This window comes from Rhipicephalus sanguineus, chromosome 4 (assembly GCF_013339695.2).
Source record: "Rhipicephalus sanguineus isolate Rsan-2018 chromosome 4, BIME_Rsan_1.4, whole genome shotgun sequence".
In the NCBI taxonomy this organism is placed as follows: Eukaryota; Metazoa; Arthropoda; class Arachnida; order Ixodida; family Ixodidae; genus Rhipicephalus; species Rhipicephalus sanguineus.
The window spans coordinates 135198895-135270983 of record NC_051179.1 but is presented as its reverse complement, the minus strand read 5'-3'; positions in this window follow the sequence as shown (position 1 = coordinate 135270983).

Here is a 72089-nt window from a genome sequence, read left to right as displayed (position 1 = left end):
TGACGTCACTCACACTAGCGCCACCTGCTGAGTGAGTCATACAACTAGGTGGTTACGAACCGGCCAGAGAGGAAGGACAGACCCACGACGTAGTAAAGAAGAAAGAACACCACACAGGCGAACACGCACGAGAGTGTCACTCGTTAACGTCGTCTTCTTCTTCTACTGCATACCAGAACGCGCGCAGTAAAGAATAAAGAATGCCACACAGGCGAACACGCACGAGTCACTCGTCAACGTCGTCTTCTTCTGCTACTGCATACCAGAACTGCATACTAGCTCGTGAGAAGCGCGTGTTCTGGTATGCAGCAGAAGAAGATGACGCTGACGGGTGGTTACAAACCGGTCACAGAGGAAGGACAGACCCACGACTTAAGGAGCTTCGCCCCTAAAAACAGAGACAAGAAAATAGACAGCAACAGACAAAATGCTGGCCTGCATTCTTTCTGTTACTGTCTGTGTTTTCTTCTCTCGTTTTTCTTTCTGTTTTCTTTTAGTGCTGCTGGCCTTCCCTTTACCTAGAACTATGTACCAACTTGCCCAACAAGCCGCCTTAGTAACTTAACAACATGTGATAATGAGAGCTGACGTTAACCAACACTAGTCGACATTAGGCATCATTTCGTCATTGACAAGGCTTGAAAAGTGGCAATAGTAAGTATTTTGCCTAAGAAGCTTCCCGTTCCATCGTTGTCGTAAACTTTTGTGGTGCTGTACTGATCCGAAGTAAATACAAATTTCATTGCTTTCCTCCTAACATTGAAAAAAACTAAGCGCATTATTTCTGGTGCATATCCACGCAACACTCCTCAACCTCCTACAATCTTAATGACACTAGTAGATGAAGTTTAAAGCTTACCCAAGACAGAGGCAAACTGCAGCATAAAAGGTTGCATAAACAGCATAAATGGTTGTACTAACTCGCAGCTGCTAAATAACTGCGAACTAGCGTTACGACGCCGAGCGTTAGTCATCACGTCTGCGCCTTAGTCGAGACCTTCCTTTCCGGAGGAATCCGGTTCAGAAGTCCTATTGAGGGTGCGCGTGATGAATACGCTGAGCTGCATTTACGCTTAGACAGGGACAAGGCCACAGTTGCTCTGGTTTGTCGCAGACTAGCTCTTTCTTTATGGACGATCCCTGCAGCCGGAACAGACAGTAAAATACTCCAATTCTGCGTGCAGAGGCTACGTTCTGAAGTGCAATTTGTTTCCCACACCTGCAACTCCTTCGTACCACGCCACATACTGCGATGTAATGGGAGGTCGGGAGATTGGTTTCACTGCGCGGACATGGTCGAGCTTCGCGAACTGAATTCCAAGCAGTTCGCAGAGATGGGGAGAGAGAGCTTACGGAAATTCGTGTCCTGCATTTCAGCGCCGAATCCGCGCGGGCCCCGAAATTGGAGTGCATCTCCCGAGAACACGCGAAATGCACGTATGCCTCGGCGTAGGCGCTTCCTCGGCGAGCACACGTGTTCCGCGCCGAAGACGGAGAAACGGACGGCGTCGAAAGCGCAGAAAGGGCGTAATTGAATTTCAAGTAGGCCTTCGTATGATCAAAACGCGGCCGATGCGCGAAGCACACCATTACATCTGTTGCTTGCCTTACACCCCTCTATATATAAGCGCCGCAGTACATACTATACTGCGGGGCAGTAATGTACTACGCAGTTCGGAGGAATAAGAGGGCTCCGCGTGACCGTAGAATGGGTGCTCGTATTCAATAGGCTTCCCGCCTTGCATAGCCAAGCTTGCATGGGATGAACCCGAGAAGTGTCGATACGTGATCTCTGCGATAGGGAGCGGGCGCGTCACGGTGCTCATGTTTCTCAAAGCATTAAGTTTAAACATTGTGCTTTAGAAAGTCGAGGTTTCCTTAAATCAAGTTATTGCGATCATTCCACATTATTATAGAAGCTGCTTCTCAGCTGTAAAACGCTCGTGATGACCCCTTTATTTGCACCCTCCTTTGGAGGCGAAAAAATCTTTGCGAGAGCATCTTCGGATCAACGTGCTGGCAAAGGAAACAGTTGGGCGATATCTGTACATCGTCTTTGTGAGAAGAGAGGGAAGGGGGAACGGCAGCGGTGTTTAATGAGCACACACCGCGTGCCTGTGTTCGAAATCTTTAATGCATCTACATACAATCCTAATCACTCCGCCTGATCCGAGGTTGATGAGTTCTGAGACCCATGTCGTTGTCAGACCGATGATCCAGATGTGAGCAAGAAGAAAAGGCGCGCGGTCATTCCATACCTGCAAAGAATAGCGCATGGGTTTAAAACTGTTGGATCCCAATATGGTGTCAACGTGATGTTTTCAGCCCATAAAAATATCGAAATTCTGAACCATGATAGACAGAGCGTTGTCTCAAATCCCAGGGAAACGGAGCAGGTGTGTCTTCATTCATGTGCACAAATATATACCTTCTGCAACTGGCGTCGTACATGTCATTTCGCTATATATATGCCAAACGGGGCGCTGCCGATACACGCGTCTGCGAGAGCGTGAGGTGTCTCTATCTGGTGCCCTTTGAGTGCGTTTGGCCGCCCGTTGTAGATAGTGCGGACGTGTGACCAATCTGAAAAAAACGACCACAAATTATGCGCATGCCCATGAGCGTACGCGGAAAATGGCTAAAGCCTTTTATGCAATATTAAGCAAGAAATCTTTTAATCATCCGCATATCACACTATTAGATGAAGAGTACGATTATTCGGCAGTCCAGGCATGGTTATAGTTCTATCATCACGCATCTGCCGATATTTGTTGACTCATTATCACGAATACATTCTTCTTTCTGTATCAAAAAAGCTTTAGTTGCGAGCTCAGTTTGTGTCCTTCTCTCCTGCACTACGCTTTCTGTGTTGTGCTCATAGGCGTGCGCAGGGTTCCCCATCAGGGGGGGGGGGGGGGCAAAGATTCATCGCAGCGCCCCCACCCTACTAAGTCAATGTATAAGGCAGATTTTGCGCCCTCCCCCCTCTTAGGTGACTAGAACGGTCAATGTACGGGGCAGATTTTGCGCCCCCCCCCCCTCTCAGGTGACTAGAACGGTCAATGTACCCGGCAGATTTTGCACCCCCCCCCTCTTAGGTGATTAGGGGGGGCGGCGGCCCCCCTGCCCCCCTGTGCGCTTGCCTATGGTTGTGCTGTAAGTTATTTTACGGTGTAGACAAAATTGAAATAGTGCTAGCCTATATGGCCACTATCAGGCTCCAATTACAGGAAAAGATAAAGTTTCAACTGTTTAGTTCTTTCTAATTAAAAAAAACATTCAAGTAAATACATTTTTAGCAGCCGATCTCTTCGAGTATTTCGTAATTATCGTCGTCGAGAGGAACGAGATATAATCCGCTAGTCTCTGTGTCCAATTAGTCCGTCTTCTGATTAATCTCTCGGAAAGAAAAGTGACGTCGCGCCAGTATTGAAAGCCGAAGTTGTGCAGTTCGTTCTTCTTGGGCAGATTACCACCCTCGCTGGCAGGAGTCTAGAGGATAATCCGTGACAGGGCAAGATATAATGACGTAGCACATCTATGCCTCAATACCATCCAACTAGAGCACTAATTAGGTGGCATCGGCGAGGATGAAAAGTACGATTAAGTGGCTGTCAGCAGAGACAAAAATAAATGCTGCGTTATTTATTCGTGGGCATGTCTGAGTAATGAAACAACTAAGAAAACGACAAATAAAGACAAAGATCACAGAGATCCCTTGGTACGCCGTTGCAGCGCAGGCTACATTGCATTGAAAGGTGAAGCAATGTGCACGTTACTTTGAACGAGCTTTCCTAGTCGATAATGCGCTGACCAAACAATTTCGGATCAATGGCTCACATTACACGTGTGCTAGTGTGCAGTGTGCGTTTTCGCCACACCACTCGAAACAAAGTAAACTTTGCAGTGGTCTTGACGACATGGCGATAAACTAGTTGTGGCGGGAAAGTACTGAACAGATGTAGGGGATTTAAGCTCTTCAGCAGTTGTAGTAATACAGATTGCTCTTTTTTTATTATTAAGAGCGACGAGGAGGGAATCAAAGAGATGGAAAGGCCACAGTGTTAGCAACTGTAAGTGCCGGCTGTCTACCCGCCGGTGTTTCCCACAGCAATATCACTGCTAATGCGCAATGAGAGACAGAAGAAAGATTAGACACAGAGACCCGCAGTCCGCTTTTAGTTAACGTGCACGCTGCGAATCCTTACTGTTCAACTACGAACAAGAGCAATCTTCCAGGAGCACTGCATATGCAGGTCAAGATGCAGTGCCTATATATACGGGGTGGCCGGTGAACTGTTGTTCAGCACGAGCAGTCGGTTTTTTAAATGCGAAGCATTTCTTCGCGAACCTCAGGCACTTTGGGCGTTTCTCTCTACGTATCTATCTATCTATCTATCTATCTATCTATCTATCTATCTATCTATCTATCTATCTATCTATCTATCTATCTATCTATCTATCTATCTATCTAGCCGCCTACGTCTGGCCGCTCTCCTGGTCGTCTCCATAACTTGTAATATACCAAAATTGGCATAGCAGGGGATCTGTGGGTGACGAACACGATCCACTGGTCGTGATATAAATAATGCAAAATAGCTGTCGCGTACGTCATGAAACCCTTTCTCTCAGTCACGTGTGGCGCATACCCGCATACCAGAGTTCATGTTTTGCGGGTATGTGCCACAGGGAATAGAGTTCAACCGACACAGTAACCGCGAACAAACACACATTGACACGCAAGAAAAGTGATAACAATAATTGTTGGGGTTTCATGTCCCAAAACCACGACATGATTACGAGAGACGCCGTAGCGAAGGGCTCCGGAAATTTTGACCATCTGGTATTCTTTAACGTGTACCGAGATCGCACAGTACACGGGCATCTGGCATTTGGCCTCCATCGAAATTCGACCACCGCGGCCGGCATCGAACCCGAGACCTTTGGGTCAGCAGTCGAGCATCGTAATCGCTACACCACCGCGGCGAACTCAAGGAAAGGGAGGAAGCTGTAGACACAACAGTCCTGGAAGACATTCAACGCATCCTTGCGGGCCACTCGTCCACGTGGTCGGCAACGTGTACCACGTGGATTGCGCATGAACCGGGGTCAATGCTTCCTACAATAAATCTGCTGAGAGAACCAGGCCTCTCATCCTTACCGGGGACTTGAACACTTGGTCCTTATACTGCGTAAAAGACGGCTTGGATGTGAACAGGGCATCAAACTACCTCGCTGCCAAGTCCAGGACAGGAGGCATCATAGATCATTTCATCGTGAGAGGCATCCAGGATTTGAACCAGCTGTGCTATACCTCGCAGTTCACTGCACTTCGACCCATCGTAGCCGCGATCATGAACGCATCCGAATACCAAGTCCGGTCCATATGCTGGGGCTCACTGATCACGGTGATGATGACCTTGTTCAAGAACTGTCAAGAACCCCTTCCACGCATGCACACGGGTTCGTGCGTGCGTGCGTGCGTGTGTGTGTTCGTTCTCCGTGCGTGCGCACGTTCTCCGTCATAACGGACAAGTATAGGCCTAAAAACTGTAACAACTGCAACTGTGACTATAACGTGCGTGCAGTGCGCCTGCGCGTGCCACTCGGCTGTGTATATATGTAGAGAAACTTGCATGAATGAAGCTTATTTGCGAGTAACGCCTGTCCTGCGCGTCTGTGTTCCTTCTTTGTCTTGTTCGGATTGGCGCTATCTAGTGTTGAATAATATAAGCACTACATATCAGCTTACCGCGTCTGGTGTTGATAACACCCATGTTGCTGTTGGCATCGTTACGCAACTGTAAACAACTCGTTATCTAATACATAGGCAACTCTTCAACACATGAGTGTGCGTATACCACCTCCACATATCTCTAGCATCATTCCGTAACGTTTCTCTCAATGTGAAAATTTACGCCACAGTCACCATCCCCTGCATGCTTCGCGTAACATCGATTCCCACGGTACGTGGGATCTGCCGAATTTTTCAATTAAGAAACTCTCTAGCAGACGCTGCCTGCATCGGTGTTGCCTCTCGCGGCCAGGGTGCGTTCTTGTTCCTTGCGAGCTGGTAGTTCAGCGTTCGTCGCAGAGAGAGCATTTCCATAGTCAACGCGCGCCACACGGCGAGCGCTCAGGCGGTGGCGCCCTCTCATGCGCTCAAGTAAATGGACCGTTCCGACAGCAGACGACGATGCCGATACGCCGAGACTCTAAGGTGCTTCATCCCTAAAAGATGGGAAGAGGGGAGGAGATGAAGAGGAGAGTGGCGTCCATGCCGAGGACGGGACGGGTGGCTTTACAGCCCGTTCTCCAGTCCAGTGTCCCAAAAAAAGTGAAGAACCACCGTGAAAACCTGGGTGTGGTGGTGGGCAGGGATTAGGAGGTCCCTTTGTGCAGCTGCGGGCAGGAGAACGCGTGGGCGGAGGCTGAGCCCTTGTCAGCTGGCCATGATGGCTGGAAGTGCTTTGCAGACCACCTGCCTGAACACAGATGGATTTCAGTGGACTGTCCGATGGGAGCAGCTCGCCGATGGCTCGCAGTTTAAGCTGCAGCCATGCGGTGATGGCATCGATGAGGACGCGGTGTACTGCAGGCAGCCTGGGCGTACGTTTGGCTGCCTGTGCTGGCGGCGGGAGGGCCCGAAAAGTGGGTGTGACTCTCCTCCTGTACCATGGCGCGCACAGCCAATGCCACCTAGAAAAAAAAATGCAGGCCTGTTCACTGCCGCCGTGACGTCACGCGCCTTGACCGAGCGAGCGAACGCGCAGGAGACAGTGAAGCCATTGCCACTATCGTCTCCTATGAAATGATAAAGCGTTCGCGGCTAGTTTTACATGCGTAATAGCTAGCTTTATTTTGCCTTTTGCGTCGGGATTGGCGCTGGCTTAAGGAATGTGTTACGCTTTAGAGTCTTTGGTGATTGGTCTGTAAGCTACTTATTATTCCACCTAAAAATAAGAAAACATTGTGCGCTATCGAAAATGTGACCGATTTATAAATGCGAAGGTTGATGGCCCCGAAAAGTGACGAAATAAATAAGGTAACTTTGATTCATACTTCATTCTTTATTTACACACACACACACGCACACGTCACACTGTCCATAAGATGCGCAGAAACTGTTCCTATTCATTTGGTAAACTGAGAAATATTGTCGGCACTGCGTCCAGAGCTCCAGAGTCAGCCGAGTAGCCCCCATGGGAACTACTTCTGTCCTGCCGGTTCTTGGATCGGTGTACTTGCTAGTCGTCCTTAAGTGTTCTGGCTTGAAATGGAGCTCACACACCTGAAAACCATTTAGGAAAGCGGTTTATCACAGGCTTTCCGCTCCACATGCTCCTTATTTGCTCAGTTACAAAACAACAAAATCTATGAGCTGTCTACAGGCATCCCAATTCTGCTGACTTGCAGCAGTACACATTTCAAGGAAACAAATTAGGCGAAGGTGTTGGCGTGACTGGCGCATAATTATAATACCGCAAGAAGTAGTCGGATCACCGGTAAGAAATACTATGTACAAAACAGATTCACGACGCCACGCATCGACACTCCTTAGCTTTTCTCAGTCAAAAGAAGCACGCGGTGCTACGCGCAAATAGCGAAATGTTTACCGACCCTGAAGGAAAAAAACGCCTGTTCTGAGAATATACTGCCACGCGCGTTTATTGCTTCATTTTTATGAGTTCGGGGTGCGAGCAGCGGAACGCAAAACGCATCTCTCGCACCGCTTGTGAAGTCGCTTGATTGGAGCATGAAGGTGCGTCTAATTCGTTTCGCCGTCGTTTTGCAGACAAGCTCACCGCGTCTCGGCAAGACGCGCTCGTCAAAAACGGGAAATCTATGCACTGTCTAGAGACGCTACATCCTCGCGGGGGTGAGCGTCTGCCACGCTCAGCTAAATGTGCCTTATGTCAAGGCTTACGCTAACAAGTCAGAAGTGCACACGACATTATTTTATCGAAATAACTGAACGTGTTAGAGGTGGTACCTATAAAACATATGAAAAGCAAGTAGCATAGACTACACATACCTTTGAATCACGGAGAGAATGCATATCGATGTCATCCCGATGAACGGCACGCTCTCATTTCTCTTTTTGGTCGCCTTGGGAGAATGAAACCACTGGAACCTTCGGTACATCGCCAATATCGGCGACACTTGGGCCCACAGCACTGCTCCATTGGGAGAGCTTGCATGTGTACAACATTCCGTGAACGAAGCACATCACATCACCACGCAGCACTTCACAAACGCAGACCACGGTCTTCAAGCACACGCCCAAAGAAACACCAGTATACCACGGCAGGCTTCGTCAGGCTTAGCAATCCTGCTCTCTCGAACGGCGTGAGCATGCATGCGCACGTCTACTCGGCAGGAGACGAGGGTCCAAAATGACTGACGTCAGAGGTCATGCCCGGAGTAGGGAGTAGGCCTGAAAATATTCTAGAGGGCGCTGGCACAGCTCGGCTTGATCGTGAGACCATAGAGGAGGCCATGATAGTGGCCACCCTGAGTTTCTTTTGCCACTTACGACAGGCAGGTGTATTCGCAGGGCGGATACGGGGATGCTGCGGAGCTCCGTGACTCTAAGAAGCACCCCCAAGCACTCCCAGGAGGACACGTCAACTGCTACGGTATTTCGGCGGCTGTTCACGCGCACCTTGATGACGTCGGGCCACGCCAAGAGCCCAGACGCCAGCGCCAAAGGCGATCTCTGCAGGAAGGCGCCGTTCGATGCTGACGGTTTGAACATTAAGGGTCCTGCTACGGCCGGGTCATCGGGAATCACACAATGTGAGGCGAGAGCCCTAGCACGTCGGCGGGCGCATGTTGAGCACACCAGCATGAAATCCTCGATGGCTGGATCGGTGGCCTCCGGTTAAGAATGTGCCGTGCAGTTGGCGCTGCGAAAGACCTCCTTTGTGCACTGAGGTGGCGAGCCGGTGTCAGAGCCTGCGGTTGTCACCTGAGGCTGGTTTGGAAGTTGAGGAGCAGCAGGTAGCTAGCGGCATTTAGATTTGCCCCTCTTTTTTTTTCACGAAGTTCATGGTCTTCGCTTGCGGATTTTTCTTTAGAAAAGCCGCAGCAGGGTGTTGAGGTAGTTGTGGCGTCGACGCAGTCGTGATCGGTTTCGACATTCCGTCACCAGTTGCCAAAATCTCCAGGACGCGGCAGTGCGTCGCAGCCGCTGGGCGTATCCGGCAGTGAGAAGTTTGGCGCTGGTTACATATCGTTGCGCGGGCGTCGAAGTCACTCCTCTCCGTCGCGGCCTTGTTTCCGGGAGCTCGTAGTGTCCATCAGCTCGTCCGGTGTGACCACGGCCAGTGGACAAACGCTGGATCAGAAAATCACAGCATTTCCACGGGGTGAATGATGAGTGGGGCGAAGCTCCGGAGGAAATCATCGGTAAACCGTGAAACTCTTCCGTGAAATTCGCCCAGGAGATCATACAAAGAGTGTGAAACACCGTGTATATATTAAACATCAAACTTTTATTGTACTGTTGGTTTACGTGGTCCCCTCATTATCACCGCTTTGTGATCGGTCAAATGCAGGGAAAGTGTCCGCTCCCGAGCGAAAGAGAAGGCGCGCCAAGAGCGAGCACGACTCCGAGAGAAAGAGAAAGCGCGCCAAGAGCGACCGCGTTCCCCGCTCACCCTGTGAGAATTAACGGCAAGGCTAGAGCAAACACACGACGCGCGTAGCGTTCCTCTTCGCGTTCCACGACGCGAGGTCGGTAGCATGCCAAACGAAAGCCAACGGAACGATCACCGATCACGGAGGCAGTGCGAAACCGCGTGATGTGTAGAAAGCTTGCAATGCCTCAGATCCTGGAGGCAGTGCAAAACCATCTTAGGTCTAGACAGCATTCGGAGGGGGGCGGGGTAGGCAGAATACATCAACTGAAGAAAAAGAAAAATACGGCTTTCGCCTTCGAATCGTCTTAGGCCACACAAGGGGCCCTGTGAGTCTTTTTAGTACAATGATCGCACCGCGCCCTTTCAGCAGTCGACCGTTGCGAGTGATTTACAGCATTTTAATGCATATGCATGCTATTACGACTTTTGGATGCGAAAGCTTTGTATTTAATCTACGTTAGTATGACTGCACTAATTCTGTTCAGCGTACTTTTAGACGACCATGAAGGAGTCAGCAAACGTCAATTTATTACCATAGGAATTAGAATATGTCGCAAAAAAGAAGAAAAATAGTACGCACAATCCGCCAATATTTCATATCATCATCGTGCATCCCCCTTTCCCTCGTGCTCTCAACGTTCTTATTTCTTGTTTACATTTTGTACATTCGACACGCTCACACAGCAGCTACTGAATATTTGGAGCTAATCAAAGGTTGTTGCCTGTAGCCATTACTTAATTTATTTTAATGACATCACACGTCGTTTGTCATGCGCTTAAAACTCCGAACAGCGGAATGGAACCGAAGGAGCAGGCTTGGCAACCGGACACCTACGCGCAACACGCAGTATACATACGTTGCGCTATAACGTAGACCCGGAGCTTAAGCCCGAACGCTGAAGTCGTGATCAAAAACGGGCCGGAAAGTCATTTTATTGCGCTACGGCCAAAAAACAGTCACGAAAAGAAATGATCGCCATAAATTTACATTTATGGCTAGCAGACGATACCAGCAGAAATTGACACTGAACGTGCTCCTGATCGCAACTCCGCTCGATTACAGTTGTTTTATGTACAAGTTGTTTACTTGTACATACTTACAGTTGTACAAGTTGTACAAGTGTAAGTACAAGTTGTTTTATGAACTTGCCCGCTAATGTTTCAATAACTTGAGCAGGACAGACTTGCCGGCAGTGTCGCGCAGCCTTCACGTGGCGAGCGCGCGCGTGATGAGCGGCACCCGAGTCCTTCCACTGACGTCACACGCGAGGGGGCGCCACTCAAAGATCTCGGGGCTAATAGTGACCGATGGAAGTTTAAAGCCATGGACGCAAAGAGCACAGCTGGCGTGACGTCCTAAGGCAAGCGTCCTAAGGCGAGCGTCCTTATCACTCGGCTATCCAGGCAGGATAGCAGAACGTCCCATGGCAGTTTAGAGGGGTACTGACACACAAATTTTGGCATCGTGTTTTCTTGCTGCGATGTGTTACTGGAGGCCTTTTAGTTATAACATGGCACATCGTTTGCTGCAGTGCATGATAGATAATTAATTACACGCTCCTCATTACCGACCAGTGTCAGTTTCGGTTTAAAAAACGACACGCCTCCTGGTGCAACTATCACCACCTAGCTGGTGCAGCGCTCGATCACGTCAACGCACTGAATTGTGACGCACTTCCGCGCTTCGCTAGCAGCCGCCCAAAAGTAGGCTGCTGGAGCGAACGCGGCAAAAAAATGGCGGCTGTGACGTCATCATAACTTGTTGCAGCCTGGTCACGTGAGCGAAGTAGGGGGTCACCAAGGGTCACCTTTTAGGGTGTCAATAGCCAGAGGGGGTCGATCGCTTACACAAACTTCAAAATTCATTTAAAATACGTTCCAAGCTATATTCGCTGTTGATATTTTGCACATGATATACGCATGTTCACTGGAATCGATCCCGCAGGCTATCTCGGCCACAAAATTTTGTGTCAGTACCCCTTTAAAGCCATGGGACGCAAAGCGCACAGCTGGTGTGACGTCATGCAAAGCCGCAGTATGCGACGGAGACCGCCGCGCAAAGCGACCGATGGAAAACTCGGGGTATTACGAGCGATGGAAGTTTAAAGCCATGGATGCAAAGAGCACAGCTGGTGTGACGTCCTAAGGCAAGCGTCCTAAGGCGAGCGTCCTTACCACTCGGCCACGGTGTTAGAATAGTTTAGGTGGAGCGACGGCGCATTGGAATGAGGAGAAATCGGGGACCTCTTTCCCTTTCTTGCCGAAAGGAGGCGCGCGCGGGACGGTGGCCGCCTGGCTATACCCAGCGCAAACCTGACGCTTCTAAGCTTCGGTGTTTTAGCGTGTTTAGCAATATCGCAAGGCCCTGTGAGGATTGTGTGGTATTGTAATATCATATACACAAGTTAGATATAAAGACTTAGTAGTGTTTTATGCATGACGGTTCGGCATGCGGCGTGAAGCTCATAAACACCAGCTTCGGCCTCGGCAACACCGTGGCCTAGGCGATCGTGCCCGCATTTGTCTACAAATGTAAATCTGCTGTTGCGTGACGCGTGTTGAATTCACCCTTCATTTGCCCTCGAAATATTAATTAATGTATTTGCGGTCAGCATCATATAAAGAGCAGGTGTCATGTTAAGGGGCATTTCGCATATGAGATCAAGTGAGCCTTTAGAATCTTTTACTACGAACCGCTTATCTGCAATTTCTGTAAAGATTTGCGAGAAGACGGATGCTCTGATGTAATAGAATGAAATAACTCTATTTATGTCTTTCGGGGCGTGCACTAGCAGGTGACGCGCCGCTCCCACGTCGGAAAATACAGGATTGAAAGAGAATGCAATGAAGTGGGCGACAGCTTGTGGCCGATGACTACGAAGCCGCTCTTTGACATATTCAAAATAAATAGACTGCAAGATATATACGTTATGGTGCGCCAAGAATTTTATCACAGTATTGGCACGATCTACGAATTTTGCATATTTTTGCTTGAAAAAGCTGCTTTAGCTCGAGTATGGTGCGGCTAAATGATACGAAAAAACGTTTCCTCACAAGAACGTTTCCTTTTAAATAGTGCTTCCCATGATTTGGTGACAAATCGCGCATCAAAATGTTTTTCACAAACAAAATTTGTTGTTTGCAACTCGCGACTTTTCCGTGGAATAGCAGTGGCCACATTTTCAAGCGGTCACTACCCTTCGGAGCAGCAAAAAAGCAAATTTGCTCCGTGCACGATTTGTAGCCCGAGATGCATCGCGGCAAAGAGCACTTCTTGCCCATCTGGACAATATAAGTTGCGTAAATAAGGACACGGTGAACAAGGATAAGCTATTTCAAATAGGCTAGTATTTAGGCGGCAGGCGTTTCGACTGGCGAACGTATATGCACGAATGGGGCCTCGTCTGGTTTGACGTGTTAGTTTTAACGGGTCAGACAGTGACGTCACGGAATATGGTGTCACTCCCAATTCCTGCCATTCCCGAAAGAAAAACTGGAAAGCAAATGGTTAGGACGCTGAAAAGGAAACGGGCACGACCATTTCACGTTTGTGCACCCAGAGCAGGGTACGAAGTTCTACTTCTGCTACTGCAACAAACAGCATGTCTGTGACGAATAACGAGAGGCGGAATCAGAATGGCACATATTGAGTCATGATGGAGTGGTCGGTAAACGGACGCTAACCTTCACTAACACGCGCCAGCCAGCACATGTAAACGTTTCAAAGGCGGCTGAACAATAACTAACACCGTGGGCGGCTGATTGAATCCATGCGATATGGTGCATGCACAACGACAACCCATGAAAGGAATTTCTAACCTACCATTGTCAAATGTGTTGCTTTCTTCTTACAAGCATCATATATAGAGACGCCAGCCCCCCTCACCCCCGCGTTCTTTTTCAGGGAATACCTTTTTCTTTTTGACTAACCCATTTCGGGTCCGCCACGGTGGACCAGTGGCTAAGGTGTTCGGCTGTTGACCCGAAGGTCGTGGGCACGGTGTTCCGTTGTCGCGGGTTCGGTTCCGGCCGCGGCGGTCGCATTGCGGTAGAGGCGAAATGGTAAAGAAAGAACAACAGATGGTCGAAATTTCCGGAGCCCTCCACTACGGCGTATCTCATAATCATATCGTGATTTTGGGACGTAAAACACCAGACGTTATTATTAACCCAGTTTGTCGCGGTGGCCTCAACCAATTTGCCACGGTGGCCTTATTTGTGCCCGAGCTAAACTATTTTTGAAATTCGTGTTCACCTTTAAACTCATTATCGCTGTTCGCAGAGGCTATATTTCCTATGTATTTCCATCTGTTGGCCACTGCCACTGAATTTCTTGATGTTGTGCATTCACTTTCAAATCAGATTGATATGTGCGGTCACCCTGATAAAAAAGGAACGGCCAGCAGTTGATGAGTTGTCGCAAATGCAGCTTTGTAAGCGACGCGGCCCCCGTTGAAACGGCTGATCTGAAGCCTCGATACACCCAGCGCAGCCTGTCGGAGAAAACGCGAAGCGCATCCCCATGTTCGGCGAGGAGGCTGCGTGGCGGAGGCGGAACGTCGGTACACCTAACCTATTCTAACACCGTGCACTCGGCTATCCAGGCAGGATAGCAGAATGTCCCATGGCAGTTTAAAGGGTTACTGACACATAAATTTTGGCCTCTCGTTTTCTTGCTGCGATGTGTTACTGGAGGCCTTTTAGTTATAACATGGCACATCGTTTGCTGCAGTGCGTGATAGATAATTAATTACAGGCTCCTCATTACCGACCAGTGTCAGTTTCGGTTTAAAAAACGACAAGCCTCCGGGTGCAACTATCACCACCTAGCGGGTGCAGCGCTCGATCACGTCAACACACAGAACTGTGACGCACCTCCGTGCCTCTCGAGCAGCCGCCCAGAAGTAGCCTGCTGGAGGGAACGCGGCAAAAAAAAAATGGCGGCTGTGACGTCATCATAACTTATTGCAGCCTGGTCACGTGAGCGAAGTAGGGGGTCACCAAGGGTCACCTTTTAGGGTGTCAATAGCCCCAGGGGTTCGATCGCTTATGCAAACTTCAAAATTCATTTAACATACGTTTCAAGCTATAGTCGCTGTTGATATTTTGTACATGATATACACATGTTCACTGGAATCGATCCCGCAGGCTATCTCGGCCACAAAATTTTGCGTCAGTACCCCTTTAAAGCCATGGGACGCAAAGAGCAGAGCTGGTGTGACGTCATGTAAAGCCGCGCTCTGCGATGGGGACCGCCGTGCGTAGCGACCGATAGAGACCGCCGTGTCTCTTTTCTTCCTTTTTTTATTTGGATATATCTGTCCCCTAATACCTTAGAGTTTCATACTATAATACCTAAAGGGGAATCTGGCGCTATTGTATATGCGGGCACGATAAACGGCGCTTCAACCACCATGGGAACCACCATGGGATCAGGTTCTTGATATTCGCGACACTAGTTTGCCGAGTGTCAAAGTTATATGAAGTTATCTTCAACTGAAACTTGCTTGATTCACTTGTACGTAAAACTTATTGCAAAACATGTGCGTGACCGTTAGATGGAATTAAAACTTGGACAAATTTAGCTAACAGGCTATGCATTGCTCTGCATTTGTATTCTAGATCTGGCATCATGATATAACGAAATATTTTTTGCAGCACTTGAAACAAACACGCTTGTTTCTCTCTCGCAAGTATACGCATCATCTATATATGTAAATAACAGTAGTGTATTGAGTGAGAAACACTTAATGTATTATCTGCCCCGATTCCAGGTGCGTCTGTGCAAATGGTCTGCCCCCAACGGATCTCTCGTTTTGTTGTGAAGTCAAGTCAGAGCAGCGTGACGGCGCGTCTACTTAGCTTCGCCGTCGTTCTGCAGCCGATTTGATCGAGTTTTGGCAAGACGCGCTTATCCATAAGACGTGAACTCTATGCATATCTCTGCACTGGCATGGGTCGCTGCATCTCTGCGCAGCGGTGAGTGCAGAATGCTTTGGTAGAACTGTCAAATACAACCTGTAAAGCGGCAACGTCGCAGCAAAGTTAGAAATCTAGCGGTGTTCAGCCTCTTTGAACAACAAAGGTACTGCTTGAGTGCTTTGCAATGCACCCCACTACCCACGCCTCGCGAAGAACGAAACTGAAACTGTAAAAAAAGATCCGTAGACAGTTCGCTAGCTAATGCAATCCAATCCGAAGCCTGTGCTTCCAATCATTCCGGTGGTGGTTGAGCGATTGCAGCGCCAGTTTCCTCTCTAGGTATATTCTATGCCTAATACTTACTAGCGTGTATTTGCCGTAAAGTGTAACCACAAGCTGTTTTTTTTTTTCTTACAGTCACTTGACACGCGAATGTAACGCTGGCTGCACTGCCACGTCAGACGGCAATGATTGGGCGCGATCAGAAAATGCTCTAGTACTACGTGACGTACTCAACCATAACATGTAGGCGCAATTACCACGAAAGGGCTGCGTTAGGAGCGGGGTATCCGTTAATGGACGATAAAGTGAAGCAGTTAGTTAACCTCTCGAGATAATTCTTCTTTCAGATCCTAATTATTGTTAATTTCTCCGTCATAAGTTCATTAGTAGAGAAAAAAAGAAAGCGAACGTGAAAATCTAATTTTATTAATTTCGTCTCAGAAATTCACTAGAATATCACGTCATAGCCATGTGACAGGTTTTTTTTTGTTTTGTTACGTGTATTACCGGAAGCTTGTTATGCTAGGTTCCTGGCTCCCTTCGAACATATTATCAAGCATTTTGAGCTGTAAATAGCTATGTAGACGCTACAGCACATGCCGTCAACATTAATGACGGCACTGCGAGTTGGTGTGGAAACCTCAGTGTCAGCGCCGTAGCCTCCTGTGAATTTCTTTGAGAGTTTCCTGGTTTACCAACCATCTTCTAGTGGTAATATTAGTACTTTCAGTATTGAAACAGCAAATTTTTAATACGACACAAATAATTTTTCTCTTTAACGAGCCCTAATGAGGCTACATTAACGAATAGTTGGGGATGACAAAGACGATTCTTACCTTTCAACCTTTCGACATAAAGCATTATTTCAGCTCCTTCGCATTCCCCCCGCATTGATGCTCCCACAACTTCCCTGCATTTCAGGCGTAAGAACGGCCTGCATGCAAGATTTAGTCGGCAACCGACCTTGCTATCTCTAGTGTGTCTGTGTCTGTGTGTGCGTGCGTGCGTGCGTGCGTGCGCGTTTCGACGATAGCAAGAGCGCGGTGCGAGGTGTGGGGAACGCGATACCACCGGGATTCGCTCGTCACGAGCCGTTACTGGTCGTCCCATAGCGACGGCTGCGATACTAGTCCGCCCACTCATCCATCAGCATTTCCCTGGTGTTTTCACGGCTTATAATGACACGTGTTGTGGATAGGCGCAGCGACCACCGGGGACTAAGACTCTAACCGCCTATCAACCTGGACACACTCGCGCGCGGCATTTCTGTACCGCTGTTTGTTACGCGATATAGGTACATCGCCAAAACACGAGCAAATAATTTTTTTTTCTGGATTAAGGCGGCTAAGTATACATCGTGGTCTCTGCGGTGGCTGAGATCATCTTTCAATCAACCATTTCCACAAGCAAACTCCTATCAATCCGCGGCGTGTTGCGACCACAAAGAATTTCTAAAGGCGCAGGCACGAGGGCGTTCACATTAGTGTATGCGTGCTTCAGGAATTCTTCAACGGCACGCAAAACACGAGGCGTCCGGTACGTTAACATACAAGTCACGTTTCACTGCGGCCGAAGATTATCACAGCGAGACATTGCCACTTACGCTTCGTTCACAATGAGAGGTGGGTCAACAAACAAAATACAGTTCCACACAGTCGATTTTGGCAACCAAACGTGAGAGTTCGTGCGCCCAATGGTGACTCAGGCAAGGCGCCCGTTTTGAAATTGACCTCGTAGAGAGAGAGAGATAGTGACTGGAAAGAAAGGAGGAATGCCGTTAAATATATCCACACGGACGCGAATGCTGAGTTCGTGTGCGTCCCACCGTCCTACCCCAGCGTTCACCGAAGCGGGTAACCGGTGTAGTAGGGGCGCGTGAAATGTCCGCGTTATTGGTTACCAGTGGAGAGCAGGGGCAACTCCGCAACCTGTGCAGTGCAAGCCCCAGTGCAGCAAGCTACAGCTCCGCAGCGAGTGCGGGGCGTGGCGAATTGGAGAGGCGCAATTTCAGCGCCTGAGTAGGCGGAGGGGATCGGATGACGCTCGCCCATAAGTCAAAGACTTTGCCGGCATTCCCTCTCTTTATGGCCCATAACCGCACGTGCCGCGGCTGGCGCGGCTGTAGCTGCGGTGAGTAAGGCTGGCGACCACGTTTGTGTAGGTGGGTAGATTGACAGCCGTACTTTGGTGAATATAATACGGTAACAGCGTTGCCTGTTGGGCGAGTTGGAATCGCATGTTGTTTGTTGTTCTCTGTGCCTCACTCTGTCCTTGTCTTACCACTAGTTTAACAGGGCACTGCGTCGTATGACGTGGCGTCGCGTAGCTGCAGTGGCTTGAGAAGCGAGAGAGCGCTGTAACTGAGCGGTGCGCATCTTTCAGACTGCAGTTGCCATGTTTTTGCGATTTTAGAGAAACCAACCAACAAATAATAGGATTCCTGTACTCATATTGTCAAATGCGGAACTGTACATTACATGAAGGTACTGGAGGGGGGAATCGCCTTCATAGAAACGCGATCGCCGTGGCTAGATTCAAAGGCGACTTTTTTTCTTGCAGTAGTGACGCTACCAAATTAGGAACGGCGCTATTGGTGCCTAGTCAAGCGGGAAGCCTTGGTCATGTACGCAGAGCGACCCAGGAAATGGAAGCCATCCGTGGAATGGAGGTCCCATTGAGGGATCAGGTAATCATAAATACACGGCCTTGTTCTTACCTGCTACCTTCAGCTGGGAAATACAGGCACGAGCGATACACCCCGACACGTATTCACTGCGAAAGGTTGGCTTAGAAAAGGCCATCGAAGCATGGCATTTATCTCAGTTTGCAGATGGTGACTGTTCGTGTACTGTCTCTTTCGTGTAGTACCTGGAAACTAACAGGTGCATATATAACATAAAATATTTTACGCAAATGAAGAAAAGCAAACTAAAACGCATGAGAAGAACCTATCGGGCGCAGGTCTAACCTTACGTTGTTACCTATATCATTGTCATTATACCCTCGAGGTGTCTTTGTAACGCCTACCTAATGCTCAAAGTCAAGTAACTTTCATCCTCACAGCTATTAAAGACGTGATATTCGTTGTGTTTTGGGGGAATGATTTTTCTTCTGCATTGCACTCAAACGATACGAAATGTAACGTAGTTTAGTGCGCACTCGCGTTGTCCTAACATGCATAAACTTCAAAGTATGTAAAATAACTTCTCCATTGTAAAGTGGTTGCCTAGCCGTCTCTCCTTATGGTCATAATACCTACTTTTTAACTCTAGTAAATCACCGACAGAAGCGTTGTCAGCCGGTGTACCCAAATGCTCCGTGCTCGGTTCTCTTCTAGTGTTACTTGATATGAATGACTTCCCTTCTGTTATTTCCTCAAAAACACGTTTATATGGTGACGACTGCGTCATATTTAGTGCGACTAAATGTCAATCAAACCATGTAGTTCTTAACAGTTGGTTGGAATGGTTCTGCAACTGCTAAAAACAATGCCAGATGACCATCAACTCCAGCAAAACTGTCCCTTTATCATTTTCAAGGCGCCGTTCTAAATCTAATTTCACACACTCTTACAGCCACCAACCCCTAAACAGATGCAACCAATATAAATATTTGGGAGTCCTTTATACGCATGAGATGTCTTGGTCCTCTCATATTGAAATAACACGCAAAAAGGCCCTTCGTCGCCTAAGTTCTCTGCAGCGCACGCTACGTTCCACGCCAAAACACGCAGAACTATTAACTTCTACAACCCTAATACGCCCGAGACTGCAGTATGCGTCTATGACATGGAACCCCCATCGTAAAACGGACGTCAATTTGTTGGAGTCAGCACAAAATGGAAAGCTGTTGCGTTAATCTCTCATTGTTGTGATACATACTTCTCACCCTCTCCTAACCACTTAAACTGTAATCTGATCCCATTCCAGAAACGTCGCCGTTTAGATTGCCTGAACACCTGCCCAGTTATCTGAATTGACCTCTTCCTCATTACAGGACTACGTTTCAGTTTCAGCAAATACCCGACAAAGTCATTCTCTAAGTATCCTTTCATATTATTCTCGTTCAGACATGTTTTTGTACAGCTTTTTCTCATACGATTCATCGCTGGAATGCTTTACACGGGATGTGCGTATGCACGTCAGATGATTTTCTTACTGCTCTTGCACTATTGTAATGTATGTGTATAAAACATTTTACTTTTTGCACATCTGCTATAGCCAAATTTTCGGCTGCAGTAAGTATAAATAAATAAATAAATAAATAAATAAATAAATAAAACGTACGTGACGAAGACATATTGGCTAGTGTACGGCACCGTTACGAGTAGCTGAAGTCGCAACATTTGAATGCAATTTCTGGTCTGCACATTCATATGCTTAATAGCAATAGTCAGTTTTCTGCTTAGCAGTTATAACGCTTTTCGGAGTTCTTCAATGCGTCAGCAATACTTTAAAATCGGCGACGAAACCACTGTCGCACCTGAAAAGGCCTGACATGATCTCTAGCTGCTTAGTTTCTTTCCTTTGTTCAGTTTCTTGTGTGCATCATAGTCATGCTCATAAACAGAGGCACAGGAAGAATCTCGTGTCGTAACGGTAGCATACAAATTGAAGATCACGAAGGAGCAAATGGTGCGAAATACTTTTTTTGTTTTACTTATCTCTCCCAAGGTCGCAAAATTGCCGCTGAGTTTCTGACGGTACATTAAGGTAAGCAGAGTGCGCTGCTTCTCGCCCTAGGAAACTCGGCGTGTGATCTTGCCGCATACATCTTCAAAGTTTATCGGTATTCCCAGTGTGATGGAGGTGTGAGGGGCATGGAACCAATATTTCCACTCTGAGTACATTGACGGCTGGCAAACACTTCTCAGAGCGCAAACAGGCCAGCGATGAAGTCACCGATGGCGCTCACTGACTTGAAGCTCCCACCCACCCAGAAGAGATTGAAGAGCAAGAGAGATCAACCTTTGGCGTGTCCCCTTGAGGGGATGGCTTTTGGCCCCCGTCAGTGCGCGTCTCTAGTAATAGACAGGGATCAGGCTCGGGGCTGCTTCTGATCCCACAAAAAGGCTAGCGAACACGTAGCTCTCCCTTCGTTGCATCCCGTCGAGCATTATGAATCACCAAGGTCATTACCTGTTGATAACAGACGCTGGTTTTATACCGCGAAAGCATGCACGCAGCTTACGTGTCTGTCGTTCAGTCATCGCAGTCTTTGCAAATTCATACATTTCTGCTGGTATCTATTCCTCAATTTATTCACGTGAAACCTTTCTTCAAGTATAGCGACAAATCAACTGTCTAATTGAAACTTGTAAGTACGCAATAGGGTTAATGGAGCTTTGCGTGACGCGATATGTGACATGATTCATCATCATCGTTATGAGCAGCAGCCTTCTATTCGTTTGGCCCAGGGCTGGGCAGAGATACTCAGAAAAGTATTCCGGAATACAGATATCGAAATACATGAACTGGAAGCCTAAAATACAGATACTGAGATACATTTGCCTTTAACGTAACGGGATATTTAGGAGATACTTTTGCAATAAGACGAAAAAAGTATTCCGGAATACAGTTACAGCGATACAGATACTGGAATACTTTTTTTCGAAGGATGCTCATACTACGCAAAGACACTTATTAGTGCAGCATAATGTTGTAATTATAGTTACAGCGCATCGAAACGTTCAGTTCATTTATTTATTTATTACATTACCCTCAGCGCCATTAAGACATTGCAGGGGAAGGGGTGGACAATGTACATAATTAGCAATAATGACATAATTACAAGTAGTAATTGCAATAAAAATACACTATTTCACAGCAGCAGTAACAAGCATTGGACACCGAAATCGACATACTTGGCGAACAAACTAAGCTATGCTAGAAATAGCACACTTTAAGCAAATCACTCGAATCACTAATGAACAGCAGTGAATTGAGAAAAAGCACACATTTATTTTGAAGATCTGCTTTGCTGAGAAGGTGGCTGTGTAGGCTTCTCAAATAGGCTGTCTTCTAACAGGGTCAGTTCAGCCTCAGCACAAGACTCACGAAAGAAAAAAAGTCTGTCTACCGCTGAAGGCGAGCAGAAATTCGTGTTATAGTGAATAAATATCGCCTTCATAGCCGGATTGCCCTGCAGCGTGGCGATATCTCATATCGGGTCATCCAGGTATCGAAACACTTCCGCCCTCACTTGGGTTGTTCTGAATGTTCAGAATCCGAAGTCTGTCCCCATCTTCGGAATCCTAAGCCGTCTGACCCTGTCGGCTTCAATGAAGCTGTCACCACCACCGACGCTACCAGCACCCATTTCAGAAAGCCGCAACAGGCGAAGTTGGCTCCGGCGGTGGGGGAGCCTGTTACCAAAAAAGACCGTTTCACGCATGTAATCAATTAGGAACGCACCCTGACATTGGAGAGGTGGCTGAAAGCGCGTCAAAGATAGCCATCTTCTAGTCACTTCCGCCGCGACTACGGGAACTACTTTTGAAAGTGCCGCCGCTTTGAGAACTGAGTGCACGCGAAGCATTGCAAAGCCTGTTCCAAGGCGGTATCCGCGCGGGGGGTCGCGAAGTAATAGCTTGCTACCCGAAAAAAATTAGGCGTGCTGCACTGACCTTGAGAGACGGTGACTTTTGTCGGCAGAGGCCGACAACACTGCCCCCGCGATTCTGCCGTCTGCGGCGTCGCGCGCTTTACCACGTGGACCATTCTGTGCTTGAGCGGAAACCATCGCCGCCCTATCTGTCGGCGACCGGCGGCGCGCCTTTGCTTGTCTTGGCACAAAAAATAAAAAAACGCCATTCCCCCATTGGAAACACGCCTCAACTCATTTCCGACACAAAAAAAACAATGCAACGAGATACCCGTGTCCAGCATAGTATCGCGATACAGGCGATACATCGTAAATGTATTTCACTACTGAGATACAAATACATTGTTCAAATGTATCTCGATACAGAAATACAGATACTCAAAAGTATCTCTGAAATACTATCGCGATACTCTTGTATCGCGATACTGCCCAGCCCTGGTTTGGCCCACAGGTTGCGTTCACGCTGCCTAGAATGACGTCATGTATTACGCCATGTCATATGCGTTAGGAAAGGATGTTCCAAAGCTATCTGCCCTTCACGAAGACCTAAGCCCCATTTCATCATCATCATGACAGGAGCCTGCTATTAGCGAGCATTTACGTGGGCACATGCGTATATGCTGACATTGCATAGAAGCTGCATGGTATCGAACCAGGAGCCACGCATTGCTATTTGCGCAACGGATGGGCGCTTGATAGCTGCCAATCAATTACGAAGGGCTCATTCACGACTTTTAATCATCAGCATCAACAGCGGTCTGCTGTCTCCGAGTATTCACGTGTGCCGCTTGGTATACGTGCAAGCGTTGCGTTTCGGTAAGGCTGAGGCAGGTGTCACACCATAGATATCACGTAAAGGATGGATGCCCTAAAGTTGTCCACCAGTCACAAAGGGTTCAGACAGTATTCATCATCACGATCATCAACACCCGCCTTTTATCGCGCCGAGTATTTCAACCCAGCAGCCATAAACACTAAGGCACATCATGATGTTAAACGTCCTGTCATGAAACATGTATCTGAGTGTCAAATTTACGTTTTAGTTTTGTACCAAAATATTTACTGTTATTGCGCTCTCATGTCCAACGCCTCCTGGGTTCCCTGAAGCTGCTGACGGCAGCTTTTAGCCCGGAGGACGTTTATAGTCTGTATTAGAAGAATAATTAAAGTTGAAGTTGAAAGTTGAAGATGAAGCCGGGATCGCCTACATACTCCGCTCGTGCCAAAACGGGAGTATAGGTTACGGGGGTGGGTTGTGCTTTCGAATACGATCCCTAGAATATACTCTACCGACCATAGTTCGAGCTCACCGGAACGTGCCGTCAAACGGCGGTTAACAGAAGTAGATCACCACGCTAGGCCGTTGACTACTTCCGGAAGGAGCTGTGGTATGCACTCATACGCGGGTGCGCACCCCACGTCACTTTATAAAATAACCTTTAGAACTCAATACACACCGTCTGTTACACAATGCCTTCAGTCCGCCTCGTAACACTTGGCTGAACGGCAACGAATTTGACATAACCGCAGCTAAAGCGACGTAGCCCCATCGATGCATCTTTGTCTGGCATTCATGGGCACAGTACATGGGACCTGCGACTTTACATTATTCGGAAGAACGGAACAATCTATTGAATCGGTAGTCTCATTTCTAAGAAATGTATATATTTATCATGAGACTTGCATATTTACTTTACCTGCCAAATATCTAAATTAGCCTGCTTCTGACCTACAGTTCCGAATGTTAAGCAGTTTTATTGCCGGTATATTTTTTATTCTGGCAGATGTGCAAGCGATTGAATTTTTTTTTGAACAGCTCTTAGCTTAGCACCTGTTAGCCTAACTGTGATTAGGTGTAAGGCCTCCACCCCTGAATACCACCTGCACTTCGCAAGTAAATATGGTAATAGACTCACGCCATAACGAGTACCGTCACTCGTGTTTTCTCATCACTTATGCGGAACACTGCTCGTTACCACGCACCTTTGATCGGTCTCTCTACGTCTACAGATAGATGGTGGTTTTAGTGCACCGCATATGAAGATGTATGATAGCAACTAGCGGCATCAAGGGTCGTGCCCCTGGAGAGCGACTACGGCATATATACGAACGGCTCCACAAGAACAAAAAGCAGTAGCCGACACAAACACAGCCCAGAGTGCACTGGCCGGCGCCGGCATCATAAACAGCAATACTGGGAATCGCAGTCCTCGTGGAAGAAAACAAATCTAACAAAACATGTAGAACGAAAGAGGAAGAATGGAAGTAATGCCATGAGTGTTGCCTATAGCGTTGCTTCTTTTCCTCCACAAGGCGCTGGTGCTGGATGCTATAGCTGCTTCTTCGTCGGTGAAACAGCGGCGAAGCAATAAATAATGCCCGAACTCGCAGTAGATGTGTAACGGCTGGAGTGGTTCCCACTCGGTGGATTGCTCGAAATACATCTCGGCATTGTTTCTTTCCTGGAAGCCAGTCTCGCTTTATTGGGCTGATTGTTCTCCTTCCCACAGAGCCTGCGCCTTGACGTCAGTCTGCGTTGTGTATCCGAGGGCATCTGCACTGAGTTCCTGTTGGATACCTGGCCATTGGGATGGGTTGTAACATCGCCGCGAGAATAGACAGGTGATCTAGATAACGGAAAGAGCAAAATAATAAAGATTGAAGTAAATATTGATTGACTGGGCCTTGTTGCCTTTTACTTCTCATGCAACACTGAGTTTAGCACGCCATGGAGTTTTTTTCTTCTCCTGGCATATTCGCTTCGGCGAAGCCTTACGTATGATCCTAATAGCGCTTTTAGTCTACGGAATTTCATTCTGTGCACCCTGCTTATTTTGCGCACATTTTTGTGAGTGCGTATGGCTGTGTGAGGCTGTGTGAGTGCGTATGGCTGTGTATGGCTGTGTGAGGAGGCTTGCACATCATTATGTTGCATGCAATGTTTATTATTGTTTAACGTTCTGCTTGCTTCCGTTAGACCTTGCTAGACTAGAGGTAAGTAAAAAGATTTCTTATAACATTATTCCATTTTTTTCCAATAGAAATATTTAAAATTTTAATGGATTATGCATCTGAATCCCAAGCCATAGAATAATTGCGATTAATTTTTGTATAAAGATCAAAAACAGGTCATGTCACGGAAGCGAACAAGAATTAAACAAACAAAAATGGTTTTACAAACGCTAGAACACTTTAAAAACTGATATAACAATGTCTTTAACACTGTAACACTATTCCAAACGTCTTTTGTTTTACATTTATACAAGTAGCTTTCATAACAAGCCACTCATGTTGCGTTTGTACATATAAGACAGAGCCCACAGTACGCTGATGAAAATATGTATTTATGTTTCACATACGAGCACTGAAGTTGAAGACACATAACGGATCCCATTATCGTACCACATTCATTCTACAATCTCAGAAGTGGAAACTTCGAAGCTTATTGTAAGTTGTTTGTAACGTTGATTATATTCACGGTACTCATTTTCTGATAATGTGGAATTCACTGACGATGGTGCGGCTGTTTATTCCTCATTTATAAGTACGAGCGCAGACTGTGCCATGCCACCTCCGCCGCGAAGATCGCATTCCACGTACATTAGCTGCGAAATTCACCAGCTTTCAGGAACGCTGCAACTTCACGTGCTGTCTTCTATGCTTTGCGGATCAATCTAATAGCAACGATCATTGGGTGACCTACTTTCTCCCACTGCACTTTTATCTCATTTATTCTCATTTTTTCAGTCTCACCTAACGTACTGTATTGATTCATGGGCCTGGACATTCAATACTTACCCAAATCTTGTTCGACGTTTACAGAAACGAGCCGTCCGAACTATTAATTTCTCGCGGCGAAATGAACCAAGCGAACCAATCCTTTCTAAGCTGCAAATCATACGGTTTGATTTCTTACGCGAAATAAGTATGGCAAAGTGCATTAGCAGTGTAATAAAGGACAACTATCCGTTTAACATATAAATATTGCGTGTGCCAAATTGTACAACAAGAAACAAAGCAATTGGGACTTTTAATATACCAGTGGCAAGAAACATATATGGCCAGAGACTTGTAGAATTGATTGGTACAAAAATATGGAACGACATACCAACTAAGGGAAAGCAGACCAATAACGTATCACACTGGTTAAAAAAGTACTATCAACAGCAAATCTCATGTGTATAGACACTTATGTCACGTGCGGAACCTGTAGATACACTCATATGTTTTATTTTTTCTTTGTTTTCTCTTTCAATGTTGTTATGCTTACCACATTTCAGTTATAAACGACATGTTGTCTCGTTGTTCTATACCACGTATTCCATGTCTATACCTTATATTTTTCTCTGTTATATTTTTCTTTTTTTAATCTGCTATTTCAAATTTTTTCTATGTAGTTGTCATTGACAATCGAAGCTGTCAATTACATGTGTGTTAATGAACTTTTCTGTGATTACATGTCTGTAAATAACCCCAATACTAGCCTTCGGCTAAGGGGTCATACAGTGTAATCAATATGTATTTATTTCATGTGAATAAACTTCAAACTTCAAACGTCATCTATGTTGTTTCTATGTTTTCGCGGGGGTGAGTGTCATTTATCTACATGTCCTGAGTATATCTTCGCAATGTGAACCTAGTTCCCGTATCTCACCACATTGGAATATGTAATGGAAATTAGTTGTGTAGCGACAATGACCGATAAATAAAAAAGATTAATAGTATGCTTATTGTTTGTTCAGCGGCACCCGAATTATCTTAGCACGGAGACATTAAGAAATAATTCCGGACTAAGGCGATTATAAGTAATACTGTTCAGTTCCGCGTCAGAATGGCACTTTTTATGTTTTTCTTTGAAACGTCAAGGTGTGTTTATTTCACATTATAGTAATGTGTGTGGTCGAGTGAATGAAGCCAGCTAGATGAGTCAAAGAACAAGAAGCGTGGGCAGCTATGTTTCATGGTCGTGTATTGATGCCCCGCTTCGCATGATTAGTAAAATGCTGTGGACTCAAGTGCACTCAGGTGAACTCAGGTGCTGCTCAGGTAGTGCCATACTGTACTGTATCTTGGGCACAACTCGCGCATGATGTTTACGTAAACAAATATCTCACTCCTTTGGGTATGTAGGTGCAGCCAAGAGCGCGGGGAAATAATATTAACATCTTTTCCGAAATTTCTAATTTTCACGCATATAACGCACAAAAGAGCACATACTCGCAAACATATAGGGACAGTTTACGCAAGCGCGAGCAAAAAAGCAAAAGATTAAAAGGCTTTTTTTTTTGTTTCGAAAACGCCTCCTGAGACTATAGACATACATTTCACGTTTAGGGCTCCTGCTTGTTACTTTAAATTAGAGTGAATTCCGCTTTAATATTCTTTGAATGTGACGTTTTCATGCCGTAGGCAACCTAGACTCGCGGCTCTAATATCGACATTTTCACCACCGACGTGGTTTTTTCCGAGGTCACACGAAAAACTTTAGTCACCTGAGGCCTGCGTCTTCGCCCAACAACGTGGCAACCGACCGGCATGCTTCATGCATATGCAGCTTTTCTGGACACCAGCGGCCTAGTTCGCATGAACGACACCACGTGGCGTATCGACCTTAAAGAATTCAAAAGTCCCGCCATGACGTTTGCAGTGACGCGGCACTAAATAAAAGAGAATCAAAAGAAACAGTACACACGCCCCGAGACTGTCGCTTCACCTCGGTGCGCAGAAAAGAGAGCGCTGTTTGTCGGCGTTATCTCGACGGCGACGACTGGCAATGAATCGGCAGTTTTTCTAGACGTGCCATGCCAAATGTCTGGCCGTTATAGACGCGCCCACGATGCATGAAGAGAATCCTGTTTTTATTTGTTTGTTTGTTTGTTTGTTTGTTTGTTTAGTTTCTTGCGCTGCCGTACCGGTGGGATATTGGAGCAGCAGTATGCTGCTTTCCGAGTTTCTTTTTTCAGCTAGCGGGAACCATTATGTTTGGGTACGAACAGGATATTGTGGTTGCATAATAAAGCGAATTTCCTTTGGTGTACCACTTGGGTGATGCTCGTTTGCTCCTTGAGTTACCTCAAATTAGAACTGGATAAGTTTGAGAACGCTAGGAATGAGAGTAAAAAAAAGGAAGTTAAATATAGTTTTTATTTGTTTTCATTCAGTTCTTATTGAAATGTCGCTGCCACCGCAAGCTTGGCGCCGTCTATGCGGGTGTGCAAAAATGATACAGTCGTTGAAAGATGATCTTGTACACCGGAGAATGTGAATTTGGTTAGTTTTTTTATTAGAAATGAACGTATAGTAGAACATATACGACTGACGTGTTGTGTAATAATCTCTAGATCTGCCGTCTATTCCGCTAAAAAGGGCACTTATCTATCCTAATTGCATTTCTACTTTTTCTTTATTTTTCTTCTCCTTTTTTTCTCACAGTCGACTGACTCATGTGCTGGAGGGGATTGTCTTGAATCCTGTTGGCGCAGATACACCAATAGGTTACTCTAATGGGCTGGAAGTTCTCCTGAAGCTCTCCTTTCATGTTCTGTAGGCGCAGTCTCTTTCAACTTTGCACTTCAGCAAGCACAAAGTCGATCATGAATCACCTACTGGCCCAATCGTCCACTTTGATCAGCACAAAGAAATTCAGAAGAGCGAATTTTGGCGTTTTTGCGCTGACAACAACGATTGTTAATTCAACATAATATAGTAACTATTCCTAGAATCTCTCGAAATCACTTCTTTATTCTGTATCACTCCTGATGCAGAATACAAAATGCATTTGACTTGCTCAACAACGGGTCACAAGACACATCACAGAAAAGCGAACCCTTTAATTCCCCCTTCTTTCGTTCACTCAGTATATGAAAATTTCTTCAGTTGTGAGTGGAGCTCCTTCTGTTGCCACGAAGATGTGCAGGCGTTCCAAAGGAAATCTCAAGCCTTTCTTTCCAGGAGGTTCCCTTAAGAGAACGATGGTGTTTATGCGCACAGGAATTTTGATTAGTATATTTCGCTCGTTGCAATGACTGAAAAATACCAGTCTTCAGCCAGATAAAGTCGAGCGAAAGCTGCTTTTAAATGCGAAGCATTTCTTAGCGAACTACTGCGACTTTGAGCGTATCTATCTAGCCGCCTACGGCTTTGTGCTCTCCTGGTCGCTTGGTTAATCGAATGTACACCAAAATCGGTATGGTGTAACATGACTGTATGACGAACATAAATGGCAAGTCATAACATGAAAATCATGACACGCATGTCATGTACAGCATGATTTACATGCCACGCTCATGGTGCGCTGGCGGCCGTTTCGCTAGCTTGATCTACACCAAATGTGGCATCTTGTGACGTGACTGTGTGACGAACATAAATGACACGAGTGACAACCGACCGAAATGTGTCACAAGACCCTGGCTGTGAATTACAGTGACATAAACGAGCTTGTTTTTTTTCAACATATGATTAGGATTTGTATTGTTGAATTGCGCTTTAAAAGTCACAACGGCATGTCGCGTTGCCTGACGGGCAAGCCTTCATAGTGCACGAATGAGATGTGCAGAATGCTGTACGCAGTCCGCTGCTATTTACTAAAGAAAAACAATGCGTTTAAAATTATTCCGCACGTTATCAGGCATTCTCGATTTATTCTGTGCTTATAAAAGACTAAAAGGAGTTGACGTTGAGAGGTGGCATTGCCTTCGCGACTACTAGTGAACGCATGTGGAGCAACGGCGCATGCGCGCGGCGCTTTCTACATTGAATGAACTTCCAGGTAGCACACATCAAAAACCGGAAAAAATGCATTCCATAACGTTTGGGCTGTGGCATGGGCTGCGCAAGACACTGACCTACGTAGGCGGTGTCACGGCTGAAACGTTAGTAAAGGCATCTTTTCTTTTTTTAGTGAGTGCTACCCGCAAGGCATTCTCTACACACACACACACACACACACACACACACACACACACACACACACACACACACACACACATATATATATATATATATATGTGTGTGTGTGTGTGTGTGTGTGTGTGTGTGTGTGTGGTGTGTGTGTGTGTGTGTGTGTGTGTGTGTGTGCGTGTGTGTGTGTAGAGAATGCCTTGCGGGTAGCACTATATATATATATAATATATATATAATATATATATATTGTTGTGCGCACAGCAAAGGTTTAAAGGGGTGTTTAATGAGCACAGAGGCACAAAAGACCGTGATGATCTCAGGAGCAGCGTGTGCATATATATATATATATATAAAATATATATATATATATATATATATATATATATATATATATATATATATATATATATTATATATATATATATATATATATATACATATGTATATACACACAATAGTGCATTACCGACACGTTAGTCATAAACCTGAGGCGAACAAGCAAGGCGAGCTCGATCTGTTCATTAGTTTGATGAACCGTAATCAGGCTTGGCTCGGGAACACAGTGCGGAGGGCAATCTAGTGAGCGTCGAATACTTGGCACATTGAATTGGTAAGCAGAACGTGTTGAAAGGGTGTCGGCCTGATATCGCGTGCCTCTCGATAACAGGCCTGATATCGTGCATGCCCCTCGATTGTACTATCGCCGCGCGCCCGGCACTTCCAGGTCACAAATGGCATGCACGTTATGAGCGTGAGAGTGAGATAGCATTCTTCATAGGAAAGTGGCGAGTGCCGAGAATTCAAGAAAGGAAACGCAAGCCAGCAGCAAAGCAGCCGGTTGAAGATCTCTCCGTCGTTGCTATGGCAACGGTGCGCGCGGCCGCGCTCGCTTCCGAGTTTGCTTGCCTACCGTTTCGCCGTCTGTTCCGTGCACACCGGTTCCCGTCGCCGGCCTGCGCCAGTCAGCGAGGGGGGGGGGAGGGTAAAGGGAGGGGGCACTCGCTGAAGTCCTTCACAGTTTGAGAGAAACACCTATTCTCATTATGTGTCGGTAAAACAGCGCCTTCGTCAAACTTTTGGGAGGGGAGGCGGGTCCTTGGGGCATACCCCCTAGCTACTGGCCTGGCCTCTGGACTCCTATGTGGCCCCGGTCGGTCTACGAAACTTCTTCCGAAGTACCACGGCCCATACCGTGTGGTCTAGCAAGCCTCGTACTTCATATACGCCGTCAAGTCGCTTGAGACGTATTGTAATCAAACAATGTCGAGGCATGAGATCGTGCATATGGACATGCTAAAGTCTCACTGTCACTGGGCAGCTGTCCGTAATTAGTCAGGATGGCTCTTTTTCGGACGGGAAGTAAATGTAATGCAAAAGAGCAGCACTACTTGCAGAAGCAGAGAGCGCTGCTCCCGTAGAAAAAAGGCGACGATTCAATAATGCATGCTTTGCGTTGGTTCTACTATTACTGGTTACGTTTCTGCGTCGTCACACTTCATTATATTAATAATGGCTACCCTGATGCTTGCCTTGGTTTCGTTTTGTATTGCCTTCTTATAATTGAGGTTAACTAAAATCTGGGTTCCTTTTCTTCGTTATTAAGTATTGGGTTGCGTGGTAATAAATAATAAACAATAGAAGTTCTTTACTTGCTCCATTTACAAAAGCGAAACCGAAACTGCAGCAAATATCTTGGGTGCAATGCTCCAGCGAAAAAACAAGCATCTAAATCTTCAGCAGCGTTGTGCTAGTAATAATACTTGCTGGAGTTCTACGTGCCCAAACAATAATATGTTTATGAGGCATGCCGTAGAAGAGGGCTGCGGAAATTTCGACCACTTCAGGTTCGTAACGTGCATCTAAAACCAACTACACGACCTTCTAGCATTTTCGCCTTGTTCAAAAATGCTAGAGCCGCCGTCAAAAAGCCGAGCACCGTAACCGCTGTACCACCGCGGCAAACATAAGCGATTCTGAGAGAGACAAAGAAAGAAGAAAAACTGCATTGGGATTCGAACCCATGCCCAAGCGATTGCGCGCAAACAGCCAGCACGGATGATCAACCCATTCAGCCACAGCGCGCGGCGGCTAGCCCGTGATACGATAGCTATTATAAAGATAATATGGTCAAACTCTCCTTGCAACGCTCCTTGCAAGTGTCCCCACCTTCCAAAGAGCAGGAACGGAATGCAAAAGGGAAAACAGCTGCTTTCTGTTTGCAAAAATGCGCTGTAGACCATAATTCGATGTTTCACAGCGCAAGGAACGAGGACGACATTGGAAAACACACACAGCGCTGAACTTACAACTGACTATATTTTCAAACTTACAGCAATATATATGCGCTCTTCACCAGGAAAGAAAAAAGAATAGAGCAAAGCAAATGAAGCATACGAAAAATTCCAGAAAATATCGTAGAAGCCCAAACAATTTTGAAACGTGATAAAAAGTGCACCAGCTTCGCTTGCTCTTTCGAGCAACGAAAGTGAATTTCTCGTGATCGTAAAATATATGTGAAATCGATGATGGGTTGTTGTTTCCTGCGACTACAGTTTTTTGTCCACCAGGCCTGCAATTGTCGCGTGACCAAATCACGTAACATCGCACATCTACTTATGTGACTAAAATCATATAACAACTAGCTACGTGACAAAAAATCACGTAAAATCACGTAATTAGTCTCGCCACTAAAATCCCGTAACGTCACGTAACTATTGACGTGACGTGTTGGCGCCAAAAACTTCGGAACAACCGAGTGGCGCGGGGCAACCTCAGCGTCTGCACTGGACTCTAGTAAAGATGTACTGTCTATCTCACGTGACTAAAATCCCATCACGTAGCCTAGCCATATCTTATAATACTATACTAGCAAAAACTTTGCACCTCTCATTTTCATTTACAGATGTTTAAAATGGCATCTTATTGCGGCACGTTGAGGTGGGCTGCGAGTGCGTGCGAAAAGCTGCTGAATCACAGGATTTTAGTTTTGTAACTGGGAACACCAGTCCCTGGACTTCCGGAAAGCTTTGATCCACACACGTCATATCACACGGTCCTATCCGATGCAGCGCACAGTGTTTTGTGATGTTAAAGGAGAAGGCATGCTGGTTTCTTTCTGTTCACGTAGGGCGATAGATATGACAAGAGATGAATAAAAATCCCAATTTCACCGCAAGGACGATGCAACGAGTGCGATAGCAACAAATGAAGTAAAGCTGGCAGCTAACTCTTCTAGATCCAGTCTCGCGTAACTCTACAAAAGGGGACTTCGCACAGTCTCTTCGAGTTGAGAGCGCAGCGTGTAGAAGGGTATATGAGCCGTCCGCTGATGCTTGTTGAGATAGCGATTTTGGTTTCATTTAAGTTAGGGCGAAATCATTGCACAGCTGTTTGAAAAAGAACAAATAATTTTTCCTATTCTTTGATTGGCCTAATTATCTGTTGGTTTCATTAGTAGTGTCTAACAAAAAAAAAGAACCCCTCGAAAAACTCCCCTTCGTTCGTTAAGATTACGACAGACACTTGCGTTAGCCCTAAAGTAAAAAGCAAATGCAAAAACGTCTAACTTTGTCATTTAATTACTATGCCTCGCTTGTCTAACTTTAGTTCGCTTCCTTTACGTTGCTGAATTGTAGGTACCTGAGAAGATCGTAACGACATCATGAGAAGGGAGAAATAAGCTTCCACCACATTACGGGTACGAAAGTTGGAAAGAGCTTTGTTCACATTTACTTGATCGGGCGTTCTGTTCCTTCGGACGTTTATAAAAGAATAAAGTAAGAATTATAAATGCAGATCGGTCTGAACGATGTGATAAGCGTGGTGTGTTTAAACATACACTAAAAAACTCATATAATAAAGAGAAAAAGAAACGGCAGCTCAAGATTACAGTCAAGAACCGAAACCGAAACGAAAGCACTTTTTTTTTGTTTCGGCGGCGACATCCTGTGTGAAGCTGTGGAACTAAGTCACGGGCTGAAAAAAAATGCTGATCCGTCGCCCGGAATCGAACCGATGACGGCGCGGTGATACCGCGCTCTGAACTCGAGCGATTAGCTCGCTCGGCCACGGCGGATGTCGTGTCGCTTGTCGTAAGCAAGGGTTTATCAATTTACCACAAACATTTGAACGACCGCGGTTCAAAAAACGCGTTAGGGAACAATGTTATGCCACTTGCGGCAAGTTGAGAATGCCTTCAAACGAAAGCTGAGTGTCAGGACTGCATGTGATTTCCTGACCATTAACATAACTTGCTTAGTTTTACGACAGTGACCGTTTTTGTCTCGAAAAACAGGCCACATTTTTCGCCGTTTCCATAGACTCCCATTGTACAATCTTTAACTGCTCTGGGAACAAAATTGAAGCTTACTGCAACATGATCGCTGCAGTCCTCTCGTGCGTTTAGGTTCCCAGAAGCGCTCCGTGGTCTGCGTTTTTCAACATTCACCCTCTACACTTAATTATTCGGGAAAAACTCGCCAGTTCCACTGAAAACGCGCTAGCTTCGCGCCGGGGCCGCCAGGGGCGCTGGCTGTGATGTGTCCACAAAAGCTGGATATGCACCATTTCTCAAACTTGCGTTGCTTTCACGGGAAGTGAAAAGGAGTGCCTAAATCTCAGACATTCAAAACGCATCTTCTCACCCCGATGTGGAAGATTGGGTACTATATTGGTGGTTTTCGTTGGACCGATTTTTCATTTAATTGCAATGGAGTAGCCGCAGGCGAACTGTGTCTGCCTATCCGCCTCCATTAAAGAACTATTTCTTTTGAGGCAACCATACAGGGTGTATTTACCCGCGCATATCGCGCCATTTAAATGCCTCTGCTTCGCAGGCAAATCCCAAATGCTCGACTCAGTATGCCTATACTTGCGGCAAGAACTTTTCCTCTTCTTTTCAGCAGAGATAAAATTGCAGTCATACTCGTTCACGAATGGAGGAAGTTCACACTTGCGGTGTCTTATCGCTCCTTCTTTTCACTGCTCGGAAGAGGTCGCAGGTCGGAATGTTCTCGTTCCAAAACGGAAGATCATTACGAGGAACTATTTTTCGGTGTTATTTCGAAATAGTTATGTCTTCTCTCTTTACCTTGCGGGTTTAAATTTCTGTTATTTCTTCGAAAGGCAAATTAAGGCATTCAGGGTTCTCTCATCGCGGGCCGTTAGCGCTTACCGAGAGATAAGAAAGCGCAATTTTAGAAATCGACCAGCATCGGCTGCAAAAAAAAAAAGGCTTGAGAGGAACACAGAACGAGGTGGTTCATAAGGAAGCGGATGGGCAACCATCTAAAATATAAGAACAAAAAAATTGAAAATTCTGAGCCGGCTTCATGTAGGGCTGTTGATTGGACTTATCTGTCTGCGCCGCTGTGGTAAATTATTTTAAGCATGAGATCAGTGGAATGGCGCACACATAGACAGGGACTGAGTAAGCGACACTAAACAAGCGCTATCAACAAATGTTTATTTGAAACAACAGACAAAGACTTATGTACAGAACTCGGTGAGGTGAGTTCGGTACTCTTCTCGACTTAACTTTAGCTGTGTGGGCCAAATTGCGTATAGCTTAGCGAAACAAGAATTGGATGAAACAGTACAACAGGAAGGCGCGCGTGTGATTACAATTTCTTCTCTGTTTTCGTCAAGATGAAGACACTTCCGGCGACTTGATACGGAACGCTTTTGGTGCAGATACGAAAAAAAAAAAATGAAAACAAAAGGAGAAGGCACAATTCCATCTATGTTCCGAATGTTGTTTTGCTCAGGCGAACCTCGAAGAGCAATAGACATCGCAATCTAAACCCATGTGCGTCTTGAACAACAGAGAATGATGTCAAAGCCATTCATTCTTCACCTACACTACATATTCATTCCACTTATGTGCCTCGCACTTCATATAAATAAAACTCTCAGAGCAAAAGAACAGTTTTCCTTTCCTCTGAGATAATCTTCGCAGGGCCCATTCAGCGCTGCACGTAACCGGTAGGAGTGTACACAAATTACATATATATACATATATATAGCAAGTGAACATACTATCCAGAAAAGTAAGAATTTCAAATGCGCCATGTACTCAACCCTGTTCCTATGGTGAGCTCTGCAGATTGCCCCGAATGTGTGCGGGAAAATATGCGGCATAGTTTTGTTCCAACACGTCGCTTGTATTGTCGATACACGAATGCTTGATTTTGATGCCGCAGGAAATCAGAAGGAATTCCATCGCAGCACAGAAATATAATAGAGCAAAAGCGGTTGCTCAAGTAAACTGCAACAGAGGGCGCGATTCATGTTCAGCATGACGTTAGGAGCCGTCAGTTCCTGTATCCCAACTGTGCGTCAACTACATGCTGTACAGGTAACGCGTTGTTTTTAAAGAAGTTCGAACACAAAATTTTCCATGTTTTTTGCCTTGTTAGGGTACGTACCTTATCAACGACTCATGCAAACTGGAACATTAGTTTTCATCAGAGAGTTTTTATCAGAGAGCAATGTTTGGGCGCACATTATGGAGTGTCGAGTCGCACTTTTGGTTTCTTAGACCAAAGTGGAGGCGGCTCCGCGAGGAGGTTTGCAGGTGCATCGCAGGCTCCGTGTCCACACGTAGCAGTGATGCGCGGCGGGTTTGTCGTCTTAAACGACGAAGATTACGTGACGAGTTTTGAGACTAGATAGTTTTCGTGACTTAGATGGTTCTCATTTGTTTACATAAAAGCCAATGATCGAGATATGTCGCGAGGTGCTGCGTTTCGGGCAAAGTGGTACGGCATACACTTTGAAATTGATTTGCGATATCTTCTAGGTAATATTCCCTGTTGATATTTCGTACATGATGCTTTTTTGTCGACACAAATTGATGTCAACTCATCTCGCCTTTAAAACGTTGTACCATTGCTGCTTTAAGGCGTGAAACATTTAACGCACCTGGGATGACAATAGGCAATGCGGCCATCACAAGGCACAGAACGACCGAACCACTCTGGTACACTTTGATTTTCTGTACTATATAAAGTGCAGCGATAACTTGCCTTTCTCGCCAGGCCAGCCTTCCGTGCACCCGTCGCGGTGGTCTAGCGGTTAAAGTGCTCGACTGCTGACCCGCAGGTTGGCGGATCGAATCCCGGCCGCGGCGGTCGCATTTTCGATGGAGGCGAAAATGCTAGAGGCTCGTGTACTTAGCTTTAGGTGTACGTAAAAAACCCCAGGTTGTCAAAATTTCCTGAGCCCTCCGCTACGGCGTGTCTGATAATTATATCGTGGTTTTGGCGCGTTAAACACCAACAATTACTATTATTATTGGCCTTCCGTGCCTACTAGAGTGACAACGTTGCAGTTTATGTTTGCTAATCGGCAGGTAGGACATCGTTTGTGCTGCGTGCGCTTGAACGGCGCATGCACAAATGTTCTCGCCTGTCTAAGCGGACACCCGAGCGTCCATTTTCTGCTACAGGTTGTGACGAGAGCTTTAATCGTGTGGAGGTGTTTCGATTTGCCAAGAGGGTTCGCATGGAATGCCAGCGTATTTTGTTGATGGAAGCGGGCTCTGTTGAATGCAGCGCTCAGTGCAGCGCGGGACACATCGGGGCAATAAAAGCGTCCGTTAATCACATCGTCGCGGCGAGGGGCCTCAGTCTGCGCCTTCCGACACTACTTGTCTGGGTCACAGCGAAATTGTTCAGAAAATAAAGCATCCTCTCTCCTGTTCTCTCTCCTTCTAACCCTCCTAATCCACGCGTGCCGGCAATCATAAAAGTTGCACAAGCTGCGCGCCCGCCGCTCCAGTGTTTCGTTTGTGCATCTTTATTTCCTTTATTCGTAGTTAACGCCTGATTGTGGCACGGTGCTTGGGAAAAGCCGATCACGGGGCTTACGCACTGAGTGTTTCTAGCATTTTACTTCCCTTCGCGTCCCGGTCTCCCGAGGGCATGAAGCCTTTTGTGCCGAAGACAGCCCCATTCGTCTTCGAGCGTGGTCCCCTCCGGTCTATACCCTCCACACATTTGCGCTTTTTCGTATGTACTTACGCATCAATTTCTTTGTTTTGAAGAAAGCGCTTCGTCATGAAGCACGTTTAGAGTGAACTCCCCAGTGGCAACGTGAGCGCGCGTCTGCAAAATTGTTCCCCTTGATTTATGAAATTCATTGAATCTCTCTCACCTGAAGCTAAGCGAGGTTTAGCAAAAAAGAAAGCTCGGCTTACGCTGATTTGCTAGGAACCGCTTATTAAATTGCCGCAAATGCTTATGTGATGAACCGAGAGCAGTGTTCTTATACTTCAGCAGGAATAATTGATGGCGAAGTGCTGCACTTTTTTGACGGGCACTTAGAAGACGCGTTGAAGGCTAATCAGCATATTTTACTCCTAGCTGAGTGCACGTTACGTGCGATCGACTAATGAAGAAAAGAATTGGGCTGATTAATTTACGCTTTTTGGGTGAGCGTGATGCGTTGAGAAAAAATCCTGCGTTAGCTTAAGCGACATTGCATTGGACGAGGAGCGCAAAGCATTAGTGTGCTAGAAAGCTTCCACACGATTTCCGGTAATCAAATGCAGACATGATAAACACAGGCACAACAGACGCAAAATACCAGACATCAAGGCGGCTGTGTGACCAGAACTTTTAGTTATGTGCGAAGCATTGCTAAAAAACGCATAATTGCGAATGTGCTACTAAGATTGCTCGAGCAAGGGCAAACAACATTCACGAGAAGCACTGCACAATTACTCAGGTAATGTTGCTGTACTTAATGCGTGCATGCGATAATTAAGGAACTCTATTTTAACCCATTCAAAATAAACTTTCTGCACACATCATCAATGATTTATCTCCTGTTTGAACGAGATATTTTCTTAGCGCTGCACGTAGTTTTAAGAATACTTCATGATCACTTGTAAAATATATATCCCGAGCATTTCTAAGCGCATTCAATTCCTGTCTCTAAAACGGCGAAATTAACTGTTAAGTTTAAAACGCAGCGTGCAGAGCAGTCGTAACGTAGAGGCCATAACCACCTCATGTAAATTTGCTCTGTGGTAAAGGCAGCATTTTAAGGCAGCTTGCACTTCAGGCAGTTAAATATTATTGTAATGAACCGTGGCGGTTGGATCACAAACTTATGGCAGTGACTGTAGTTAAAGCAACACCAAAAATGAAGCGTGTACATCAATCACCCGCAACTTGGTAATTCTTTCAATATGTAATTATACGAGACATTCCATGTTCAATGAGGACACCGAAAAAAATACATTACGTGTTTTGTACGAAGCTTGACAACGGCCATCAAGCAATAATATGCAATGCCTGCAACAACTCGACGGAAATTGAGCGTTGACTGCACGTCATTCGATGTGCTCGTCCCCATCGTGATACTGATATGCATAATGAGAACTGGTTGCCGCTTTCTGTTCATCCCAAATACAGCAAAACATTGCGTACATGATGACTAAATGATCACATAAATGTTTTTTTTTAGTTTTTATTCTACGAAAGCTGCAATTAACGAGCCTAGTGGAATAGGTGATCTCGTGCGCTATCTAATTATCTGCTCTCTTCCCCTTCCCGTCCACCTCTTTTTCGCATGTCGCTCATCGCAAGAACTTTGCCTTTTTTCACCGAAAATAAAAAGAATTTACTGCGTTAGTTCACTGCTTTTGGAGAATACGGCGAACTGCCTCTCTTCCCCTTCCCGTCCACCTCTTTTTCGCATGTCGCTCATCGCAAGAACTTTGCCTTTTTTCACCGAAAATAAAAAGAATTTACTGCGTTAGTTCACTGCTTTTGGAGAATACGGCGAACTGCAACTCTTACTGAAATGAAATGTTTCGTGAGGGAGTACTGGCGCGAAAAGGAAAGACGGCCGACCACGCCACCTGGCCGTTCTTAGAGCAGCTCTCGATGACGTCATAAAACTCAGACCTCTCTGCTCAATACCAGTTTTTATTGATCTAAGAAATGAATCCTATTGTATTCTAATGAAGAGCAATGCTAAACATCACAACTTTCGCGAACACTGACGGTACCGACGCCACAGAAATACAAAAAAATACTCTGAAATCCATCACCTAATAGTGGCACACCATTGTTGACTTTGCGTAGCGATATCTCAGCAAATCAGAGCACTTCCGAAAGATACCTTTTAATTTGAAGGTAATGCAGTTTTTCTCTTAGTATCCACGTATAGTGAAGAACACGATAATTTGAACGAACTATTGAAGCAACCGTGATGGGCACAAAATTACAATGAGAAAGTTGTAGTCCGGCTTTGCAAAACACCCAATAAGACATTTTCTAACTCTCTGTCTATCAGGTATTCGTGTTTTTCTGCTTGCTACAGATGTCCGCGAAATACCGGTAAATGCTCGTCGAAACTCCGGCTCCAGCACACATTCTGTTTACAAATTCTTCATCACAAGCGTCCATCTTCGCCTGACTCCTGCCTTTTTTAGGAAAATAAAACATGAAATGCCCGCTTCCGAGGGAAACATCCAGGTCACTGAAAGATCTTGCATCGCTGATCCTCCGGGATCATTCAGGAAAGGAGGGATGCGCCGAGGTGGATAGAGGCTCTAGTCTGGAAGGGGGCGTCCGCTCGGTCCCGGAGAACGCTCTTTTATTCCGGTGCTGTCGCTCGGGGTGCAGACTCTACTCGAGGAATCTGGCAGCTCGCTGGGGATCGAGGAAGCAGTGGCGTGCCAGCGGCGCTCTGAGAACGTCGCTTCCTGCACGGAAGCGGAGTCAGCAGGGCTGCACCACTCGAGCGCCACTCTGAACGTTGCGCCAAGTGTTGGCGTAACGTTCCGTTGAGTACTCAGAGTGAAGCGCTACGGAGGTTGGATTTTTGCGGCTTCACGATCGCAACAAATCGCAAGACTTCGGTGGACTGCGCGATTGTATTCAGACGTGCACTGACCGGTAGCGCCGACGGATTTCGACGAGAGTGTTGCATACTAGACACGGCCATATGTTTGCACTGTAGGTGAATTCAGTTGCATTCTTCAGTGCGAATCGGTTGCAGTTATGTTAGAAACCACTTGCGCAACGATCGGAGTATCGCTGGATATCAGATTTCCTTTTCTTTCAGTGTTGTTTTTTTTTTCGTCGACGAGTAATTACTATAGGCAATCGTCCGGTAAGATTCAATATTTCTCTGTCCGTGCTAACGATGTAGTGATTTCTCTTACAGTTTTAAATCTTTGCCTCTGGAAGCAATGAAACGTACGATGCCTGGCCAGCCCGCAGTCTCAACTGCGTCAACCCACTAAGGTGCCAAACAGCAGTGTCGCAATTGGCCATGTCACCGACGTCACTTGCACAATGTTAGATGATATACTAGATGGCGTATTCAAAGCGCACGACGATTCTCTACGTATGTACTACATACGATTGATCTCAAGGGAACGGCTGTTGGCAAAATAGTTTTTTAGGGGCGAAGCTCCTTATAGCATCACCTGGTCGGTCGTCGCTCCATCCGGCGTTCCCCCGCCGTCGCGTCTCCCATATCATTCAATAGATGACGCTGTCCCATAGAGATGCATGCAAACTGCAGTTGGGTGACGATATACTAGATGGCGCTGTCCATAGTGATGTGTGCAATATGTGTGCAAAAAAGAAAAAAAGAAAAAAAAAACAGCGGCACTCTGCACGCTAGATGGCGGACCGTAATCAAAGCGGCGTATCGCGTTGCTTACTGCTGGGCAAAACCACTGAACATTTCACGGTGTAACCATGATTGCTTCAGGAGCTTCGCCCAAAGTCGTCATTATTCACCCATGCATATGCTGTAATTTTTTCTGTTTCTTGCCTTTTCACTCTGTACTGCATAGCAGTGGAGCTTCTGTTTGTTTCCAGCTCAGAGCACTCGCGCTTATGGAAACAGCGGGAAGCTCTTGTGTGGGGAAAGGAAGTGGCGGAGTCTTCAAGCCTCGTTTGCGCTGAAAACAGACGCTGACGCGCCGCGTGACTCAGCAGCCGCAATAGTAGTGGCAACGAGTGGTGCGTGAACAGAGTTTGCCTCCTGCATCTAAGGGGAAGTCAGAGACAGTGACGAATGAGGAAGCAACGCGCGGCTGCTGTTTTTCCCTAGACAGGCATGCCCGTAGACACCAAGGACTGGAGGGATGATCCCGAAGCCCAAGAGTCGGTGACGTTGCAGTAATAGTGGTTACGGAGCACCTCAAATAGCTAGTTGTAGTCAATGCGCAACTTTGCTTCCTGGTGCATCCAGCTGCATCAAGATAGACTGCACTAGAAATAGCCGATGGTTTCTCTACTACCGTATGCAAAATGTGCGCGCAGCTCTACGCACATTTTAACGCCAAAGCCTTAGATGCCTCATGAAGCCCGAAAAGTGGCCGTCGGTGGCGTTGTCACAAACGATCGCGTTATAAAGCGCGCGCGCAGCCGCTTTCAAACTGCTACGAGACAGAACGGCGCGAACCGCTCGCCAAGAAGCGCGAAAAGACGAAAAAACAAGCATCAAAAGACGCCGGCGCGCCGCATCCTCCTCACCCAATCGAGCCAGGCGCAGACGACGCGATCAAACGCCCGGCAAATCCTAGATGTTTCTGGAAGGAAGGGGGGACGCATCCGTGCGCGATGCCGCCGCGATTCGAACATACGAGAAAGCTCTCGCCCTTTCCTCAGGCTTAGCTGTACTGCACGCAGAAGAAACATCCCGACGCTTCTAGAACCCGGGGGAGAAGAGATATAAGCGTGCAATCGGCGGTAGAGACAGGAGTGGAGACCGGAGTGAGTCAGTCGGCCCGGTGATGGTGAAGTTACGCTAAGTGTGGCTTCGTTAGCCAAAGAAGACGTGTTTATGATGGTGTGCGGTCAGTCGATCGTCGATTTGGAAGAATCCGATGACGACACCGTGTGAACCGTGACAAGTCACGACGACGGTTGAGCTACGACGATCAACGCTGGAGCTGGCGTGAGTGTTTCCTTGAAGAGAAGCATTCGATTACCGTCCAAGTATTGTGGACTGGATACGCCATTATCTATTCAGGACTGTAACTGTCGTTGAATAGTTGTAATGCATGCGATTGTATTCGTAGCGTGTGATCTGTTTGCTTAGCTCCCGTCGTGTAAACACCATCTGAGTTATATTGTGAAGCTGTAACTGGTACCAGCCGAGTGTGCACGTGTTTGTGTTATTTGTATTGCCTTAACTGAGAATATATTTCGTTTTCGTTTGTGTTGTCGACTCTCGGCTCTGACTCGGTCTTTGGAACACAACCGGCGTTCGCTGGCGCACCAAAGGACCAACCCTAAATTGTCCGCGCTTTCGTGGTGCGTTTTCGGAGGGCCGTGACGCCAGCCCTTAGAATCCGCCCGGCGATTGCCAACCCGATTAACGGGATTAGTGACAATTATTCTGGCGTCCGCGACAGGACCTTTTTGGTGCAAAGTGTGTCCAAAGTAGGGAGAAAGAGCCTTGAGACGTTGATAGTGCTTGCGAACGATTTTGAGTGTTGCACCGCGTTCTCGTTAACCTGTGTGCAGAGAGTGGTTTGTATTCGAAGTTAGGCAGAGGTTTTGTGCACGCGGCTAGGTTATCGTTGACGGGCATCATGGATCTTGAGAAGTTAGTTGCCCTTGGTGAGAAGATGGGTTTGTCTGGGGCCGAACTACGAAAGTGGGTCAGCCAAAAGGAAAAAGAAGAGAGAGAAAGAGCTAAAGAAGAAAGAGAGATGAAGGAACAACAGCTGAAAGCAGAGCTTGAACGAGAGAGGTTGGCGGCTGAGAGGGCCAAAGAAGAAAGAGAACAACAATTGAAACTGGAGCTGGAGAGAGAGAGGCTAGCAGCTGAGAGGGAGAAAGAAGAAAGAGAGGCGCAGATGGCTGAGAGAGAAAGGCAACGGCAGCACGAATTGGAACTCGAGCGGCTCCGTTTGCAGCAGCGCACAGAGACTTCCGTCCAGGCTAGAGCCGAGAGCAGTGAAAGGGAAGATCATAGCTTCCGTTTGAACCCAAGCAAACTGCTTGTGGCGTTTGATGAAAGGAAAGATGACCTTGATGCATACCTGCACAGGTTTGAGACGATAGCTAGAAGCCAAAATTGGCCGGAGCAGCAATGGGCAACGGCCTTGAGCACTTGCTTGAGTGGCGAAGCACTCAGTGTGTACGGTAGGCTGACTCCTACCGATGCAGCTAGTTACGGAAGAGTAAAAGCTGCTTTGCTGAAGCGATTTCGATTCACCGTGGAAGGCTTCCGTGATCGGTTCCGTACGGGAAAGCCAGCTGATGGCGAGACGGCAACGCAGTATGCCGCGCGGCTCAGCCATTATTTTGACAGGTGGATCGAACTTTCAGAGACGGCGCAGGAGTACGGTGAGCTTAGAGAGCTTCTAATCAGAGAGCAATTTCTCACCAGTTGCCACCCGAGCCTGTCGCTGTATCTGAAAGAGAGGAGAGCTAAATCGCTTGAGGACATGCTTGAGTTGGCCGATCAATTCTTAGAAGCGCAAGGCGGCACGAATTTGGCCAAAGTAAAAAAGGAAGTCCACGAGGAGTCGAAGAAATCGGCACCTGACGAAAACAAGCGTGCACCGGAGAGTGTTCCGCGATGTTTTCTGTGTAACCGCGTGGGTCATCGCGCTAACAGCTGTCGGACTAACTTCTCACGCCCCAGTGTGATGAAGTGTTTTAAATGTGGACAGACGGGGCACAAAGCCGACGCATGTCGAAGCGATGCGAGTAAAGTCCACAAAGCAGCTTGTGCGTATGCACCGCCAAACGAGGGAACAGAAGCGATCAAAGATGAATTGGCCGATGTGAAAAGCGGGAAGAAGATAGATTTCATTGGTGCGGCGGTGACAGCAGAGTCAACGAAAGGAATGCCGACACTTAAGGGGAAAGTTGGTGGAAAGGAAGCCACGGTATTAAGAGATAGTGGATGTACCACAGTGATCGTGCGAAAGAAATTGGTCCGAGAGAGTGATTTCACAGGCAATACCCTACCGGTTCGCTTGCTTGATAGTTCCATTCGAATGCTTCCCGAAGCCAAGATTGAGGTTGAGACCCCTTACTTCAGCGGGAGAGTTACGGCCCTGTGCATGAATAACCCCCTGTTCGACCTAATCGTGGGAAACATCGACGGAGCTCGAGGGCCATACGATCCTGAACGTTTGGGAGAAGCCCCGAAGATGGAGCACTCGTCAGTTCGGGAACCGCGACAAAAAGGAAGCGCGGAAGGGAATCTCATGAAGGATGTTGCCCGAGCTCCAATTGAAGCCGAGGTGTCACCGAATGGCAACAATGGAAAACCAACGGTCGCTGTACCGCCAGTGAAGACGCGCCGAGCAGGTGACATTGCAACTAAGCGACAACCATCATCTGCGGCTCAAAAGATGACGAAGGTGGTCCTCCAATCAAAACACCACGACGCGCAGAAGTCGGCGAAGCACCGCGAACGTTCTAACGAACGCGACCACGCCTTGCCGGTGTCGAATGTGCCGACAGCAGCAGAGGCGCCCCCTCCGGCACCGTCAGATGGAACGGCTCGCAAGAAAAAGAAGAGAAACAAAAAGAGAGCGAGCGAGCACCGAAAGAAGGGGCGCAAGCGCGAGTCTATTTGAGCAGGACAGGGTGTTGGGATTGAATTTGTTTGAAGTGCTTTGAGTTTGAAAGTGTTTGAAGTGTTATTATTCCCTGTGTCATGTGTATATGGCTAGTGAGTCCGAGTGTCGTTTACTTGACATTATGTGTACAATGCTATTGATATAATTGTATATGCATTATACTTGAAGAGCTTTGTTTTGTGCGTTCGCATTGTTTATATGAAATGTTTGTTGGTGTTTTGTACTTATGTACTTGTGTTTATCTTTCATATGTTGTGACATTGAAATGCCCTGCGAATTGTATTGAGATTTCTGTTGTGAATACGACGCGCATTTTGTGTGGACTGAGTTACGGACTCTGTATGTGGGACATTTTTGGTTATGTGTATGTGCGCGCTCGTTTGTGTTGTTTGAATATTATGTGATAATATTCTTGAAGTGGGGGGCAGTGTCACAAACGATCGCGTTATAAAGCGCGCGCGCAGCCGCTTTCAAACTGCTACGAGACAGAACGGCGCGAACCGCTCGCCAAGAAGCGCGAAAAGACGAAAAAACAAGCATCAAAAGACGCCGGCGCGCCGCATCCTCCTCACCCAATCGAGCCAGGCGCAGACGACGCGATCAAACGCCCGGCAAATCCTAGATGTTTCTGGAAGGAAGGGGGGACGCATCCGTGCGCGATGCCGCCGCGATTCGAACATACGAGAAAGCTCTCGCCCTTTCCTCAGGCTTAGCTGTACTGCACGCAGAAGAAACATCCCGACGCTTCTAGAACCCGGGGGAGAAGAGATATAAGCGTGCAATCGGCGGTAGAGACAGGAGTGGAGACCGGAGTGAGTCAGTCGGCCCGGTGATGGTGAAGTTACGCTAAGTGTGGCTTCGTTAGCCAAAGAAGACGTGTTTATGATGGTGTGCGGTCAGTCGATCGTCGATTTGGAAGAATCCGATGACGACACCGTGTGAACCGTGACAAGTCACGACGACGGTTGAGCTACGACGATCAACGCTGGAGCTGGCGTGAGTGTTTCCTTGAAGAGAAGCATTCGATTACCGTCCAAGTATTGTGGACTGGATACGCCATTATCTATTCAGGACTGTAACTGTCGTTGAATAGTTGTAATGCATGCGATTGTATTCGTAGCGTGTGATCTGTTTGCTTAGCTCCCGTCGTGTAAACACCATCTGAGTTATATTGTGAAGCTGTAACTGGTACCAGCCGAGTGTGCACGTGTTTGTGTTATTTGTATTGCCTTAACTGAGAATATATTTCGTTTTCGTTTGTGTTGTCGACTCTCGGCTCTGACTCGGTCTTTGGAACACAACCGGCGTTCGCTGGCGCACCAAAGGACCAACCCTAAATTGTCCGCGCTTTCGTGGTGCGTTTTCGGAGGGCCGTGACGCCAGCCCTTAGAATCCGCCCGGCGATTGCCAACCCGATTAACGGGATTAGTGACAGGCGTCAACGACGTCGACGTGTACACGAATGGTCCAAAATTGAGGCGATTACAGATGACGCCATGATAACATCATCTGTGGTCCCATCATCATTACGAGATCACATAAAAAGATGGAGAAAATGGCTTTCGCGTTCGAGTTATTTTCGGAGAATGCCTCACGACAGTGTGACTTGCTTTGGCGACGTAATGAGACAAATAAATTGGCCGAAGCGTGTATGCACGTACAGTTACAGGTTACGCTTTACTGTTGGTTCTTATTATTCTGTAAATATTTCGTTTTGTTTTTGTTCATGTACTTATTTCTTGTCTTTTTTTGCAATTACTGCTTTTTTATTTTCTGACTTCGATGGTGCGGAAGTAGTTATAAAACAGATTTACTTTTATTTGTTGCATTTTTCATTCGTTATTTTTTCTGTTTCTTGCTATTTATTTTCAGTTATTTATATTTTCTGGTGTGGTGGTGAAGGTTTCAAACGAATCCAGCCGTTTTCGACAAAAGAAGTGCGTCACCTGGCTCGAGGCGCGCGAGAAAGGCGGATACGGCGACGGCCAGCAAGGGACCACGCTTAAGGCAGGAACGGCCGTTTAAGAACTGCGCTCTAAAAAATGGGGTCAGTGCTTATACAGATAGCTTTGGCACTATAACATATTTTAAGAGAATTTCCCAACATGTAATTAAGATGGACATGCTATTATCGTAGGAGGTCCCCCAATGTGAAAATGCACTTATGAACATGTAGGTTCTCGAAGATGGCGGCAGTATTGATGCCAACAGCCCGACGGTTTCCTTCGGGTGATATTTTCACGACCAAGCGATACATACCTCACGACTGCAATGTGGAGCCTTCTTTAGAGATGAGCTGTTTCTTGTGCAAAATCTCATAATAAATTTTCAACATCCCACTCAAATGACCCACAAATATCTGTAATTCCTGGCGTGCTCGACCCAGTCAACTCACTGCTTTCCAGGTCACCGAAGACCGCACACGCGTGGCCATTACAATTACTTAAAACCAATTGGCGTAATACAACACCTGCACGGATCGACACAAAAATTACACTTGTAAGCAGGTGGACTTCAATGTTTGCATTGTTGATCACAGAAGTACAAGCTTTAGTACACTTTATTTTTATTGCTCTACAGGACAGAATCGTGACTTCAACTTGAGGTTTGGCACCGCAGTGCAGAAATAATCGCAGCCTCCCACTTCAAAACGTAGATATTTTCTTGCCCGCCCGCCTCCGCTGAAATGTGCTTCTCATTTATGACGTGCCTAATATATTAAACGACTGACAGTCACCGAGAAATTAGGTTACGTGGTAATCCAAATATTAAGTGTTCTTTGCTAGCTGTAGTCGTTTTAAATGCTGACGTCCATAATTTGTTTCCCAAGGCGCCTAGATATTGAATTACGGGGGTCACATTTTCGAACATGTATCCTATTTATCATTGCTATAAAAACAAAAACTGGCAAGAGATACCGATCTACTCGAAGAGTAGCGTGTTCCGGAACAGGTGGGGGGCTGGTCACTACCATTAGATTACCAGGCGACAGTTGACCCAGTATCTGCGATACGTGCCATTACACGACGCAAATCAAGAACGCGAGTGACATTCACGGGCGCAAAAACTTTGGCTAACTAGCAACTGTCACTGCGAACGTGTATACAACTCGCCCCACCATCCTGTCAGCGTCTGAAGTAAACATGTCTCTCATTCTTTCCATCAACTCTCCACTTTATCCCGGAAGCCACACTGTCTACGACATCTCAAAACGAATGTAGCATCCCGCATCTGGACTGTGGACTCTTATATTTGCTGACGCATGGGCGGGAGTCGCCTTGCGTGTATGGACAGTTGGTCCACGAATCCTACCCGCGTCTATTCTTTCTTGTGTTTTTTGTTGCTTTCTCACAATACCGTGTCAATGTCGGAAAGATGCGAAAAAAAAAAGACTTTCTTTCACCCAACATTCCATTTCTATTGTGAGCCTGCATTGTTATTTATTGCGGCACCTTTAATCTTTGGTGCGCTTAGGGTCGATTTTGTCGAGGACACACTAGTCCGGAACCTACGTGCACTTTCCGCCCCGCTGCCTACACGAACCATGTGGCTCGTCAGCCTTTCGTCTCCGTTCTGTCAAGGGTTACAATTGTCATGCTGCCATAACCTGACTCATAAAAGGTCCATATATACCACACATATCACACAACTCGCCGCGTTCCTGTGGAGGAACGTGGCGAGCTGGGGCTGTCGGCTCGATTAGCGGCAGCCCCAGCTCATCCGTATACCTGCGCCCACAGTTCAGGGCCTGGGAAAAAGAGAGATGAAACGGGAGAGGCTATGCGCATAAAAAAGCAAAAGTGCTAAAGAGGGTCGCTGTGCCCCTACCTCATATATATGCGTGTATATATAGGCGGAAAGAGCGAAGCAACAGCGTACTTGTGAAACTCGCTTGTTCCCTCCCACGAACCCCTATAAAAAAGAGCAATGACTTCTGTGCCCTCCCAACTTCCCCTCGCTTCGACGTCGCAAAAACTAGTTGGGGTTTTCCCCGCGCCTATACTTTTTGGTGTTTGCGTAAGGTCAGTACAGGAGCAAGACCCTGTAGCTGGGCCGCATGCGGTGCCCTCCCCGGCTTTGCACCACGAGGGAGCTGTAAGGCGAGAAAGAATGGCAAAACTTATACGAACGGAGCGAGTGGAAGGAGAGTAACACAGCGCCACATAGAAACCGCTGTTTGCTTAGTCACCGCTTGGTCATTCAGTCCGGCAGCGATCACCTAATATAAAAGCGCTGCAGTGAATTTTCCGCCCTACAATGAAGGGGTGATTAAGTGAACCTGATTCGTACCCCGAGTTCAATACTTGCACGAAAGGGCGGTGTACATTCAATTTACAGCTGAAGAGTTCAAAAGTAGATTTGAAACTTGAAGCAGCTTCAAACATCGCGAAGACTGTTTAAAAAGTGCAGATGGCGGCAAAACTACTCTAGAGCAAAGTCAAGTAATGATATGGCAATATGACGCCACCAGCCCCGCTGTTTGACCTCTCTTCACGACGTTAGGTCAGTGCAGCTGCTTCGAATTGATTAATTTTAGTGGACCGGAGGATACTTATAGATAGTTTCTTCATTTTTAGAGCACCGGAGGTGAGTAGTGGGGCGCGCCCAATTTCTGTTGCAAAAAGCGCTAAAAGCTGTTTGGCAGACAAACGCTGTAGGGTTGTTATCGACACCTTCTTCATTTTTTGTCGACCGCAGGTGTTTCACCTATCTGATTTATTATTGTTGGCAGTTACTACAAATTATGACTTAATTTTCGTGCATTTGCCACAATGTGCTATCCCTGAATAAACTTGAATGCACAAAAGTGTCGTGGTTATTTTGGACAGTAAGTTTTGCAATTAACTACTAGTAGAAGCGATTTCATTCTGCTGATGCTGTCTTTAAATGGCGCGGAATCTGTGTTTTTAAGTGGCGACTCTCCATACTACGTGCATGCTTTAGCATCGCCCGTATCTCGAGCGCGCGGTAAATAAACAAAACATAAACGCCTGTTGTTTTCTTAGTCATCTCACATCTTAGCGGTGCTTCGTCATGCGGACGCCTAGGCAGCTAATGTAAGAAAGTAAAGTGAGCGCAAAGAAATCTTTTCTGCGGGGGAAAATTCAGCGGTAAAAATACATAAAAAGGGCAAAATTGTGATGACGAAAGACGAAGGAAGCTCAAAGAAAGTGACCTGCATACCGGACACCATGAACAAAATAAACGTTTTCAGTTCCCGAAGCCTCACTGGCCGGCTGTGTAGGTTTAGTCGAGGCACGAAGCACAAATAAAGAGAGGGAGAACGCGGGGCCGCTTAGAAAAAGAAAAAGGCGGCGACGCCTAATATCGCTTTTCACAGAGGGGTCCCTCGGAGGTGAGGGATCTGAGTCCCATTGTCGGCCGCGGCTCATCGGAACGCGTGAACATCGCCGGTCCATTCAGAGCCACGGTGACGACCCTCCGCACGCTTCTATTTCCGCACTCCCTCTTTTCGGTGGGGAGAACCTTGACCCCTTGTGGCAGGGGTTGGGGCCTGCGCTCATGGCTTTTCTCCCCTCAGAATGTGAAGTGGACCAACTGCCCACCTAGAAACAGGCCGGACTCCGGTCTCCCCTTAAACGGGCACGTGCGCCGTGTGTCATGACGTCATCTCTGCGCATTTCCCGACACTAGGGAGACTCTATAGAACCTCCCCTTTAACCATTCACGATAAGGCGCCCGAGATTTTGTCCCTGTGTTCCTTTTCTTCCCTTCAAAACCTCAATCTACCTTGGCTTGCATTTAACGTCTCGAATTGGAGCTTCGTGCTTTTCAATTTAAACCCTTCGCTTTACGGGAGTCACAGTGCAGGTAAGCGCGCGGGTGTTTCTTCAGCATTTTATTCACAAGGTTCTCTATTATTGCAGCTAATAATAGAAGCTTACTTTAGCAACGATGTTGCCTCATAAAAGTGAATTGTCTTCAGTTCGATGAATTTATAAAACCAAGTTTCAGGTTAGTCTGCAGAAGATTTTTGCTGAATAAATATTATGCAAACTTGATCCTTGGGGGCACCTCTATTAAATACCCTTATTCTCCTTTGTGGTTCAATCATTTTTAAACGATTCGTTTGCTACAAAGACAGAAATGCTAGTCTGCAAAAAGAAAAACAAAAAGAAAGGACTGCATATAGCCGATGGTATGGCGGCTCTCGAAAAGCCCTCAGCAGAATTCGAAGACATGTAGTCATCTCCATACGTACAGTCATGTATCGAGATGATACGAGCTTGTGTTTCTCTGGCAGCCGTTTGAGAGATCTAGAGAAGAAAGCGAACGAGTGCTTGGCCTCACTTTTATAGTGACTAGATTGGAACCAACTACAACTGAGCGTTAGTAAAAGTAGTTTTATTTTATTTAAGAGCAACAATAAGTTTTAAGATCATAACATTTCTGCCTGGTTTCAAAATAACGAGATCCAGCGTGTCCCTTTGTTTAAATTCCTAGGTGCATTATTTCATGAGAACCTGAGCTGGACATCGCATATAAACCAAACACATGCCAGTATGTCTAGATCGATTCCTGTTTTATACAAACTTAGATCTCCAGTTCCAAGCTGTCTAAAAGTCCAACTCTTTAGTTCATTCGCATCTACTATACTGTCTTTTATTTGGGGCAAGGCTTCAAAAGCTAGCCTACATAGGCTATTAGTTTTACAGAAAAGGGCTGTAGGCTGCATAGAAAATCTGCAACCTTGGGAACACACTCTACCATTTTTTTTATTAAAGCGTAAGATACTTACTGTTGTTCACCAACTCTACAATCTTAACTGACTATATATATACATCGGCAAAGAAATTGGAGACAACGTGGGAAGTTATATGAAGCATTGGTACCCAAGCGATGCTCCCTATGAACTAGTTTTTGACAGATTTCGACTACCACTATTTAGGACATCCTATGGAAACCAGATCTTGTCACATCAAATACATATTCTACTCCACAACTATAGCTATGTCCATGAACTTTCAGAACAAGGTAATACTAAAAACAGTCTAAAGAAAATTGTAAAAGTTTGCTTTCTCGCTTGTACTGTGCCATAATTATATATTATCGATTAGAAATATTTATTTTAGCGTATTTGCGTAAAAGTAACTCACTTCGTTTCATGTGCATTTTGCCTTCTGAACTGTACTTAGAATTTTGACCTATTATCTTCCTGGTTTCAGTATTACTTTTTTTTCTTTTTTTTCTTGCGAGCATACTTGGTGATGTTTGTACGGCTCTATTTTAACGAGCACGTTCCAGTAGTAATTCTTTCTACTTTTTGAATTTTTCTTTTGTGCTTTGTGTTCCTCAAAAAGAAAGAAATCTCTTCATCTTTGTGTTGCACGTCATCTTTGCAAATGTATGGGTGGAGGGATCCTAGTGAGCCAGGGAGAACCAGCCTTTAGTCCCTTCAGCCTAGGCAAACAAAAACAAACAATTGCCTCAACAAACTGAACTGAATTGAATTGAATTGAATTTTTGTGCTTTTCAGGTAACTATTAAGGCAGGTGAACTGTCAGCGCGCGTTTTGACGGTACACAAGGCCACCGAATTTCCTAGAGTACCTACGAGAGGGATCTTTGACATAACGAAAATTCAGCTAACGGATTTTTCCACGGGCAATATATTCATATTTTGGGCTTTATAATTCCATATAATAAATGATAGGCACACTGCGGCGCCGAATGAAGCAGATACTTTCTCACAGTATTGAGACAGAATTGGGAAAATAGCATTTTCACCCATATTGCGGCTCCATTTTCGCAACGCAGCCGTCCAAGTAAAAACATGGCTTAGACATCGTGGTGTAGTATGCTTGCTGGTATAGTATAGAGAAAGGTTTAAAGGAGTATTTTTTTTTTTTCCTTTTAAGCGAGAATTACAAGGCAGCAGAAAAATTGTTGGCAGAGTTCTTGTTGTATTATATGGCTTTTGTTGCGACTTAACAGCCTTTAACTGTCACAGTGATGCATAACTTAACTCGTCCGTCCTCTGAGCATAGTTGGGAGCACAGGCGCAACTCGTCCGTAGTCTAAGCGGCATTCATGTTATCTGAGCGCCCAGAGCACCGAGTGGCCGCTGCTGCGGGTTTGTCAAGCGACTGATCTCCAGAAAAGGCTTGCTGAACCACGACACCTGGCTGCCAGTTTGTTGTTGTGGAGCTGCTGCTTTGTGATTATGTCGCCTACAATTATTTTGAACGACTGATACCCGAGTTTCAGCACATAAAGAACGGCGTGGCCGCTAGGCTGATTTGGTCACATGTGACGCATTATAACCTATTAGCAACCATAATAATACAGCGTGTTTTTACGCAGGATGGTAGATAACGTCCTTTACTTCAATCACAGGGCCGGATTAAAAAAAAATCAGAAATGGCCGTCTTGAAAAACACTTTTCGAACATTTCGCGTGTTTGGTAAATCACTTACGTTAAAGCAGAATTCTAGAGTAAAACAGAGCGCGATACAACCACAGAAGCTAATTTAAGAGAGCGCAAATATCAGAGTTAATATGTACCGAGTTTTATTATTCTCAGTTTGACTTGTTTGCAGCAATAAATTCTTAAGATACAGGTATGTTACGCGATTTGCCATGTTTGTAATTTTTTTCTTCAAAAGTGCTTCGATAGTAAGAAAAATGTTAGACTCATTAGATTGAACTACACTTGCTCTTTGATGGGAATAAATATTGTGGCGAAGAAGTGCACCGTTTTTTCCCTAGGCGCGCTCAGAATTCAGAAATCGCGAAATTGGCGGAAAAGTGTTATTTGCGGCCAAAATTTATATTCTTATTCAGGCGAACAAAATTTTTTTCACACGCCTAACTACGAAATCATTCTTTTGAGTCTAAGGCCTAGGCGTACAATAAATTTAATCAAAATCGGGAGTGGTGACCGGGTCCTCGTGTTCGATCTTTCACACCCTTGAATGAAGTACGCAACGAAAAACGAAGCATTTCTACTGTCGAGTTTTATTTTTGACTCGTCCAAACATCGCTTATCTGATCATCATTGGGTGCTCGGTGTGGCATCGCTGAACCCGCTTTCACATCGTGTGCAATGCGTCGCAAATGATTGGCGCAGCTACGCATTCGTGGTGCGAAGGCTGAGGAAGCAGCCGAGCTGGTGGGGCTAACATCCTCCTTTCTCTCCTCCTCACCGTCACTTCCCTTTCTCACCCCTTGCTATAGTAAACTATGCATAGCTAAGGTAAGCACGAACAAGCATTTTCTAGATTTTATAAGTTATCGATCAATTCGTTGGTATCGATTGGTTATTACAACGTATCGGTCATGCATTTCTTGGTTCAGGTTAAGGTCGTCGAAGAATTTTCTATGATTAAATGGTTATTGATCGATTAGCGATTAGCTACGGATTGGCTAACGATTGGTTATCACAAGGTATAGGTGATGCTCAGGTCATCCAAGCATATTCCAAAATATATTGGTTATTGATCGATTATCGAACAGGTGTTGATTGGTTATTGAATCACTGTCAATAAGCGCGATAAACGCGGCCCAAACGAGAAAATGAGGCTTAACTTTGACACGCTCGCTCTAGGAGACAGCCGTTACCGATATGATGATGTCACTGACAAGGTCTGCATGATACCTTCAGATAAAAGATCAGCCTGATAACCTAACCGCTCACAAACAACGCAGGCGCAAAACCGCTCGATAATCTATGCCAATTTCCTCAGCATCGTACACAAACAAGACCGCCTAGAAGATGTTGTTCAAACGTGCTCTGCTGATGTAATTATCGGCACGGAAACGTGGCTAAACCCAGACATTGATACGATACCAGTGAACTTCTTATATCTCACAGGTTTTCCGTGGTTTTTCCGAACACAACGCAGAGCGCGTCGATGTTAGCGTTCCTTCGCGCGAAGGAACGATAACAACTAGGCGCACAAATTTCGGCGGTGTGGTTGGTAAGTAGTGCGAACAATGCGGAATTTTGACGGGACAAGAATTCCGGTCGCTGTGGACGGCGGATTCCCCAGAGTGAATGAGCCATTAGGCGCCCATTCCTGCGTTGGGCGGCGTCGGCGTCGTCGTAACCGGCAGGGCGAACGAAGGCGAGAGAGAGTGGTTCGTGAAAGAAGAAAGAAGAAGGGACGCTATTTTCTGCCTCCCGTCGTGGGGGCACGGCTCAGCGCCCTTAGGGATGGGGAAGGGGAAGTAAAGATGATAGAAGAAAAGAAGACAGAAAGGAGTGAGTAGCGTGGCAACAGTGTCTTGTCAACGAAGGCGGGAGCACGACGCCAGAGCGCTCATCTACAAGGCGGCGAGGTCCGCAGAAGCCGCAAACTCGAGGAAGGCTCTCAGGCCTTGTAGCTTCGACCGTGCGGGAAAAAGGAAGTCCTCCACCGTTGTCGCAGGGACACTGAGCAGGCGATAGCGGCGCGCCATCAAGCATCGTTCAGCTGCCAGGGCAGGGCAGGCGCAAATTATATGCTCCAGCGTTTCGTCGTCGCCGCATCTGCGGCACGCAGACGACGAGCAGCAACCCTTGGAAAACATGCGTGCCGCAGGCCAAATGCTGCCGGTCCGTAAACGAAGCAGCAACCACCGCTCGCGTCTCTCCAGGCCGGTCTCTGGTAGGGGTGGCGGTGGTTTGCCGCTTGCCACCCGCGTGTCAGGGTGGGCCGGTGGTAGCAGCTGCCGCAGTCGTTGCCGGGAGTAGTCCGACAGGGCTACCGCCTTGGTGACTGGAGTGTCGCCGTGGTGTGCTGCCTTAGCGGCGGCGTCGCCTCCTCGTTCCGGCTATCCCAACGTGCGAGGGAAGCCAGTGGAGGGACAGACGCACACCGCTAGCTTCGATGGCGGTTAGCTTAGCGTGCAGTAACGCCATGGTAATGCGAATGCGGAGTGCAGCGGAGGATGCAAGATGGCGATAACGATGACAGTTCGAGGAGGAGGGAAAGACAGTGGCGAGACGACAAGTTCCGCGGCGCCAAATTAGTGCGCGCCGTCACGCGGTCACCCATGACATCATCACTAAGGTCTGCGGCGAGCACGTCCACCTATACCATATATGGAAATAAAGCGCTGCATGAAGGGATGCCTGCTTGCGGCGGCTGTTTTGGAACGCGCCCACGCGCTGCCTTCCGCTCTGCGTTCATTTATAGTACAGCGCTCTGCGCTGTTTGATAGACGCGAATCAAAACCATGGAGCAAGGAAAAAGAAAGGAAGGAGCATCACGTCACGCGACCGAAGCCCACCGTGTAGGCCCAACACGTGATCAATACGTCAGAGCACGCGGTTGGTTTTAGTACTGTCGGTGCAGTTTTGTTTTTGAACCTCCTCTGTGATCCGACCGGTCTGCACCGAACGAGCACGCTTCGATTAAAAGCTACCGGGCGCCATACCCGAAGTCTCGGCGAATATCATTTCTTGCGTGATCTTGATGCAAATGATCACGTGTTGGGCCGACACTGCTGGCTTCAAAACGAGATGGCTTGCCAAGGCTCGCTGCGTGACGTAATGCTCCCTCCTTTCTTTTTCTTTCCTCCATGATCACAACACGCCACTGACGCGGCAATCATCGAACGTGAAGCCCTGTACAAGGTGGCGATCAGCGAACGCTGCCGCGTATCAACAAAACAACGCTTGGATGCGCTCCAGTAGCTGCGCGTGAGCGAGCGTCCATTTCATTATTGACGTGTTTCGCGCGCTTTTCTTCTTTTCTCATAAAAAAACAACCAGGCAGAATTCAACAATAAATAAATTTGTTTCTGGGGTTATTTGAGGCGGTCTAGAACGTAGAGCCTATGTTTACCGATTCAAGCAATATGTAAAATAACAAATTAAACTACATAATAATTGGTGCGTAGTAATAAAAAAAATAGAGCTTGTATGTAAGCACTACAACCCCACTATAAAGCACGTAGAAGTTCCCTAGAGCGCATGTTTTCTTTTTTTTTTTTTTACTTCGGTCCAAGTTAGCTGGGTCGTTACACGCATGGTTGCACTGATCTTTGATGCTTTGTGCAGGCTATGCCGGTAATGGGAGATTTGCGTCGCTCAACGAAACTAAAGACATACGCACGCAGCCAGTTACCGCAAGTTCTTACTTTTTTAGGCGAATCCTCTTTAAAAATAGCGGCAGCGTGTAATACTCATATGATTTAAAAAGCATAGAAAACGTCGTTGTGTACCGCCAGTCGATTCTCTAGATATTTATTTATGCATTTAGAGGGACACTAAAGACGAAAGTGATTTTTTGGTATCACTAAGTTACACTTTCGCAATACCAAGCCTTGCGCGTTCCTGAGGCCGTGTCACGCCAGATGCTCAGACGCAGATGTCCTCAGCATATACTGATAGCTTGACCAATCGCTGCAGTCGTTCCACAAGACCAACAAATATGAGGTTGAATAGAGCTGGACTCAAGACGCCACCTTGCGGAACTCCACGGTGCGTGTGATGTTGGGAGGTTGGACCGTCTTCAGTGTTCACAAATGAAGTCCGTCCATCTAAGTAACAAGGTCTCAAGATCTCGCCAGCGAAATGTGCATAGATTGCTTTTAGCCGAAAGCCAATAAGACCATGCACTATAGCTAGCGACGGCCAAGTCATACCTTATGTGAGGACGCGCAGATTACTAGGCGTGATCATCAATAGGGGCCTCTGCTGGGGTCCTCACGTGGCCTACCTGAAGAGACGCCTGACAGACATTCCAAGTTTATTCAAGTATCTTGGAGGAAAAATCTGGGGGACGCCAGTAAATGCAATGATGCAACTGTAAAAGACGCTTTTTCTCGGCTATTTGCGATGCAGCTTGCCTGTGCTGACCAATACCTGCAGAACCATTATTTGCTCCCACAAAAGCGTTCAAGTTATGGATCTTAGAGTTTGTCTGGGGCTGCTGCGATGTTCCTCAACAGCTGAAACGTCCAAGACGCATATTTTAATGGAAGCGCTCAGAGCACATGTGAGGCATCTTCCTCGCGCCCCTGCTCATCATTTAGCCACACTGCCAGAGGACCGACCTCGTGTCTCATTTTGTCACAGTCCTATCCTACCGTACATGCCTACCAACAGGATATACAGCTTGAACCGACTCCCCTATGGTGTATGACTCATCCTCAAGTTCGACACGCAGTTCCACCTAAAAGGTCAAAGGCATGGCTCTCATCTCCAGCGCTCAAGCAGCTTTCTCTTCTTCTATTGTATGAAACGTACAGCGAGCATAGTCATCTGCATACTGACGCCTTAAGCACTGTGGATGGGCCTGAAATCGGTGATCGTTCCTGCAAGAGCAACCACAGTGAAGATTAGGCTATCCCACCACACGACAGCGACCTCTGCGGAACTTGCTGCTCTGCGTAGCGAACTTCGAGTGATTCGCCATGAAACACCAAAAAAATCGAGCGTGTTCACGGACTCCAAGGCAGCTTTACAGTGCATGATATTCGCCTTACGCCGGAGATCTCACCAACAACTAGCGTTGGATATTAGAGAGCTGCTCCATCACCTCTTCGAGGAAGAACATGACAGCACGTTTCAGTGGCTTCCAAATCATCGCAGCACACTGTAAGCAAAAGTTAGCCAGAGTTGGGGGTTTTGCGGCTCATTACCTCTTAAAACTCCCTTGTTCCTAAAATTACTCCCTCATGATGGAGTAAAAGTGGCACATGACATAATTTTACCACCACCTCTGAGGAACGTAGTAAAAGGATGTCATAATCCAATTTTACTACGTGGGGAGTTTTCTGTCACGTGATATTTAACCACCGTTTGAGAGTTTATTATCATGTGACCTCAAGCGCCCCCCGCGCCCTCCGCTTCGGCGGCTTTTGTCCGCCGATGAGCGCCCCTCCAGTTGCAGTGAAGCTATGCGAACGCCACAAATGTTTTTTTTTTAAAAGCTGGTATGGCATTGTTGCGCCTCATGGCTGACCCTCAGCCTACACACTTTCACTGGAACTGCAGCTGCGGAAGCTCAACGAGCGAGAAAAGCAGTCTGTGAACGAAAGGACTTGCTCGAAGAAAAAAAAAAAACGTGCTTGAAAGCAGTAAGCAGATTTGCGCATATCGTTGGCATATGTCGTCTAGTGGCCCTGGAGACAGGCGTGTGTAAGAAACTTGCGCTGTATATGTCTGGTTGCGGTGATGGCAAGTTCAACTCGCGCCGGCGTCCGGCTGCGCACAGCGGGCTGGATCTGAGGTGCTTCTATCATCGAGCGGCCGTGCGCGTACGAGTGCAAAGCTCCGAGCCTGGACGCCGCGGATACCTCGCTTCCGTGCCGAATCGCGAAGAGCTACGAAGAACACTCGCAGCGGCAACAAAGTCAAGGTGGTGTGATCGTTAGTGGTTGCTTCCTGGAGAGTGACCGGCTACGACTTCGAAGTAATAAGAAAAAGGCTTCGCTACGTCGTCGGCACTGCGCCGGCCAGCGGCCGGTGTAAGTGCGTCGCCGGAGCAGGTGAAACAAGCGTCGCATAGATTTTGTTTCACAGAACAGTCCGAACTGTGTACATTCCAAACTGTGTGCTCCATGCGGCCGCCGCTGTGAAACATCTAGCGCGAAGGCGAGCCCCGATACGAGGCAGACGGAACCAACGTGCGGCCGCCGGTGCACTGCGAGTACGAGCACGGTGAAAACCAGGCCTGCGAGCCGTCTCGTTCGTTGTAAAGGGTATCGCTCCGTAAGACACCGCGAATAGCCGTCACCTATTATTTTTAATTTGTGTCTAACATAACGACGATGACAACTGAACAGGAGATCGCCAGCTGTCGTTCATCGTATAGCCGCGCTCGTCGAAAAGGCCTAGCGACGCCGTCGGTAAGGAGCCGGTACAGGCGCGGCGCCGCTCTTCGCCGGCGTTCCTGGAATTGTGCTGCTACTGTGTTGTGCACCGCTGCGCAATGGAAAAGTTGTGAGTGGCTGTGGTTTGTGTGTGCTAGGTATATTTTGCGGGTTTGTGCATCAGCACTGCTAACGCGGCTCGGCCAACACGGAGTGCCAGCGAATAATTGGATAATCAAAAAGGTGAGATAGACGGCTTTGTACAAACAGGTCGGTGTCACTCATGGCGACTTGCCGCCAACCCTAAAAGTTTACGCGTTGGCGTGAATCTTATTGTTCAAGCAAGCAAAACATAATTATCTTACTGCCACAAGATGGAGGGTCAAGATTCAGTCCCTATATATACCGGGTGGCCGGCGTACGCTGTGCAGTGCGAGCAGTCGGCTTATGTGGTGTTTTATTCAGCATTGGTTTTGTGTGTGTGGTGTGTGTGTGTGGTGTGTGTTGTGTGTGTGTGTGTGTGTGTGTTTTATCTCTGTATATGTCATGGCTACTGTGCTTTCTACGTTATTTAAGTTCGAATTTCGATGGATCATGGTGCAATCGCGCTTCCTTTTTTTAACCACCAAAAATAGCCGCGAAAACTGAGTTAGGGGAGTAAATAAATACTATAACATCAGCCACAAGAAACTGTCGACCGAGAAATAACTCTCAGAAATCCCCGGAAGACATTGTAAAGGCAATAAAATTACTCTTACTATACTCGCTGAAAACCTCAGCGGAATAATAATTACTACCGTTTCTGCGTACAAAAACTCATCATGAGAGTAAATTTTTGCCTCGACTGGTACGTAGTAAAAAAAAACAGAAAAGTTAGTGCGCTAGAGGACAAGCAGTTTAGTCCCTTTTCTGGTTATTTTTGTTTAGTGGTATTGGGCAACGATTGTGCCGACGTAGCTCCTCGATCTGCACACAAATACGACGCACAAGAATCCATCTCGTTATCGAGAACGGATGCTGCAATTTTTTTCTTGGCCCGCGCTCGCTACAACTTGCACCGTCACGCGCGCCAACTGGCTGTCGCGGGCCAAGAAATCACCGCCAACTTAACGGCTTACCATTGCGACGGAGCCGGCGAGTCGCGGCTGCAGATGAATTCGTTCGCTCAAACCATAGAGTTTCCTAATACTTACTAGAGGGAACTCTGGCGCTAGTGTCTATGGGAGCTACAACGCATGACGTTTCAGCCAGCATAGGAATGATGGGTAGTACACAAATTTATCTAAGCTTCGTACTTTCGGCTCCGTTTGGCTCTGCGTCGGCTGCATCCGCTTTGTCGCAAAACGAATTCAGTAAAAGTCAGCAGTTTCACTTCGCCACTTTATCTTCTTTAGGCTCAGCGATTCAAATCTGGTCACGAAGATCAGAACGATCCGATTTTATCCGAAAAAAAAAAACGAAAACATAGCAATAAACAAAGCCACAAGTACGTTTGAAGCTGTAAGCACGAAGACTAGGCAAATTTGCGTACTACCCATCATTCCCATGGTAGCTGAACGATCGCAGCGCCAGTCCCCTCTAGTTAATTTTAGGAAACTCTATGGCTCAAACCACGCCTGAGAGCAGCACATTCGCTGCCGCGCGAATGCGCTAGTCACATGGTTCTTGTAACACGAAAGTGTTTATGCCGGGGTCCACGAAGACTTCATTGAAGTATTTCCGTCACGGAAATGACGTCGAAAAAATTTACACGATCAGATGGCAAAGAAAAAAAAATTCCGTCAACGGGCTTCGAACCCTCGACCGCGTGGTCCGCAACAACAGATGTCGGGCACGCTACCACTGCGCCACGGTCACAGACTCGAGAGGCTTACAAACTCGTCCTTTTATATCTACCACTCTTCCGGTCGGCGGGGTGGTGTTGCCCTCTGCGAGCGGTAAAGTAAAATAATTCGTCATTACTGTGGTCTCCGCGATTAGCACCTGCAACGCGTTACACGTCCGTCCCATTCGGTGCGTTTTCAATAAAGTTCAATTTTGTCAATGCCTTAACACACCGAGAGGTGGCGACCTTCGCCCAAGTGTCGTAAAAGCGTCGGCCTCGCTCATAGCATCACGCTAATCAACACCAAAAATAGCTCTGCGACGCGCGCCTGCCTGACCTGGCTGTGAAACCGCGTTCTCCGCTCACGCCCTCGCCCCGAAAAAAACGCGGCCGGGCTACCGGGGCGGCATGACGCTCTTTGCGTTACCCTCTAGTCCGGCCGTGGCGTTCAATCACATTTTAACATGCCGCGAGATGGCGACCAAGTTCTGCGTCCAATTATGCGACGCCTCTTGTTTCTATCACACCTCGTTCTCTGATTACGCTTTCACCTTAACTACTACAGCTACCGCAAGGGTTTGTTTAGTCATTTAACATGGACGTTAGTCGTCGGGATGGAGATGTACCACTAATCATCAAAGTGGGTGCATACACGTTTAAACGAGTGCCATAGCTGCCAGACATCAATATACATTGTGCAACCTCTCTTATATCAATGTACAGTAAACATTCAGTTACTTTTGTAAGGGCACGCTTTACTTTCGTGTTATTCCGATTCATATTTGTATTTCGCGGGTATTCTTTGCAGCTTGAAAAAAAGTGGTATGCGTCAGGCTTTCTTTATCTCAAATAATGCAATGGGACTTTCTGAAGATGCTCTCAAACTTTGCAAGTCGCATTTCTTGCCTAAAGTCAGTATTTAGCATTATAATTGAAATATGCATAATTAACAAATTATTCATATACGAAACAAGAATGTCTGTCGTGCGCAAGGTGGCTGTCAAAAATTTGCAACTGATTTCATTCGCCTGCCTCTAACACTGCATTTTTAACCCTTGGCTAAATATAGATTGGCCATATCCTTGGCAAATTAAAGAACACAAAGGCCACGAGTGTGGATTCGATGGAGATATCAGACGCAATCCTATGCGTGCTCCAGGCTGCAATCACACCTATTACATCAGCCTGTTCGATTAACGGAAAAATATACGGGCAGGCTTCTATCCATTTTTGTAAACACTTTGCGCTTTCCTGTAACAATTTCGTCGTTATCATTTATCTGATCGTCGTGAACGCCCCCAAGTGTGATGTTCGGTGCGGCGGCGCGACGCACACGAACTTATATTACACGCATTTCCTAATCGAAGTCATTGCCAGAACATATAGAGAAACGGATGACCTTCCTGCTAAGTAACACCTTTCGAGCAGCGGATTTCACCGTAGCCGTGGCTCAGTGGATAGGGCGTCCGCCTCGGCAACGGGAGGTAGGTGGTTCGAAACCTGCCGCCGGACACCCACCGGTTAAAAGGGCAGGGCGTCCCCCCCAACCCGGCGCCCGGTTGTGCACGGGGTGTGTGAACCGCCTGGGGAGTGAACCGGCTGAGCCGCCAGTTTCGAACGTTAACCCGTAAGGGTGGTTATTCTGTCGCCCATGTTGCCTGTGGCTGCCCCGATAGAATTCGGTGGCTCCAGGCGTGTGGTGATCCGCGTCAGTCAGACAAAAAAAAAAAAGACTGGCGTGGGAACGTCGCCCAGGCCCCGGGTCCTCCTTTTACATCTAGATGCGGCGAAAAGGTAACTAGAACGGGTGTGTGGAATATGGTGAAAATGGCGCACTCAATGGTCCAATTTAACTCCATCAGCTTGATGACACGTACTTTTTCAGACCTTTTCGCCGTGAGTTATACAAAGTTTGTAACAAAAAGCAATACCGAGGAATCAAATTAATGTATTAGGCCGGATAATTATCCAAATAATAATAGAGATGAACAATAACAGCAAACAGTAAACAATAGCAGCAAATGTAGTAAACGAATTCGGGGAAACCGAGAAGCATGCGTGAAAGAAAAGTAGAAGCTCTTGGAAGGCTGCGCGTGAGCATCATGTATGCGCGCAGTTAGGATACTACAGGTGATACTATTCATGACATGACTCGTCCAAAGTGTCACTGTCAACGACAGAGGAAGCGGCTATAGCTAGAGGCCTGACAACATGTACCTTAGAATAGGCGACTTCATTCATGCTGTTACACTTCACGGAATCACAAAAGAAGCACAGAACTCTCTCGGCATCTTTTTTATTCCAAGCAGGTCGTCCGTTGAAGTCACGACAAACCGTCGTTTATAAAGTAACGATTATTTGAAAAGCGGTTAATTAAGATAGCAGCCCCAGGGGCCAGGATGACTCCCTCAAAGGTCGTAGAATTCATTTTATCGATGCTGTTGTGCGGATCTTGTCCTGTTAGCGTCATGGAGGTTGTAGAGTGTCTCGGAGACTGAAAAGTCAGAATCACGCCACAATGGGTCCTTCAAACTCAGAGAATTTAAAACACTATACCATCAAACGGGTAATAATTTTTTTCATAATTTATCTTTGTACTTTGTAACGAACGTCCAAAATGAAGTATGGCGTTAAACCTAATGGCTGGTGCTGATGTAGGACGTGTTACATGAGGAGGAATTACAAACCTTAAGTACGAGTGGCTGACAAACACTGATTTTTTACATAGAGATCGAAACTACGATTTCTTTACGTATAGATAAATTCTTGAAATACCGGTAGCGCAGATTCGACACAGGTCAAAGTCAAAGTCAAAGTTTATTTCACAGAAAAATCTGGATAGTCTTCAGGGCTAAAAGCTGCTCTAGGCAGCTTGACTTGGTCCCTGAAGACCCTTACATTGGCAGCCTACGACGTTTACAGTACAAATGGGCATGTAAGATCATACTTAAACATACATGAGTAATACTGTAAGAGTTGCATTTAGGATTACATCAAGCAATAGCAATAGCATACAGAGAGTCACAGTAAAATTTGCATTCAAACGTTTAGTACAGCATAAACAACTTTGTAATACAAAAAGGTACTGCAAATTGCAAAAATAAAACAAAAAAACAAAAAAAAACAGCATAAAAAAACAGCATACTGTGAACCTGAAGGTTTACTGAAAGTACAGAAATTTTAAAGAATAACAATATCGCGTAAAGATGACAAAAGAGAAAAAATGAAAAGAAATGCGGTATGATAAGATAGGCTAATGTTTGCACAATCAAGACTATCAACGTGAGAGCTACAACATAGACGCAAAAAATTCACGCAACTGCCGGTGTGTAGCAGTGGTAAGTTCGGCATATTCATTTAGGATGGATGGTAAATTATAGTGCAGTTCTTGTAAGTTATAGGTGGTTCGGTAACGAGGAACAAACCACGTAAAAGTATATCGCGTACGTATAGTAGTGTCATTATGTTTTAGGTGGGATATAGTTGCCAAGAATTTTTTATAAATATCGGAAAAGTAGAACGCTTGTAAAACCCGGAATTTGTAAGTGTTGAACCCGTATGACAGTGTATCTTGAAAGACTGTTCTAGTTGAGGCCAGGTAGGGAATGTCTGCAATGTGTCGAAGAATCTTCTTTTTGCAGAAGCAAGATTTTATTTAGGTTCTGTTTAGTTGTGGTAATCCAAACCAGGTTGCAGTAATTCAGGTGGGATGCGAACAGCGCGTAGTATATTTGAAGCTTTGCCTTCGTCGGGAGCAAGCGTTGACATCGTGATAATGCTCCAGTAGTTGATGACAGTCTCCTACACAGCTCTTCTACGTGCGAGTTCCAACTAAGGTGAGAAGAAAAAGTAACTCCGAGTATCTTGTGTTCGCCTAAGCTTATCTTGCACTGAAGGCGCAACGCTAAAGAGACAGGGGAGCTGATGGGCACACGTCCTGACTTCGCTGTTCTCCCGAGTGTTGCTGGTCTTCTCCGTCTTCCTTCCTCATTTCTTTCTTCTTCTGTGTTGTCTCCTCTTTTTCTGTGTCTTATTTTTATCGGTTTCTTTCTGTTCATTTAGTTATTTGTCTTCTCTCTCTGTTTCTTTCTTTCTTACTCTTTCCATCTTTCTTACTCTTTCAACCCTCTCTCTGTCTCTTTTTTTGGCTCTTTCTCTTTAGCTATTTATTTCTCTTTCTGAATTTCGTTCTCTCTATTTATATCTTCCAGATTTTTTTCTATTCAATGCTTTACTCCCTCCCCTCTCTTTCCCTCCTCATCCCCATCACATGCCTCTCCTCCTCACGCACTCCCTTTCTCACTCCCTTTCTACACTCTACTATACAAGGCTATGGTGTGCTCTTCGAGCGTGTTCGTGTTCGACCTATAGAGATTGGAGCTATTAGTCTTATTATAGGAAGAACGAAGAAACACGCTCCTTAAACGCATTTCAAACCTTTATGGGATTGGAATGTGAAATGCCAGGAACGGTGGTAATGAAGTTGAAAACATTAAATGTCTACTTCAAATATATGTTGCTGCCGGCTACAAGGGCACGTATTCGTTCTCGATGCAGGGCACCTCGGATTCTGAGTAATCAACGATTCAAGCTTTACTCGATATCATCGTCATGCAATTTCTAAACTAATTCCACTTTTCACCTCTATGTTTTTAACATTTGGATACAATGCACATTACATCGAAGGTCGAAAAGTACTATGAAAGTTCATGTAGTGCTCTCCCTAATGACCCTAAAGTAGACCAAAAAGCTAGTTTTCTTTCTGTTTTCAGCCTCTTCAAGGACGATGTATATGCAGTCATTAGTAGTCCTTTTACAATAGAGGAAATTGAGCAGACAATTAATAACTTACCCTAATCGAAAACACCTGGCCCTGATGGAATTTCTGCTGAATGCTACGAAGTTTTCAAAAAACACTTGCCATATTGCTGGATATTTTTTTTCAAATAAGCTACGACATGGAGACATTCCTGCGGTGTTTTTCGAAAAGGCATACTGTTTTCATACCGGAAACCTTGAAAAGAAAGATTTCGCTCTGTTGAGGGTATAGGCCAATGGGCCTCGTGCAGTGCTTTCAAATCGGACATGCAGCGCCAGTGCGGCCTGCTGGCGAAATGTCCCTGTTCCCTCCGCACAGCCTCGCTTGCCGCAGCACGTTGGCAATAGCCCCTAGCAGCGCAAGCATGTGTACGCGTCGAAAAAATCGACTTCTATCTGCTCTTGCGAGTTCGCATGTCAGAACAGCTACAATAGGACGGCCGAGAAACTGCGAAGGTGCAATTTTATCATTTTCCTCGGAAGTCAAACAAGGCTGATCGGCGAAAAAGCTGGATCGCAGCCGTTCGGCGCTCTGCTAAGCAAACGCACGGTTTCGCACGGTTTCTCTCGCTTTCCATCAAGTCGCTGGCGCAGCCAGGGGGGTTCGAACACCCTTCCCCCCATTCGGATTTTTTTTAAATTTGCATATGTATGTATAAACGCACACATGCAAACACACGGACGAACACACATAAAGTGTGGTTTAACCCTCGGCGAAAAAAAATTTCTGGCTACGCTACTGCTCCAGGTAATATTCACACATTGTGGTTTCCTTGTTCCTTTCATTATGCTAGCCTGATCGGAGACTTGTAGCAACCGTTGCGACGCAAAACAGTCCTTTACAGTGCCCAATTTTGTCGGCTGTGTACGACTGTCGGGCTGAGGGGCTCAGGTTCGGCTTTATGATGGGATCACCTAGACGAAAAACACAGTTGCTCCTGTTCAAAAATATAACATGGCAAAGTGTTGGAAGTACTAACAGCGCTAGAAACTAAGAGACGGGGGCGCTTCATGCGATTTCTACCTCTTTATCGTTGCTAATCTGTCATTTCAACTATCCATCTTTTAACACGAAAGTGTTGATGCCGGGGTCCACCAAGACTTCCCTGACGTATTTCCGTCACAGAAATGACGTCAAAAAATATAAACGGCCAGATGGCAAAGAAAAAACGTTCCGTCAATGGGCATCGAACCTACGACCACTCGGTCCGCAACAACAGATGCTGGGCACGTTATCCACTGCGCCACGGTCACAGACTTTAGGGGGTTTAACAAACGCGCCTTTTTATATACCATTCTCCCGGTCGGCGGGGTGGTGTTGCCCTCTGGGATCGATAAAGTAAAGTAATTCGTTATTACTGTGGCCTCCGCGATTTGCCTGCAACGCGTTACACGTTCCTCCCGTTCGGCGTCTTTTCAATAGAAGTTTAATTTGTCAATGCCTTAACATACCGCGAGGTGGGGACCTTAGCCAAGCGTCGCGACAAGCGTCGGCCTCGCTCATAACTCTGCGACGCGCGCCGCCTCATGTGGCTGTAACACCGCGTTCCCCACTCCCGCGCTCGCCCCTAGAAAAATCGTGGCCGGGTATGGGGCGGTACGACGAGGTTTGCGTTTCCCTCTAGTCCGGCCATGGTGTTCAATCACATTTTAACATGCCGCGGGATGACGACCAAGTTCTGCGTCCAATATGCGATGCTCTTCTGGCTATCACACCTAGTTCTCTGATTACGCTTTCACCGTTAACTACCACAGCTACCAAAGGGATTGTTTAATCATTTAGCAGGGACGTCAGTCGTCGGGATGGAGATGTACCACCAATCATCAAAGTGGGAACATCCACGTTAAACGTGCTATAGCTGCTAGACGTCAATATACATTGTGCAGTAAACATTCAGTTACTTCTATAAGGGCACGCTTTACTTTCGTGTTATTCCGATTCCTATGACGGAGGGATCAACCATGTTTTTAGAATAATTAGCACCGTGGCCTCCAAGATTAGCTCGGCCAAACGCCTTTCGACAGCACGCGGCCGGACCTAATCGCCGAGGCCACATGTATTATCATCATGGTCTTCATTATCGCCCCCCCTATTCTGTGGCACAGAATAGGGGGCGACCAACTTTCTGTGGCAGCACAGCTAAAGCTACGGGCGGAGCTTCTGCACATGTGTTACTACGCCAGTAGTCCGTTCGCGGGCGATTTCGGTTTTGGTTTCGCGAGCGCATAAAACATGTGCGTTTCCACACGAGTATTCATGGCTCATGGGTGTTATTTGGGAATTTATGCAGATAGTTTATTCACAGATGTAGTCGAAATCTACCACATGACTTGATACTTAAGCATGCAGCACAAATACCTGGAATCGTTGCTGAGCTCTTCTGCAAATCAATATATAACGCTAATGTGCTAGCGGTTCCAGTCCACGTGAAAAGCGAGCACCATTTAGTATTGTTTACATCTCTTTTTTGGGAAAGCGATAGGATATTTTGCATTGCGAAGTAACGCAGGAATCAGCTTTATTAAAGCGGTCGTTTTACTTTTCAAAGAAAAAAGAAAGCCACGGCCCAGCAGTAACTGCGCAATCGGAAATCTTACGCAAAGGTAACAAGCCATTTTCTGAATTTCGGTGCACACAGGGTCGACATCGTTGTTTTCCTACATTTGGAGACGTTGTAACGTTCTGGAGACGCTCACGTCATTTTGTCAGGGGACGCGAAGGCATCGAAAGGCAGCAGATATCTTGCCACGACCAGGCAGCAGGAGCGGGCGTCTCACGTGTGTGATTATACAAACGGGTGAAACGCGTTCCTTATTCCCGTGGTCAAGAATGCTTTTTTTGCAAATTGAAAATTACGCTGTCAGTCGCATAATAGATATGAACGTGTCTGTTGCCGAGGCAAAGCTGTGCATGGGTGATTTTGTCACCGTAAATCGCTCTCATTCAAAACGCCACAACACCTCCCGTCGTCCACGCCGACGGGCACGGTTAGACGCAATCTTCGGTGCGACTGTATCAGTAATAGTAGGCAACCAAAATACCGACCATGTATGCAGCGCATTTTATGAAATGGGCCACTTATTTTACGTACTGTTTCCAATCGCAGTTTTGCTTTCAAGCGGCTGTTCTTGCTGAAGACTTGAAGGTCACCGTCGTCACTGTCAAGGAAGCTATCGTGATGAGCCCACTTGCGATGGTGGTATCACTTGCAAACTTCTTTCTCGGTGATAGTATGGACAAACCAACAAAATAATTCACAACGCACCGCTGTCTTCGTTTCGTTCTGGTCGATGAACACAGATCACCTAACGAACACGCGCTTATGCTCACTTGCAAGCTTCGATGTGCACCTGTTGCAGCCGAGTGACGCCATCGTTGTTGAGTGGGGAAGGAAAACGTGAAACGGACACCAGAAAACCTGAAAACTCGAAAGAGCGAAAAACGCTAATCCTTTACGGGATTATCATTCTTACTTTCAACGCAAGCAATCTTGAACGTAATACCTATTTCTTTTCTTTTCTATGTTTTCTTTTATGCTACCTATTCTACAAAAGCTACCGTTCGCGGACTACATACAGAAGCGGAGTAAAAAAGTGCGTGGTTTGGTTGCGTAGCCTTCGCTGTGCTGCCACAGAAAGTTGTCGCCAGGTATAGGTTCTAGCGCGTTGCTCAGCCGGCCCGCGCTTTCTTTGTCCTCTTCTTCATCTTCTGCTCGCTCCCCAAGCACGTGCGCCCGTCTGATTAGCTAATTAGCTAGGCCTTGGACTTAGCTAATTAAAGAAAGACATGCTATGACCAAGATAATTAAGCCACGTCATGCTAAGAGCGACCTTTTTCTAATGCGCGCCGGTCATAGGAGACGCGACGCGCGAGGCGGCGGATAAAAGGTATTTTATCGTATGCCAACAATAAGTTTGCACGGCTCTAAACGAACGTCGAACTGCACGGTCCTCATTTGTGTGACGCATTTTCCGAATATTTCCGACGGACCGACAGCGCTGGAGTTCTCCTCTCACGCAGTAAACGTGATTAGCGGCGTACAAGTCGCCACCCCGAAGGGAACTACTTCGTTTGAAGTATTCCTGAACATTTGCTCTTTGTCGGAAGCCGAAAAAACCAAGCGGGGCTCGTTTGCGTCGCCATTTTCACGCACCGACATTCATCGCACACCACTTCGAGCTACGCGCCTGGAAGGGAACAGGGACAAAATGCGCGAACTGGCCGCATGGGCGCTGCTCACTCTGAGAGCGGTGGCGCCATCAACTGAGCGCACGAGGCCAACATCGCTGTCGCACGTAGGCTACAAAATTTTTGCAAAAGTATTATCAGATAGGTTGCAATTTGCGATGTCCATTCCCATCGGATCTCACCAGCCATGTGGAATTAGAGGCCGATCTATACTAAACATATACACGTTGCTCGTACAGTCGTTCATTATTGCTATGGTTATCAAAACCAGCTTGCACTGTTAAAGGTAGACATTGCAAAAACTTTTGATTGTGTTAGTTATTCGTTCCTTTTTTTACAGCGAAAGCTGTTATGAGATCATTTCAACGGCCGTTTTTGGCGTGGTAGGTGTCTGCCGCCACCGCTGCCGCTGCCGCCGGTGTCCGTAACCGCTATCGCACGAAATTAGAAAAAAAAGCAAATAAGAAAAAATTTCCAGGATGGAACGGGGTTCGAACCTGGGCTCTCTCTGCGGCAGCCCAGTGTTCTACCTCAGGGCCATGCCGGTGCTTGAAACTGC